Here is a 60,586-nt window from a genome sequence, read left to right as displayed (position 1 = left end):
GCCCGAAGTTTCCTCGTGAGGCAACTTCGGGCGATTTCGGAAAACGAATCGCCGTGTGTGATTAGCGCCGGCGACTTTTCATTTTATCCAGGCGCAGAGTGAGGGGAGGCATTCGGGAAGAAAAGTCGCTGCGATTAGTCGCCAGGCGACTAAATCTCCCCAAATCGCCCAGTGTGTCCCTACCCTTAACAGTAAAAAGATTTTCTGTGATCCCACCTGAGTCTTAGACAAAAGTTTTTTTTTTCCAATTGTTTTATTCCCAGATGACCTTGGATTTTTTTCTTTTTTTTTTTTATCTGAGACCCGTTGACAAATCAGGCACGATGACCAACTGAAATAATTTTTTTTATTATTATTTAGACTCTCCTCTTTTTAAATTAAAGCCGATAAAAATTCCGATCCCAAAAAAAAATGTGCTACTGCTTTGCCTCGTTTCTCTCAGAGTGGTAGAAAGCCCCGTGTTTGCTACTCAGTAGTATATACTCCGATAAGGCAAACGGAACAGAACCGGCGTCAGAAGAAATTCAGCCCATTCAAGTGGTGAGCGGGACACCAACACGCTGCCGTGCGGAACCCGCTGGCACTGAAGAGGTTAACAAGCACATTTCAAATGAAGAATAAAAAAAAAAAAAACGAAACATCATGGCGTGCAGAAACACTGTTGCTGGGTACAAAGCTCGGATTTCCCAGTGACTCCCTTACACTACGTTAGAGATCTCGGTTAGACAAAAATTAAAAAGAATACGTGTTGTTACAGCTCCAAAAAAAGCCAGAATTCATTGTTTGGCAGTAGTGGTTCCTTTAAGCCAAGAGAAGGGCGGGGCAGATGCTCACGGAGCGGCTCCAAGATGGCGGCTTAGCTGATACTGAGCTGCGCAAAACCTACAAGCTTCCCGTCATCCGGAATGTCCGAAGGATCCACTCCAGAGGCCTGGGGAGAGAAACACACCTTATTAAAAGGTAATTGTACTAGGGGATCACTCGTAAGTGAATCAGTGAAGGTAATGCACACCTACATATAACATGCGTTGCAATTATTAAAGGATAAGTAAACATTTAAAATAAGTGAATGTTAAATTGATGAGAGTGCTATTCTAAGCACTTTTGCAATGTACATTCATTATTTATTGAATGACCAGCAGGTGGGGCTGTTGTAAAAAAATTCATTCATATTAACAGTACATGTATCCCTTAAAGGGAGACTGTCTTGGGAAAAAACATTTTTTTCAAAATGAATTGTTTAATAGTGCTGCTCCAGCAGAATTTTGCACTGAAATCAATTTCTCAAAAGAGCAAACAGATTTTTTTATATTCAATTTTGAAATCTGACATAGGGCTAGATATATTGTCAATTTCCCAGCTGCCGCAACTCATGTGACTTGTGCTCTGATAAACTTCAATCACTCTTTACTGCTGTACTGCAAGTTGGAGTGATATCAGCCCCTCCCTCCCCCCCCCAGCAGCCAAACAACAGAACAATGGGAAGGTAACCAGATAGCAGCTCCCTAACACAAGATAACAGCTGCCTGGTAGATCTAAGAACAACACTCAATAGTAAAATCCATGTCTCACTGAGACACATTCAGTTACATTGAGAAGGAAAAACAGCAGCCTGCCAGAAAGCATTTCTCTCCTAAAGTGCAGGCACAAGTCACATGACCAGGTGCAGCTGGGAAACTGACAATATGTCTAGCCCCATGTCAGATTTCAAAATTGAATATAAAAAAATCTTTTGAGAAATGGATTTCAGTACAGAATTCTGCTGGAGTAGCACTATTAACTGATGTGTTTTGAAAAAAACATGTTTTCTGATGACAGGATCCCTTTAATATCTTGGAATTAAAATAAATAATGAATGTACATTGCAAAAGTGCTTAGAATAGCCCCCTCATCACTTTTATATTCACAATTATCCGGGGGCGTGTCCGCGTTGTCGGCACAGTCTGCTCTGGTCAGTTCCTGACTCGTATGTTTGGGTGAGTGCTCTAGTAATTGTGTCTCCCAGACAGACTTTTGGTTTCTGACTCGATACCTTAACCATTTGGCCAGGTGAGCAGCCTGTAGGGTTGCTCACTATATGTTACCTGGCCTCTGTAGCCCCAGCCCAGCTGCAGCTGGCTGACTCTGTCCTATTTAAGGTCAGCCCCCCCGAACACTCCTTACCAGAGCATTAGGTCCCCATCCTAGCAGTGTGGCATTGTCCCTAGCTACGGGTTCCTACTCTAGTCTCCTTCCTATTCTGCCTTGTCTTGTCTGAACTTTTCCCTGTCTTGTCCTGCCTGGCTCTGAACCTTATCTTGTCTTGATCTGCCTTATCTTCCCTTTCCAGTTCTGCTCTGGTCTGACTTTAAACCTTGACCTTTCCTTGCTTTAACCTTGCTGTGACCTTGCCCTGCCCAGCATGCCTTGCTATTCTAAATCTTCTCTGCTCCTCACTTCTAACCTGATCTTGCCTTAACCTTATTCTGCCTTGACCTTGATCTGACCTCGCCTTTCTGATTCCTGCTTCCTGTTCTGTTCTGACCTGTACCCTGTCTATATCTTCCCTTGTTTTGCTCTGCATCTTGTCCTGCCTTTCCCAGTCCTCTCCTGCTATCCTGTTCCCGAGCTACACCGTCCTGTCCTATACTTCGTCTGCTCCTGATCTGATCTACGCCTGCACTGTCCTGCCCCATCCAGTCCGTTCCTGTCCTGACCTTCACCCACTTTATCCTGTCTAGTCCTGATCTTCGCCCTCTCCGTCCTGTTCCACTCTGCACCTGTTCTAGTCGACTCAATGTCCTCTTCAACCTGATCCCGCCTTCCCTTTACATGTTCCCTTGGCACAAACAGCTCCTGCCTCAAGGACTCACCCTTCTCTCATCAGTCTCCATAGCGCCCCCTACCTAATCCTTGACAGGCTCAAGGCAAGAGATGTAAAAGGGCAAGATTTACTTAAATATATATTCCAGTTTGGTAATATTCTTTAATATGCCACTTAATATCATGCAAACTATCTGTTGCTTAAGTGTTCATTTCGGGGATATAGATTTACTTTAAAAGCAGGTTCTTATTTTTGAATTACTGGCTTGGAGGCAAGTTTTGGTTGCATAAAAAACAGGTGCACTACCGAAATAAGCCTCCTTTAGTCTGACAGTCCATTTAAGGGCTACCAAATGTCCAATCACAGCTCTTATTTAGCACTCCCAGGAACATTTTTCATGCTTGCTTTGCTCCCCACTTCCTTTTACATCTGAATGTTGCTCATGGGTAAAAAAGGTTGGGGATCCCCTGCTTTATGGCAATAGTTTGGGGGAGGTCCTTTCCTGTTTCAGTAAAATAAAGCCCCAATGTACAAAGCCAGGTCCATACATAATTGTACAATGGAAGCTGAACTTGACTTCCCTGCAAAGCCCTGACTTCAACCCAACTGAAGTTCAACCTAACTGCAATTAACTGGAACCCTGGCTGTTATCCAGGCCTGAACCCAACATGTAGGAAGTTTTGCTTCCCCTGATAAAGGCTTCATGCATCACAGTGATTCCCCAACAGAATAGTTAGAAAGAAAGGCTCCAACACTTACCAATTTGAATGTAACAGATCTGTTTGTCTGAGGCTCATCGACGATTTTCTGCAAATTGGCTGCAACTGAGAGCAAAATAGAGGTTTCATTATATGAACATCAAACGCTTGTAACCCAGTTATTTCTTATAGTATTTAAATCTCAAAAGGGCTCGGTAGGCCAATGGCAGTAGTCGATTTAAAGGACAAGTAAACCTTAAAAATAAGTGAAGGAAAAATGGATGAGGGGGCTATTCTAAGCACTTCTGCAATGTACAGTCATTATTTGTTTTTTTATTAAAGGATACATGTACTGTTAATATGAATGGATTTTGTTACAACAGCACCACCTGCTGGTCATTTTCCCACCAGTCTGACCACCAAGTAGTCAAGGAAGTTGTCAGGAGAAAGAAAGAGGCTGCTCTGATGTTCTTCTGCTTAGGAAAGATTTGAGAAAGGTTTCTAATTGTTTTCCTAAGCAGAAGAACATCAGAGCAGCCTCTTTCTTTCTCCTGACAACTTCCTTGACTACTTGTTGGTCAGACTGGTGGGAAACTGACCAGTAGGTGGCGCTGTTGTAACAAAATCCATTCATATTAACAGTACATGTATCCTTTAATATCTTGGAATTAAAAATAAATAATGTACATCGCAAAAGTGCTTAGAATAGCCCCCTCATTCATTTTATATTCACTTATTTTTTATCCTTTAACCAAATGAAGTAATTGCCAGCAGATCTGCTCTGTGTAGAACCAAAACCGTTCTCTATTCCAAATATTGTCTCATCATTGGCAATAAACTTATTGGGTCAGGGAAATATCTGGTCTAGGAGCACACCAGGCTTTATATGTGGCCCGACCTGAATCTAAAAGGCTTTCTGCATAATCCAACTGTTAGCCACATGGCCAAACGTTCAGATCAGCCAGATTTCTGCCTGACCAAGAGGGGGGTTGGATCAGACAAAAGATCCCTATTTTGATGACCTGTCCAAAAATTCAAATAATTACAGCTATAGCCATTTAAACTTGCCCATCATTCAATTATCTGTTCTCACTATTTGGACATCGCAAACTGAGCAGTATTAGCCAGAAAAAGGATACAGAGTAAAACAGAATAGAATAAATACCTATTACTAAATCTCTGCCATCTACAAGGCCAGCCGAGACAAGTTCCTGCGATACGCCGTCTGCTGTATCTGAAAAACATTTTAATAATTCCACCTTAACTCTTGCAATGGGAAGAAATACTGTATTGATACAAACAGGAGGGTTTCTGTAGGCACATCTTAAAGGATAAGTAAAGCTTTAAAATAAGTGAATGTAAAATTGATGAGGGGGCTATTCTAAGCACTTTTGCAATGTACATTCATTGTTTATTTTTAATTCCAAGATATTAAAGGATACATGTACTGTTAATATGAATGAATTTTGCTACAACACCGCCACCTGCTGATCATTTTCCCACCAGTCTGACCACCAAGTAGTCAAGGAAGTTGTCAGGAGAAAGAAAGAGGCTGCTCTGATGTTCTTCTGCTTAGGAAAGGTTTGAGAGAGGTTTCTAATTGTTTTCCTAAGCAGAAGAACATCAGAGCAGCCTCTTTCTTTCTCCTGACAACTTCTTCCTTGACTACTTGGTGGTCAGACTGGTGGGAAAATGACCAGCAGGTGGCGCTGTTGTAACAAAATTCATTCATATTAACAGTACATGTATCCTTTATTATCTTGGAATTAAAAATAAATAATGAATGTACATTGCAAAAGTGCTTAGAATAGCCCCCTCATCTATTTTACATTGACTTATTTTGAAGCTTTACTTATCCTTTAAAGAGTCATAAGGGTCTGTTATATTTACCTCTTCCTGGGGTAAACTCAAATCGAATATCATTCAATTCTTTCTTTGTGTTCCTGTTAATATTTCAGAACAAAATGTGAATCATTATTTAATCTCCCAACATTGACCTTAGACATATAAAATATAGATGCCTGACTGCAGTATGAAGCAACGGACTCAAAATGTATTTTTTGCCACAGACAAGGTTAGATAGGTGGAACCATCCCCACATTCACTCTCCGCATATCTGAATATTCTTCAGTGTTTTGTAAACTCTTGTGGGGGCTTTAGGGGCCCACTTTGCACTCCCTTGCACCAAATCCACTATTTTGGATTCAGCCGAACCCCCCAAATTCTTTGGGAAAGATTCGGCCGAATACCGAACCGAATCCTAATTTACTTCCTCGTTTTGTGAGAAAAAGTCACACAATTTGCCTCAATGCAACTCCATTGGAAATGTAGGTCAGCTCCTTGGATTCTCTCTCTAAACGGAAACTAACGTATGTAGCCAGAGCCTGCCCCAAAAAGTTTGATGCAATATGGGGTACCTGGGTAGCAGGTCAAAGACAATAATGTGGTGTGTGTGTGTGTATATATATATATATATATATATATATATATATATATATATATATATATACTGATGACATCACTAGTCACCGTTTATAAGGATGTAATTTACAGGATAGTCATGGCTTTTTTTTAACACACACACGCACACACACACGAAACAGATTGTCGTTACCTTAATCGTAATACTAAGCTGATGGCGGCTTTTGCTTCTTCCTGTGCAGGAGGTGCAGCAGCTGCAAGAGTCGCCTAAGCAAAAGGGACAGAATTAGAATTAATACCAAACCAACACAAATAAAATAAATAATGAATGTACATTGCAGAAGTGCATAGAATAGCTCCCTCATCACTTTTACATTCATGTGTTTTAAAGGTTTACTTGTCCTTTATCTATAGGAACAACAGTTTATGCCCAATTACAAGCCAGCAATACTGTAAGAGGTCAGTGCTTTATATATAAAGTCCCCAGCATGCAAAGTAAAGAGGAATGTCCCAGCCTGACGTACCTGGCCAGAAGGTGGAACTGGGACAGACACTTGGGAAGGTGGAGCTTGTCCGGAAGGCTGAGGTAGAGAAGCAGAGGGCTGTGCTGGAGTCTGCAGAAATGATGTTGAAGGCTCTGTCGCAGGAAAAAGCTGTAATATCAATAACATTTATGAATATACTATGAAGGCAATCTTACAGAAAGTGACCCCTGCAGTAAACAGCCCCCCCTTTAGTTCTGTCATGTGACACCCCTGGACTCAGGGATTCCATGAGGCTCAGAACAAGTTGAAGTTTCCAGGCCCAAGAATAACAAGGTCTTTAGTGATGTACGGGTTAGGAAGTCCCCGAAGCGCACCCGACCCTAATCCGCCCTCCCGACTTCCGGGTTGCTTTTATAGACCAGAGCCGATCCACCCAGCCGATGACGTCACAAAAGGGGGCGGGGCGAGCAGGCGCATTGTCTATAAAAGAAGAAACCGGAAGTCAGAAAGCCGCCATATGACGGTGGCGGGCGTGGAGAGCAGGAGAAGAGTTCAACCCGCCCGCGAAGAAGAGTGCGAGGTTGGCCCGAACCTGCCGGACCCTTGGGTCCTGGGCCAGCCCTCACATCACTAAAGGTCTTGTAGAGTTGTGCCCCTGCTGGTTGCTCTGGTATTGAAAAAAAATAGAAACGATCTACAGTGAATTCGATGTAGGGACATCCCCAGCTGGATAGCTTTTGGCACACCATTATACCTTTATAACTATGAAGATTTTCATTTATCCAGGTGATGGTATATCTAGTATAGGTCAATCCAAAAACAACTGGACTTGCTGAGTAATCAATGAAGACGTTTCACTACTCATCCGAGCAGCTTCTTCAGTTCAACTGACTGGTGTGGGAAGTTCTCGGCATATAAACTCTTCCACTAATCCAATCCCAATGGCCCATTGTAACGCTTCAAAGAGGATTATACCCTTATATACAGTAAAGACAGAATTTTGAACTCACCTCTGAGTTTTGTAATGAATCTTTTACACGTGGAGACTATGGGAGGGAAAAAAAACAGCAAGATTATTAGACATTGTATTATTACTATTATTTATACAGCGCTGCCATATTTTTTATTCCTCTTGCACATTACTGCCTGAACCTGTGGAGCTTACAATCTAAAGTCCTCATCACATTCACACACATACAGTAGGATCAATACAAAGCATTTTACAGCACAGTTGCTAGTCATGGAACACCATTTAAGACAAGGACTGCTCCAATCCTACATTGTGTGCTCTTTCTGCCTTTGAAATGTCCCTTCTAGAGATGACCACTATTTTGGCACAGCTGTCAACTGGGCCTTCCCTTTGCTTTAGGCAACATTTACCATAATTATTTAATCCATATATGATTAGCCCAAGTCCTTACAACTGTAACAGCCTCCATAATACCCACCCCGGTCAATCTTTACTTTTTCTTGCCCCCCTCACCAGTACACTAAGCATGGGGGCATCAATCGGGGCTTGGGGGTGAAAGATGTAGTAGGCTGAAGAGAATACGTAGTGGTGCTCCAATGTGAAAAAAATACCTAGTTCTCTATATGGTGCCTACATATTCTGGGATGAAACTGTCCAAATATGTCAGACATCCATAAGCTGTTGGTTCTGAGAAAAGATTGTGACAGCTCTGGGTAATCCAGTGAACCTCAGGGCAAGTTGCAAACAATAATTTGGCACAATCTTTCATCATCATGCAATCGTTTTCTTTGTACAAGGGTTCCAATGTGATTCCACTGGGTACAATGATACCTAAAATCAGTGGTGCTCCTTTCACCCGTGTGCAATTCTCACACAGGTTGCATCTATGTCATGAGCTACAAGCAGGCAACTAGTGCCCATTGCCTTCATATCCTCCACTTGGTGCAATAAATAAGAATACTGCACTGCAGACAGAGAATAAGAAGAGAACCCTGTACTTGTCTAAGTCAAGGGTTAAATACACACAGACCCAGGCTGGCGATATATAAATCAAATGGAAATAAGGTCACAAAGTTAACTCTCCATGTATAGGAGGAGGTTCAGGTTCTATTTAGGCATCGCCTTACGAGTTTCCAATCTCAGCAGATACTTTTGCTATGATTGAGCCTATGATTAAGTATCTGCTGAGATACGAAACGGGTAAGGTGATGCCTAAATAGAACCATATAAATCAACCTGAATTTAATTACGTCAGTGTGGAGGAATGGTTTTTTGAGTGCCTGCTCAACTATGTTACGGTTTAAAGGGATTCTGTCATGATTTTTAAGATGTAGTTTTTATTTCTGAATTATACAGCAAGTATATATTTCTTTTTTTAGTTTTAAGTAATATCGGTGTGTAGGTGCATCTCAGGTCATTTTGCCTGGTCATGTGCTTTCAGAAAGAGCCAGCACTTTAGGATGGAACTGCTTTCTGGCAGGCTGTTGTTTCTCCTACTCAATGTAACTGAATGTGTCACAGTGGGACCTGGATTTTACTATTGAGTGCTGTTCTTAGATCTACCAGGCAGCTGTTATCTTGTGTTAGGGAGCTGCTATCTGGTTACCTTCCCATTGTTCTGTTGTTAGGCTGCTGGGGCTTGCAGTACAGCAGTATAGAATGACTGACGTTTATTAGCGCACAAGTCACATGATTGGGGGCAGCTGGGAAACGGACAATATGTCTAGCCCCATGTCAGATGTCAAAATTAAATATAAAAAAATCTGTTTGCTCTTTTGAGAAACTGATTTCAGTGCAGAATTCTGCTAGAGCAGCACTATTAACTGATTTTGAAAATTATTTTTTTCCCATGACAGTATTCCTTTAAACACACACAGCACAGGACACAGATGCAACTAAGTCACAATTATGCTGCAGTGGCGAGGTGCAACTGATACATTCATGGCTCTTTATAAACGAGGCCCAGTGAGTGTACTTATATCTCAGTGTAATATCCATAGGGAAAAGTCACATTCTACACACGAATGACAATGCAAAAACATTATGTGCTCCATAAAGAACATCCACTTCTTTAGTAACGTTAGTTGTCGTTGCCCTCACCCTAAGCTGTAATACGGCTGCTTTGCCCTCTTCACTCTCTTCATCCAGTTCGTCGTCGCTCCATTCCCAGCCGCCATCTTCCGTTTTATGGAGCCGACCACTTGAACCCGGCACTCTCCTGACCTGCAAAGGAACAGAAACATCAGAATATATCCTTATTGCTTTATTTATCCAAATACCAGCCTCATTTGGCAGCTGGGTGCATGTTTAGCTGGCTAAGGGAAGAATGTAGGAAATTCAGTTGCATTAGGAGTGTTTACAAAATGCTAAGCTTTGCCTAAAGGTGGCCATACAAGGGCCGATAAAAGCTGCTGACAGACCGATTCGGCAGCTTATTGGCCATGTATGGGGCCCTCCAACGGGCTTCTCCGATTGATATCTGACCGAGAGTTGGCCAGGGGTAATAATCCCATCGGATTGCCGGCCACATCTGTTTGTTAATGTGGTCCCGTTATCGGACAGCCAATATTTCTTTCATTATGATCCGATCGTTGATAAGATCAGCCTCAAGGTGGGCATATCAGGGAGAGATCCGCTCGTTTGTAAATCTGTGTATGGCCAGTTTAAAGGAAAACTATACCCCTCAAACAATGCAGGTCTCTATAAAAAGATATTGCATAAAACAGCTCATATGTAAAACCCTGCTTCATGTAAATAAACCATTTTCAAAATCATATAATTTTTTAGTAGTATCAGCCATTGGGTAATCATAAATAGAAAATTGCCATTTTAAAAAATAAGGGCTGCCCCTGGGATTCTATGGTTCAAAGTGCACACAAACAAACCATACTTGTTAGGTCACATGAGCCAATTAAAAGACAGAGTTGCGTCTTTTGCTTCCACACTTCTTCCTGTTATAGTTAGAGCTGCAGTATTTCTGGTCAGGTGATCTCTTCCTGTTACAGTTAGAGCTGCAGCATTTCTGGTCAGGTGATCTCTTCCTGTTACAGATAGAGCTGCAGTATTTCTGGTCAGGTGATCTCTGAGGCAGCACACAGACAATCACAAAATGGGGGTTCAAGGCAAGAGATATAAAAGGGCAAGATTTAATTAAATATATATCTATATATAGATAGATAGATAGATAGATAGATAGATAGATAGATAGATAGATAGATAGATAGATAGGGGTCTTGATAACGGTCTGAGAAGGAGACCGAAACATTGGCCTATTTTTAAGTATTCTAATAAAATATGTTTGATTTTTAAAACATTTGTCTAAACGTTCCTGGTGTGGTAAAAGTCTCTAATATGCCACTTAATATGATATAAACTATATGTTGTTTAGGTATACATTTTGGGGATATAGTTTTCCTTTAAATTTTTCGGATCAAGTGCCCATCTTGAAAAAAAATGCAACACGTACTGCATGTGTGTGTACAAATAAAGAGATCGGTATAGGCAGCTCAGTGCCAGTTAACATTACCATCATCCCCAAAACTAATTATATATTTTATAAAACATTTCTACTTTATGTGATATTGTTATACCACACTTCCAATTCCTGCAGAAGAGTATTTTGTGAATATATTAAATTTTTCTAGTTATACGTTTTTTATATGTTTTTTCAGAAAGCTGCCATGGATTCGTTACTTTTGCCTTGCTAAGCTTCTTATCACCATAAATCCAGGTAAAGTGGGTATTCACTTTTATTATCTGATAGATGGAGCTATTTTAAGCCATTTTCCATTCTTCATTATTTATTTTATGTAGTCTTCGCGTTATTGATTTTCCTATTCTGCTGATTTCCAGCCTGACACTGAAACTGCTATTGGGTTGTCTGGGTCACTGACCCGTCAACCAATGCACAAATCAACTGTAAAGGATCGATTTTATTGCTATTCCTATTTTTATTTGCAGATCTTCCTTTTCTGGCTCACTCGCTTCCATTCGGACATTCAAATTGCAACCTGGATTCTAAAGTAATTGCATCATGAAATACAGAATCAATGGTCAAGGCATTCTGGGTGTTGTAGTTCTGCAATGTCTTGGGAGCCAAGGTTAAAGGATAAGGAAAACTTAAACATAAGTGAATGTAAAATTGATGAGGGGGCTATTATATGCACTTTTGCAATGTACATTTTTTTTTAATGCCAAGATATTAAAGGATACATGTACTGTAAATATGAATGAATTGTGTTGCAACAGCGCCACCTGCTGGTCATTTTTCCCACCAGTCTGACCACCAAGTAGTCAAGGAAGAAGTTGTCAGGAGAAAGAAAGAGGCTGATCTGATGTTCTTCTTTTTCCTAAGCAGAAGAACATCAAAGCAGCCTCTTTCTTTCTGACAATTTTTTCCTTGACTACTTGGTTGTCAGACTGGTGGGAAAATGACCAGCAGGTGGTGCTGTTGTAACAAAATTCATTCATTTGAACAGTACACGTATCCCTTAAGGGGATGCTGTCATCAGAAAACATGTTTTTTTCAAAACGCATCAGTTAATAGAGCTACTCCAGCAGAATTCTGCACTGAAATCCGTTTCTCAAAAGAGCAAACAGATTTTTTTATATTCAATTTTGAAATCTGACATGGGGCTAGACATTTTGTCAATTTCCCAGCTGCCCCAAGTCATGTGACTTGTGCCTGCACTTTAGGAAAGAAATGCTTTCTGGCAGGCTGCTGTTTTTCCTTCTCAATGTAACTGAATGTGTCTCAGTGGGACATGGGTTTTTACTGTTGAGTGTTATTCTTAGATCTACCAGGCAGCTGTTATCTTGTGTTAGGGAGCTGTTATCTGGTTACCTTCTCATTGTTCTTTTGTTTGGCTGCTGGGGGGGGAAGGGAGGGGGTGATATCACTCTAACTTGCAGTACAGCAGTAAAGAGTGATTGAAGTTTATCAGAGCACAAGTCACATGACTGGTAGCATTGACAATATGTCTAGCCCCATGTCAGATTTCAAAATTGAATATAAAAAAATCTGTTTGCTCTTTTGAGAAATGGATTTCAGCGCAACATTCTGCTGGAGCAGCACTATTAACCAATTAATTTTGAAAAAAAAATTTTTCCCATGACAGTATCCCTTTAATATCTTAGAATTAAAAAAAAAAAAAAAATGAATGTACATTGCAAAAGCGCTTAGAATAAAACCCTCATTCATTTTACAATCACTTATTTTTAAGGTTTACTTATCATTTAAGGTTAAGTCCCTATAAAGCATATGGCATTAAGAGCTTTGCATAATGCATTATGGACAGTGGTGGTGAACACACATAACTCTGAAGTGACACATCATTAAATAGAGAAAAGAACGTTACCTTTTTGCCCCTCTCTGACATGGTGGGCCCTCTCTGCAGCAGCCTTTCCTGCAAGAACTCTTTATTCTGGAAACCAAAGACGTGAGAAAAGTTGGATGTGATTTAGACTTGTGATTCAAACCTTTAAATCATCACTCGTTCTACATTATACAGCAAGAATTCACACAGCTCGGCAGCCTTGTGGGGCGTCTCTCACCTTTAATTTGGGAGAAACGCTGCACATGTGAAGGTGTAAAGCATTTTGGGGGGGTGTGAAGAGCATAAAAAAGCAGAATAATTGTCACAAATTAGCAGAGCATAACAATTAATTCTCACAGAGGGTAAAAGGATACCGACTCGCATCATTACGTATGGACGTACCTTGGATTTCTGGAAAAACTTGTGCTTCAATAGTTCTGCTGCTGTGGGCCTATTGGAATAAAACAAATAAAGTGTGATACCTATTTAACCCATTCAATGCTGTGTTGCCTTAAAGGTGGCCATACACGAGCCGATAAAAGCTGCAGACAGACCGAGTCGGCAGCTTATTGGCCCAATGCTAAAGAGCACTGTTATAGAGAGCATGTACTAAGTATCTCCACTTGTTTCAAGGGTAATTATTCTACCATAAAGCAAAGGAAAGGCATTGTCCAGCTTCATGCAGAACTGCTGCCATTAAACGGTCACAGTTGAATTACCCCACAGATAAGATTTGCCTGTTCTAGTAAAATGGAGAGCCCAGAACATGGCTACACAGAGGAGCAGAAACACAAGGCAGTTCGGGGAGTATACATATAAGGGGCGTCCCGTTACCTCTTCTCTGGATCTTTCTGAAGGCATGAAGAAATCATTTTCCTAAAGGACTTGCCATACTTCTTCAGCATCTCTTTGTCCTGTACCCCAGTTTCCAGAGTCGGGGGATCGTTCTGGAGAGTCAACATTAAAACCTGAAAATGAAAGCACCCTATTAAGTTAAATTGCCGTGGAATTTCCCCCGAGGAGGATGGATTCTTGGTGGGGGGGGGGGGGGGGGGAGAGAGAGAGAGAGAGAGAGAGAGAGAGAGAGAGAGAGAGAGAGAGAGAGAGAGAGAGAGAGAGAGAGAAGCAAACTGAGCATGCAGGAGGTTTAAGCTGAAAACAGGAAGTCTGATACAGAAGCCCATGAGTACACAATAGAAGGAAAGAAATGCAGTGTTTCTTTTGACAGAGGACTCAGAGCAGCATTACTTTGAGGGTTTACTGGTGTATTTATATAGACCTTTCCGATAAAGCTTATTTAATTTTAGCCTTTCCTTCCCCTTTAAAGGGGGAACTTCACCCTAAAAGAGCAGCATTACCTTGAGGGTTTACTGGTGTATTTATATAGACCTTTCCGATAAAGCTTACTTAGTTTTAGCCTTTCCTTCTCTTTTAAAGGGGGAACTCCTCCCTAAAACTCTTTTTTTTGCAAATATAATTACAACTGAAAGCAGCATCTGCCTTTCCCTTTATGTTATCTGGGTCTGACTCCTAAAACAATGTAAAGAAAGCCTTCTTCAAAGATCTTAGGCAGAGAGCTATCAGATTCACCTGCCCGAGATCTCTTGTTTTGGGATGTAGATAACACAGAGGGGGGGTTCCTGACTCCACATTAGAAAGGCACCTAATAAACAAAGCAAAGATACTTATTCCCAGGCTCTTGAAATCTCCCACCCCCGACCCCTAGGGAATGGGTAGAGAAGGTCAAGGAAATAGCTAAATTTGAGGAGCTATCCACTTTCACAGGGAAACAGCACTCCAGTTTCAGGGACACTTGTACAACGGAGTATAATTTCTGGCCATAAAACGTGAGTAGAAAAGTCCCTATGATCTTAGTACATTACTCACTATGGTAGGCTCTCGTATACTGTATGTTCCCTACTCTTCTTCGATAGCATGGGTATCAGATTTATTCAAGATACCATATACACACGTCTCATCAGAGTTCTTCTGTTACATTACATAAAGGCTATACAAATATGTGAAGTCAAAAGATATGGATATGGAATTCTATGTTATGTACTAATGTCTTTCCCCCTCCCCCCACCCCCGTTCTTTTTAATTTATGTACCCCCTGCCTTTATACTTAATTGAAATCAATAAAAATTATTATACAAAAAAAATAAATAAAAGAAAGCATTCTTCAGGTTAACGAATCAGTTGGCTTCTGCCAGACACTCTGAACAGACAGAAACTGCTTTTAACAACAAATACATTCACAAACAGCTATAAATTCATTAACACATTTCCTTTAAGGTTTCCTTTAAAAAGTAGTGTTTCAGACTGGTTTATTGAATATTTCTGCAAAAAACATAATATTCCCTCCCTTCCACTTTCTTCTCCCTGAATTCCCAGGCTGTGCACTCAGCTCACTGCACTGTAGGACAGGAACCAATCAGCAGCTAGCAGGACCTGATAGGGAACTGAAGCCTGTCTGTGCTTGTGTGACTGCAGGGCTGTGATTGGCTGTCCCCCTACTACTGTGCTTCTGGTAGGGACCGTTAGGACACGCCCACCCCTCATTTGAAACACAGACAGGGACCAGAGATCATCTATAGGGAGCTCCAATAAAGGGGCTATTTTTAAAGATAATATTAATTTATCCTAGTGTCTCAATTGTACCCTAACCTTTAGTTTGTAAACTCTAATTTGTAGGGCCCTCTAACCCTATTGTACTCTGAAACCCTTGTTTGTTATCCAACATTTCTTCCTTTGTTATAAATAAGGTAAAAGCACTACGTATCTTGTCGGCGCTATATAAATAAATGATGATGATGATTTTGATGATGTAAAAACAACACCATATATTACTTATAATTGCCTACAAAATTAGGGTTTTTCCATTTATCCTATATGTCTCCTTGAATGTATATTGGGAAGATGTTTTCAAATGTATTTTCTTTCATTAGACAAAAAAAAGTTTCCCTTTAATATTTATTTGAAGGAAAAATAAAAAATTATAATATACCTTAATCCTTTAACATGTGCAAATTGAATACAGAATGAGTATAGTGTCCTGTTCCTAGGACGCCAGTGGGTGCTGTGTATCCCCCTGTACGTAGTTCATCTGAGGGCGTATAAGACTGCAACGTGTGTAGTTATTAATATCTCATCAGGATGAAACACATCTTGTTCCTGTCCCAACGGGATGCCAAGTTCCACGAAGTAACACAAACTGTCATGAACTGTAACATGTGTCTAGCTTGCACTTTCCGCTGCAGAAGTCCCTGCACCCATCTATGGGAAGCCCACTCATATACATATGTATATAACGGATATATATTACAGTATTATGTCATATTGGTATTAAACTGCAACTGTGATGTCATAGCTATGATATAATATTATAACTGACAAGACTTTAGTAAAGCAACAAATATCCATTATTATGATATCATGATAGCATATTAGGATCTCTTTAGAGCCACCACCAGGGGGCACAAGGGTACATCTGTACCGGGCCTAATGGGGGGCCCGGCTATGCTGAAGTCCCGAATGGATCTGAAATCCCGAAGCTCCGAGAAGACCCATAGCCGCTAAAAAACCCAGAAGTTGAAGTCCTGAAGGCTTGAGAAGACCCGAAGCCACGAAAGGAGCCGAAGGTAATTTTTTTTTTGTTGTTGTTTTTTTTTTTTTACTTGTAGGGGGGGGGGCTGAACACAAATGTGTTTTTAAAAAAAAATTATGTGGGACCCTGGCCCATTTAAACGAAAACTATACCCCCAAAATGAACACTTAGATACAGTACATAACAGATAGTTTACATCATATTAAGTGGCATACTAAAGAATCTTACCAAACTGGTATATATATTTAATTAAATCTTGCTCTTTTACATCTCTTGCCTTGAACCCCCATTTTGTGATGGTCTGTATGCTGCCTCAGAGATCACCTGACCAGAAATAATGCAGCTCTAACTGTAACAGGAAGAGATCACCTGACCAGAAATTCTGCAGCTCTAACTGTAACAGGAAGAGATCACCTGACCAGAAATACTGCAGCTCTAACTGTAACAGGAAGAGATCACCTGACCAGAAATACTGCAGCTCTAACTGTAACAGGAAGAGATCACCTGACCAGAAATACTGCAGCTCTAACTGTAACAGGAAGAGATCACCTGACCAGAAATACTGCAGCTCTAACTGTAACAGGAAGAGATCACCTGACCAGAAATACTGCAGCTCTAACTGTAACAGGAAGAGATCACCTGACCAGAAATACTGCAGCTCTAACTGTAACATAAAGATGTCACCTGACCAGAAATACTACAGCTCTAACTGTAACAGAAAGAAGTGTGGAAGCAAAAGACAGAACTCTGCCTTTTAATTGGCTCATGTGACCTAACAAGTATGGTTTGTTTGTGTGCACCGTGAATTCTACGATCCCAGGGGGCGGCCCTTATTTTTTAAAATGGCAGTTTTCTATTTATGCTTTTTCATTATAGCCCGCGGGAAGGTAGGGGGAGGCAGTTCGGGGAGATTGTCGCCCCAAAGAAGAGGCGATTTGTTGCCGGGGTGACTAATCTCCCCGAATCTGCCCTTGTGCGCTTACCCTTAAAGGAACAGTAAAACAAAAGTTTTTTTTTTAAAGTAATGGAACTATAATGAACTGCTGCCCTACAATTGGTGTGTTTGCTTGAGAAACACTCCTATAGTTTATATAAACAAGCTGCTGTGTAGCCATGGGGGCAGCCATTCAAGAACAGGATACACAGTAGATAACAGATAAGTACTACTATAGTTTATATAAACAAGCTGCTGTGTAGCCATGGGGGCAGCCATTCAAGCACAGGATACACAGTAGATAACAGATAAGTACTACTATAGTTTATATAAACAAGCTGCTGTGTAGCCATGGGGGCAGCCATTCAAGCACAGGATACACAGTAGATAACAGATAAGTATTACTAATTATCAAGCAGAAAATTAGGTTGGTCTGTAATATAAGCTGATGCTACAGGTTTGCTGATTATTCAATTCTGATGCTAATTGCACTGGTTTCTGTGCTGCCATGTAGTAATTATGTGTATTAATTACTAATCAGCCTTATATTGTGACATTTCTATTCTATGTGTACTGTATATTGTGAGTGGCTCCCTAAACTCAGTAAGTATTAATAGTGGGCAACTGCCCAACAAGCCTTTCCTAAGAAAGCAAGGGCTAACTCACCTAAAGGGACAATAAAATCCAAGGTTTGGGGAAGTGAAGTTTGGATCTAAGTTTTCCTTGGCTCTTGTAATGCAGCGCAGGGTTATCTGCCATTATCTGCCTATACACAGGAAGGCACATTTACTTCTTTAAGATCTCTCAACCATAAGCATAAAAAAACAAGGGTCAAGGCTCACCTTCATTGGAGGATATTTATGATAGGGGGCTGCTCCAGTTGCCAGTTCTATCGCTGTAATACCAAAGCTCCAGATATCTGCCTTAAAGTCATACCCTCTCACCTACAACAGAGCAAAAGCACAAGGAAAAATGCCATGAGTCACTGTCTCTTTAAATGAAAGAGATACCCTTTTAGTGCAGGTAAAAGGGACAAGATCACTATTTAATCTGAGCCCTGGGAGCGGTATCCTGGGATCAACATAAAAAGCTGCATAGACACCTAGTTATCAAAATTCAAATTTGTAAATTGTCAAGTTTATTTATTTTTTTTTCATTCGAAAAATTAACTCAAAACTTTCCCAAACTTGAGTGTTTGCTTAATTCTTAATTCAGATCTAAAAACTTGATGTACGGGTATGGGATCTATTATGCAGAAACCCATTATCCATAAAGCTCCAAATTACGGAGTGCCCGTAGACTCCATTTTATCCAAATTTTTAAAAATGATTTCCTTTTTCTCTATAATAATAAAACAGCAGCTTGTGCTTGATCCCAACTAAGATATAATTAATCCTTATTGGAAGCAAAACCAGCCTATTGGGTTTATTTCATGTTTATATGATTTTCTAGAATGTAAATCACCGGCAGGATGGCAATCGGTGCACTTCGTTTTCCGAAGTCGCCCAAAATTGCCTCACGAGGCAATTTCGGGTGACCTCGGTAAGCGAAAAGCGATTTACTTTCTTCCCGTCGGCGATTTACATTCTAGCCGGCGGGAGGCAGTTCGGATAGATTAGTCGCCCAGAAGAAGAGGCGATTTATCGCCGGGCGACTAAATCTCCCGAATCTGAGCATGTCTCTGCCCTTAAGATATGAAGATCCAATTTACAGAAAGATCCACTATCCGGAATACCCCAGGTCCCGAGCATTGTGGATAACAGGTCACATATCTGTAGTAGAACTGTGAAAAAAACTCAAAATGCTTCAAATTTGTGTTGATCTCATCATTTTGAAAAGGGCTACTAACAAAAACATTTTTTTATTTTGAACATTTTGAATTAATTTTGAATTAAAAGAACAAATACTTACATTTTGCCTAGGACAACTTACAAGCTTAGGTGTGAATTTCAAGTTTTTAGCATCTCTAAAATTCCACTTTTTTTTTTTTTAAAACTCTAATACAAGAAGGATTAATTATGTCTTAGTTGGGATCAAGTAGAAGCTACTGTTTTATTATTGCAGAGAAAAAGGAAATCATTATAAAAACTTTATTATTTCATTATAATGAAGTGTACGGGAGACAACCTTTCTGTATAATGGGTTTCCAGATAACGGATTCCATACCTGTATTGATAAAATCAGCCCCTTCGTGTACATGGTGATATTACCTGCTCCATGACCTCTGGTGCCATCCAGCAGGGGGTGCCTACGAACGTTTTCCGCACTTTATTCCGCGTGATGTCTCCCCCTGTGGCCAGGAATGCGCTGACGCCAAAGTCTGCAATACAAATACAGACACGGTTACATCTGTGGAAGCCTCTGGGGCAATGGGTGGGTTGTTTGCCTTGAAACTAATGCTGCCAATGGTGCTTTATGAGAGAAGCCACATGCTCACATACCAGTTTTACTTTGGTTTCTGAACCCCCCCCCCCCGTACTAAAAAATAAAAAAATAAGAATAAAAAAAACCTTACCTGCTATCTGGACAGAGCCATCATCTCCTAGAAGTATATTTCCAGCTTTCACATCCCTGTGGGAAAGAAGATTATATTACTTTTATTACTCCGTATATACAAGGCACCTAATTTTACCTATGAAAACTGGGGAAACTTATTGACTCGAGTATAAGCCTAGACACAACTAAGACCGTTAGATAAGCAGGTACAACCATAATTTAATGAAATTCAACCCTTTTTTCCCACCGAGTTGTTACCTCCAAAAATGTAAAACAAAAAATGATTCCCATTGGCTGCACATCACAAACTGAAAAAATGCTGCCCCCTGTCTCCCAGCAGTGCACATTGCGCTAAAGCTCCAACTACACTTTCCCCTCCTCTGTGGGAAGGTTCTTACTTGCTGGGAAACGCTGGGAAGGTTTCTCTTTGTGACTATAAATGGGACAGAACCCGGAGACTCGCAGCAGCACATTCGATCTCACACCCCCCAAACAAACAGCACAACAGTGGGAGCAGCAGCGTGATCAGTTGGGAATCTACATCAAAACCCACATGATCTGTAATGTCAGCGTGCGCGCCACCCGCACTTCAACCGGTATCGCTCCACACTCCTTGTGCAAAGTTGTGCGCTGCTGCTCCTCCTGCGCCGCGGATAAGCACCATTGTTTCTGGCTGGGAGGGGGGTGTTCCCCGTTGGCTCCTCAGGATCGGGGGGCCCCATGGATGGGTTGCGGGCCCCATCCGGGTGGCGCGTACGCGGACGTTACAGATCATGTGGGTTTTGATGTAGATTCCCCACTGATCGCTGCTGCTGCTCCCACCGTTGCGCTGTTTGTTTGGGGGGTGCGAGATCGAATGTGCTGCTGCGAGTCTCCGGGTTCTGTCCCATTTATAGTGACAAAGAGAAACCTTCTCAGCGTTTCCCGGCAGGTAAGAAACTTCCCACGGAGGAGGGGAAAGCTTGGTTGGAGCTTTGGCGGAATGTGCACAGCCACTCGTATACTGACTCGAGTATAAGCCAAGGTAGACTTTTTCAGCACATTTTGGGTGCTGAAAAACTCTGCTTCTACTCTAGTATATACGGTACCCCAATCCTGCACCAGCTCCTTTATAAAGAGTTTAAAGGACCAGTAACATCAATCCATTGGGCGCTCAATTTCTCCTCCCTGGCTATCTCCTATAAGGAGGGAGGAGAAATCGAGCTCCGTACGATGGATCGCCTGTTCGCCTTTTCTGAAGACGAGCACAAGCAGAGATTTGGTATGTTATTTTTAAATAAAGACTTCGCGATTTTAAAGTTTAATATGTGTTGGTGGTACAAAAATGTTTATATTACTGATCCTTTAACTGAAGGCTAAATCCCCCTGGGCAGTGAGAACACTGAGATACAGAGGCTACCATAGGGAACCAAATATGAAACGGTTTCTGTAGCTTTAAGTGCAACTAACGGCAGTCTGGTCCATCACTCGCCCACACAGCTGACTGTCATATGCAGAGTCATACACACATACACACACTTCAGCATTGACTAATAACATTCCCATCTGAAAACATTTGTGTGCAACAATCCATTATATAAATGACTTTAAGTGGATAGAAATCATTGTCAGCAGATGGGGCAGATCAACAAGTGTGATCACATTATCCTCCTCGTATTCCCGTGACCGACATTTAGGAAGAAAACATGTTTTTACTTTCTACAGGAGGACGACCAGATCGTTTAAAGCAGCACTCTACCCCAGAAGGAAGAGGTTATCAAAAATAAAAACCCAAGTAGCCTAGTCTCGTCTAAAAGGGTATCCATCCCTTCCTTAAAGTTAGTGCAACTGTTTTGGGGAGAGGATTCCAAAACTATTAAAAACAACATATCAGCCTTAAAGGATAAGTAAACCTTTAAAATAAGTGAATGTAAAATTGATGAGAGGGCTATTCTAAGCACTTTTGCCATGTACATTCATTATTTATTTATTTATTTTTTAATTCCAAAAAATTAAAGGATAATTGTACTGTGAATATAAATGAATTTCACCTGCTGGTCATTTTCTGACCAGTCTGACCACCAAGTAGTCAAGGAAGACATTGTCAGGAGAAAGAAAGAGGCTGCTCTGATGTTCTTCTTAGTGGTGTGTGGGCCGACCCGATACCCGCGGGACCTCGCAGTGCTCCTCGCGGGTGGTGGGCGGGTGTGGGTTGAGCTCTTCTCCTGTTCTCCCCGCCCGTCACCTTCAAATGCCGGCATCTGACTTCCGGGTTCCGGTTTTGTAGTCTAGCATCTGCTCGCCCGCCCCTTTTGTGACATCATTGTGACGTCATCGGTGGGGAGGGTCTATAAAAGGACCCCCGGAAGCGGGTGCGAGCGGGCGCGGGTTGTAGCAGGGCGGGTTGTGGTAGGGAAACCCTGACCCGCACATCACTAGTTCTTCTGCTTAGGAAAGATGTGAGACAGGTTTCTAATTGTTATCCTAAGCAGAAGAACATCAGAGCAGCCTCTTTCTTTCTCCTGACGACTACTTCCTTGACTACTTGGTGGTCAGAATGGTCAAAAAATTAGGTGGCGCAGGTGTACATGTATCCTTTAGTATCTTGGAATTAAAAATAAATATTTGCTTATTTTAAAGGTTTACTTATCCTTTAAGAGAAAGCCTTCTTTTTTCTAACCTCCATAGAGGCCCTTATTACTAATGGAAGAACCTACTGATGAAGAGGCAGCATAGAGATTATTATATAGTCAATAGTGACACGGTTTTGTGCTGATGCAACATAACAAAAAATATAAACAGCACCACTCAAAAAAATTATGAATCAATCAAAAAATACAAAGATATTTTTTGAAAATACTTGCAGAGGGATTACTCACAGTTCACCCCAGTCCCGAGGTGCAGGTTCAAAACACTAAATCCAAAAGAAATGTGAGGACCACCAGTAATAAAGAAACAATGTATAAAAAATATGAAAAAATTTATTAGGACATAAAAACCTAACGCGTTTCATGCCTATTGGGGCACTTCCTCATAGGCCCCTTCTATAAAACTGCACAGTGATGATGTCACAGCTCCAGGTTTATTGCCAGCATATGTCATTGAGCCATGACAGCGTGGGAGACTTATCTGTAAGTCGCAATCTGCTTTCCCATAGAAAAGTAACCTGACTTGGTTAACCCCCTCGGGCTAAATGCTTACTGGAGTAACAGGACTATGTACTTATGGGAAATGTTTGAGTTGCACAAGAACAAGGGATTAAGGCAAGTGCAAGAATTCGGACACATTTCTTTTTACAGGTCACTGAACTCGCAGGCTCATGATCCTTATTTTGGATTCGGCATGAGCCGGGGAGCCTGGCACAGTTATTGTGCAACATGTTTATTCACTAAATTAGGCCTTTAAGCTGCAGTCTTCACAACTTTCTGTTTGGCATCTCGTCTCCCAAGCAAATAAACGTAACCCAGTTCCCAGATTAACTTGTAGCCTGGGTATAACAAAGGCCCACTGTGTGTTGGCTCTAATTTTACTTTCCCAAAGTGCTTGGGGAATTTTATTTCTGGATGATGCCATGTTGGGCACACATCCCAATAGAATGCACACGTTCCTGTCCCTCACCTTCTGCCGAGGGGAGGTTTAACTCTCTGAAAGTTGGGAATACATAGCAAGACCCGCTTGTTTTGGGCACTGGGGTAAATCGGGTTGAACTAATTATTGGGTCCCTATGAGGCCAATGCAGACCTGTCAGGATAGGACCACATCAGTGAGCCAAGGCTGTTTTTTTAAGTTTTTTTGTTATTTAGGGTCAGTAGGAAGGTGCAATACAGGGCCAACAAGCAGTAGTTTTAATCATCCTATAGGTGGCCATAGATGTAACAATTACGATCTTTCTTGGAAAAGAGGTTTCCAAGAAAGATCGTTTGTTTGAAAACACTCGTGTAGAGCTGAATGGTCAGATATACAAATAGAAACAATAGAATTCTACCTGTATCTGACGATTCAGCACTAACAATGGCTGATGTTTTGGTGCCTTAAAGGCACCCGATCAAAGCTTTCCATCCAGCCCGATCGACAAGCTTCGCTTTCTGAAGTCGCCCGAAGTTTCCTCGTGAGGCAACTTCGGAAACCGAAGCTCTCCGAGTACCATCCCACCAGAGATTTAGATTCTAGCTGGCAGGAAGGCAGTTTCGGGAGATTAGTTGCCCGAAGAAGAGGCGATTTGTCGCCTGGCGACTGAATCTCCCCGAATCTCCACGTGTGTCTCTGACCCAACTGCTACTAGTAGCTCTGTGTGTCTTCGCCCTTAAAGGGGAAGGAAACCTCGTCGGCGCTAACCCCCCTCCCCCCCTCCCGTGTATTGCCCCCCTCCCTCCTCCCCCCTGGCCTACCCCTCCCGCTGGGCAAATGCCCCTAACTTGTTACTTACCCTTCTGCGCAGGTCCAGTCCAGGAAGTTCACAGACGACATCTTCTTCCACGCGATCTTCTTCCTCCTTTGACCGGCGCATGCGCAGTAGGATCGTTTCGCCGGTACGATCTACTGCGCATGCGCGTGACTTTTGGCGCATGCGCAGTAGATCCATACCGGCGAAACGATCCTACTGCGCATGCGCCAAAACGCCGGTCAAAGGAGGAAGAAGATCGCGTGGAAGAAGATGTCGCCTGTGAACTCCCTGGACTGGACCTGCGCAGAAGGGTAAGTAACAAGTTAGGGGCATTTGCCCAGCGGGAGGGGTAGGCCAGGGGGGAGGAGGGAGGGGGGGGCAATACACGGGAGGGGGGAGGGGGGTTAGCGCCGACGAGGTTTCCTTCCCCTTTAAGGTGGCCATACACAGGGAGATCCGCTTGTTTGGCAATGTCACCAAATGAGCGGATCTCTCACCAATATGCCCACATTGAAGTGGGGGATATTGCGCTGATCCAATCGTGGGCCCTAGGGCCCAATAATCGGATCAGAATGGAGGCCAAACGGGCGGGCGGATCGCTGGACCGCATCAACGAAAAGATCTGGTCCTGATCCAACGGGATTTTTTAACCTGCTGACAGGCGTCCCCGACCAATATCTGGCGAAAGTCGTCCAGATGCTGATCGGGGATGCCGGTCGGATGGCCCCACACACAGGCCAATAAACTGGCGACTTTGTCTGTCGGTATCTTTTATCAGCCCGTGTATGGGGGCCTTTAGATAATATCACATATAAGGAAATCACTAGCTGGTGTGCACAAAAAGTCACACAGCTGCAGGTTTAGAATTTCCCCACAGCACAGGAGTGACAAGAGAAACCTAAGCACAAGTGAGAAGAATACCAGGGGCCAGAAAGATCATTATCTGTTTCCCTCTGTGCTCAGCCACCTTTCCCAGAGAGATAAAAGAGATGATACAATAATGAATAGCAGCGACCAGGAACCAACAGGCCCTGTGTTTGAGCTGCCATCACTCCTTGATGCCTTGAATGTATATAGACAGGAAACATTTTGTGGGTTAATTTCACAGCCATATAGAATTATGTGCAACAAAGTAAATGTCATCTGTGAAGTGCAGTGCGATACCTGTGGATCTGTCCATTTTTATGCAGATACTCGAGTCCCTCGAGGACCTCCTTTAGCATGGTGGCGATGCTCGGTTCATCCAGAACGCCGTTCTTATGCTCTCCTCTGGCAATGATGTGTTTGATGATATCCAGCACTGAACCTGGTCAGGCAAAAAAAAAAATCGAGTCGATGAGCAGCCGTCAGTGAGAATTATATTAAAAACTGTGACTGTACTTCCCCTTTAATCTACATAAGTGGCAAGAGAACAGTGATATGCTTTACCTCCGCTCATCAACTTCATTACCAGCCACAGCTCATCCTTCACCACAAACGACGTGTAGTAGGAGACGATATTGGGATGATGGCACTGGCTCATTGCCTGGATTTCTTTCTGAGGAGGGAAGCGAAAGATAAATAGGAGGATAAAGTCATTAAATTAAATGCTTCATTGCTGCTTGATATTCTTGCATTGCATCTACTTCATATATTTCTGCAATAACACTGCACTGGATTATATCCAATCTGAACCGCGCACAAATTGGATATAATGAACCCTAGGGATAGATGTTTAGCCTTAGAGGCACCTTAAAAATAGAACTAAAGCCAAATACAAGGCTAGAAATGCTGTATTTTATTTACTGGACCTACTGTCCCAGCACGAGGTTCAGCAGCTCTAGTAATGATCCAGGCCTTCGAAAGTTCCCCACTGCAGCCTGAAATGCGCCCATGCTTCTTTCCAAAATGAACAATATTTTATGCAGAGAGATCCCATGAAACTATAGCAGCATAGGTATTCCCCTGTACTAAGCACAATTCAGCAGGAACAGCCCCTAAGTTTGCTCATAGTCTGTACAGATAAATACCATAAAACTATGGCAGCATAGGTATTCCCTGTACTAAGCACAATTCACCAGGAACAGTCCCTAAGTTTGCTCATAGTCTGTACAGAGAGATCCCATAAAACTATGGCAGCATAGGTATTCCCTGTACTAAGCACAATTCAGCAGGAACAGTCCCTAAGTTTGCTCATAGTCTGTATAGAGAGATCCCATAAAACTATGGCAGCATAGGTATTCCCCTGTACTAAGCACAATTCAGCAGGAACAGCCCCTAAGTTTGCTCATAGTCTGTACAGAGAGATCCCATGAAACTATAGCAGCATAGGTATTCCATGTACTAAGCACAATTGAGCAGGAACAGCCCCTAAGTTTGCTCATAGTCTGTACAGATAAATACCATAAAACTATGGCAGCATAGGTATTCCCTGTGCTAAGCACAATTCAGCAGGAACAGCCCCCTAAGTTTGCTCATAGTCTGTACAGAGAGATCCCATAAAACTATGGCAGCATAGGTATTCCATGTACTAAGCACAATTGAGCTGGAACAGCCCCTAAGTTTGCTCATAGTCTGTACAGAGAGATCCCATAAAACTATGGCAGCATAGGTATTCCCCTGTACTAAGCACAATTCAGCAGGAACAGCCCCATAAGTCTGCTTATAGTTTGTACATGAAGACAGAGTATGCAGACATTCTGCCATTCAGTAAAAGCGTAATCTCCATGATCACTAGACATCTCTTTAGGACTCTAGGGAATTCTTTAAGGCTTTTAAGTACACTTTCCCCAGAATTCCAGTGGAATCCATATTTAACTTCCCTCAGGATATAGTCAATAGAATATAGGCTTGTGAATAATACAAAGTGCTCAGAAAGGGAAAGGTTATGTTAATGCTGACATCTCTTTAACTTACAGTCTCTGCTCAGCACGTCGGCAATTTCCAACCTTTCTAGAATGAAGTTACTTGCTCTCAGCTCAGCCCTCTGCCTGCTCCTGAGGTGCATTTCTATAAATACAAGATGAATGCGCTGTCCCAGCAGAGCTGCGCTGGTGCAAATACCGGTCTGCAGAATGAGCAGCCTCCCTTTCCCAGCACAAGCAGCATGCTGAGCATTCTTATCTCCATTACTGGCAGCTGAAAGCAGCAGTGCAGCAAACATGAACAAGCCTTTCGGATAAAGGGTAAATAAACCTGCTTAGTCTTGTGTGGTTCATGAACAGTAGCACTCGCGTAGAAGCAGTAGCTTGCACTAGCAGGGCCACCATCAAGGGGATCTTGAAGTGGGGCGGAACTTGTGGTGAGTCGGGATGGTTTGGTTTTTGGTAGATCAATGGGAGCGGTTAAAGTGCACCTGTTGGGAAAAACAAATAAAAATAAAATACTGTAATCCCCAAAGGTGCGGGCTAATAGAGCCCGGTTGGGGATTACAGTATTTTATTTTTAAATTGCACCCAGCTAGAGCTAGGCCACCCACACCAGGAGTGGACGGTTCGAGCAGCCTTGTTGGGGCACATGCATGGAACTAATTGGCAAGACTTGATCATTATGCGCTTGCATGCGACTTCAAAAGGCATTTGTGTGTGCCCCAACGTGGCCCTCACAGCTGAAGTTACCCCCATGCAGTTTTTGCCCAACAGGTGCAAATCAGTGGTGGGGCAGATCAGGAGTTTGGACATATATGTAAAGGGGCATTTTTTCATTAGGGTCCCTTTTTACTTTCTGCTAGGTACCAAGGAGGACCCCTGAGGGGACAGCCCTGCTGACTTAGTGACATGGGGCTCCCAGGATTATTGATGGCAGCCCTGCGTACTAGTGTGTGTGTGTGTGTCTGCACACTATGGGGCAGATTTATCAAAGGCCAATTCAAAAAATTCGAATTTTGAGCTATATTTTGTGTGCTTCAACTAGGAAATAGTCCAAATTCAATTCAATTTTGAAAAAAATGGAAAATTCTAAATTTATAATGAACAGTCCCTTTAAAAATTCAACTCTGACCATTCGCCATTTAAAACCTGCCGAATTGCTGGGGGGACCTCCTAGTTTTCAAGCCTTGATAAATATGCCCCTATGTATAGATACCTGATGAGCAATAGCTTGCACTAGTGTGTGTATAGGTACTTGATGAGCAATAACTTGCACTAGTATGTGTGTATAGATACCTGATGAGCAATAGCTTGCACTACTGTGTGTGTATAGATACCTGATGAGCAATAGCTTGCACTAGTGTGTGTATAGGTACTGTTGAACAATAGCTCGCACTAGTGTGTGTATAGGTACTGTTGAACAATAGCTTGCACTAGTGTGTGTGTATAGGTGAGTAAATGATTACTTTTTATATTACTGGTCCTTTGATGTAGGGTTTATTTCCTATTGAATATTAGAAAATCCATGTAATTCAGGAAACACGTATATGCTGTTTATGTTTAAATACCAGGTCACGGCTGGAAAACTGCCAGCATGCTTATGCACCGGCAGCCAGAAGGGAATCTGTGTCTCTTTCTTTCTTTCTACAAATATATGTTTTATAACAAATAGTTCTAATGATTGGGAACAAACCGTAGAGTGCCAGGCAGCTGGGCTGTGATTGCCAGAGCAGTGAAGGGGTTAACGTCGCACTCGCAGAATGCACACAATGAAAATGAGAAATCAGCTGTTTGATGTGTGGTTGCATGCAACAGTCGTGAATCACAAGGCCCATGAATAATAAATAGGCATTCCATTCTCTTACAGGCCATTTGATGGCGGCTGCCTGTGAGATGGGAATATCCGCATGGAGGTGAAACAATATTCCAGACGCGCTCGCACACGAAGCTTTGGAAACTGCCGTGCGAATAGGCCGACTCATCTGGCAGCAGCCACGGGGGGCTCAAGTGCTCCATCAGCCAATGATTAGGAGAAAGGGGAGCGAAGTTTGGTTATTTCAGTTCCCAGCATCCTTAGCATGGCCCCTGTCCATATATCAAGAGCTTAGTCTATTACAGGGGTCTAACAAAGTGCCCTCCTGGTTCCTTGTAACACAACAGAAGGCCTATGAGAGGTGGCAAGCAAACCTGTGACGCCTTGTGACCTGCCGAGTGAAACCAGTGGCCCCGTATGAACAAAGGGGCCACAAAATAGGCGCGTTCACTTGTTAATCTGCAAACCATAATGACCAATTCTGTTAAATGATTTAAAGACCATTTTGTGACCACAGAGTCGGCTTTTGCAATTCAATGAAGGCGCAATTACATTTCTCCTACTCCCTTAATGCGTCCCACAAATAACGAGAAGATTTGCATTTTAATGGCTCCCGCGCATGACGTCATGAAATGGAGAGACGGCAAACAGGAGGAGGAAGGTTATAATGCAGCATTACATTGATGTTACAGGAAAATTGTATCGTTTGAGACCTGCAGAATTTAATCATTTGTGGCTGCTCCGAGTTATAGTTCTACAATAGCTAATGTTGTGCAGTAGTCCCTGTGTTTGTTCTACATTATATTTGAGCACATTCCTTGTTGGGCGCCCACCTGCTCTATAAAACAGGCTTGTGCGTCAGTTTCTAGCCACTCTGTGCACCTCTAGGGGCCAAAAACAGTCTATAAAGAGATGTCCATAGAGTATTCAATGCTTTACTTACACAGCAAAATAGCAGCTTTTGTGTATATGGCTATTTATGAACACGTGAGCAGAGTCAGTAAGTCAGGGCCACAGGGTGCAATGCTGCTCATTACTGTGTGCTATAGCCATTAAAGGAGAACTAAACCCTAAAAATGATTATGGCTAAAAATACCATATTTTATATAGTAAACTTATTGCACGAGGCTAAAGTTTCAGCTTGTCAATAGCAGCAATGATCCAGGACTTCAAACTTGTCACAGGGGGTCACCATCTTGGAAAGTGTCTGTGACACTCACATGCTCAGTGGGCTCTGATTGGCTGTTGAGAAGCTAAGCTTAGGGCTCGTCACTAATTATCCAGCAGAAAATGAGCTTCCCTGGCTGTAATATAAGATGATGCTACAGGTTTGCTGATAATTCAATTCTGATGCTAATTGCACTGGTTTCTGTGCTGCCATGTAGTAGTTATCTGTATTAATTACAGGTATGGGACCCGTTATCCAGAATGGATAACGGATCTTTCCGTAATTTGGGTCTTCATGTCTTAAGTCTACTAGAAATTAATTTAAACATTAAATAAACCCAATAGGCTGGTTTTGCTTCCAATAAGCATTAATGATATCTCAGTTTGGATCAAGTACAAGCTACTGTTTTATTATTACAGAGAAAAAGGAAATCATTTTTAAAAATTTGGATAAAATGGAGTCTATGGGAGACAGCCATTCCGTAATTCGGAGCTTTCTGGATTTCGGGTTTCCGGATAAGGGATCCTATACCTGTACTAATCAGCCTTATATTGTGACATTTCTATTCTATGTGTACTGTATATTGTGAGTGGGTCCCTAAGCTCAGTAAGTGACAGCAGCACAGAGCATGTGCAGTGAATCAGCAGAAAAGAAGATGGGGAGCTACCGGGGCATCTTTGGAGAGACAGATCTTTACTGCTAAAGGTCTGTGGTTGCTTTGGGCTGGTACTGAAGCACAAAATATAATGTACAATATTTCTAGCTACTTCTTTAGTTAGGCTTTAGTTCTCCTTTAAGGTGTACCTTGATGTACATCCTGGGTTGCCATCAATAAGACCCCATAATACTACAATAGCAAGGCCCTGCTCCCAGCAGCCCTGACTATTAGCACAAAAAGCACAGAAAAAAACATCATGCACATGGTTATGCCCCTTGATTTCCCTCGAATCAAGGGGCATAACCATGACAGCAGCCCTATCGTCTCTAGGTTAGTGATGGCAGGCGGTGGAGAGGCAACTGTGCAGATGTCTATGAAGGCTCCATTGCATGCAGGTCATGTGATACAGTATTGAGTAGTGGTCTAAACCTTTTGGGCTTGTGTTAGGCAAGGCGACTCAGCAAAGCCACTTACTTTAGACTTATCAATAATAATAAGGCAAAGGCTAAGATCAGTGTTATTACCAGAAGTTCATCCATACTGGTCTGGCATTTCTCCAGGTTTATTCTCTTGATGGCCACTTTCTCTTTCTTGGGAGCACAGAAAGCAGCCTGGACCACAGCCGTCGCGCCGCTTCCTACAAAGGGAAGAAAAAAAATCAGTACAATTTATACATTCCTACCCACTTGCACCCAGGGTTTTGACTACCAGAGGGTCACATTAGAAATATAAGAGTAATGGTACCTAAGGCTGACACATTCCGGACCACACTCCCAGGACCGCCATCAGAAATTGCAGGGCCCCATACGACAATATTTCCTGGCCCCCCTGGGCTGCGCCCACCGCAAGCCCCACCTACTGGTCCGCCCTCCCCACGCCACAGATCCGCCCCCCACCACACAGTAAAAAAACAAAAAAAATATTGGTTGCTAGGGTTTGCACATTTTTTTTCCATAAAAAAATAAAAAAGATATTGGTGGTCAGGGCCTCCATAAAAAAAAACATTTGTGGCCAGGGCCTCCCCATTAAAAAATATTTGTGGCTAGGACCCCACATGAGAAAAAAAAATTGGTGGCCAAAATTGGTGGCCAGGGCCCCCCTCATTATAAGAAAATTGGTGGCCAGGGCCCCTTAAACGTCCATGCCTTCCTGAAGTCAGCAGCTCTCAGAAAGATGGGGGGCCCGGCTAATCAAGTAAGTGTGGCGTGGCCAGCCCCCCTTACCCTCGGGCCCCCTACAACTCTCCCCCCTGTCCCCCCCTGATGGCGGCCCTGCACACTCCACAGGTTGATGCAGTAAAAAAAGTATTTATTTAGGCAAAAAACATAACGGCAAAAGCCTTACGCATTTCGTGCCTTAGAGGCACTTTATCATAGGATTAGACTTCTCAACAGCAGCCCAGTGAGCATGTGCCGTACCACTGACATACGAATGATGGCCTAACTCAACAGATCTTACTCTAATTTAGATCTTCATACTTTATGTCTAATAGAAAATCATGCAGAAATTAAATAAACCCAATAGGCTGGTTTTGCTTCCAATAAGGATTAATTATAGCTTAGTTGGGACCAAGTACAAGTTACTGTTTTACTATTACAGAGAAAAAAGAAATCCTTTTTAAAAATGTGGATTATTTCATTATAATGTAGTCCATGGGAGATTGGAACTCTGAGCTTTCTGGATATTGGGTTTCCGGATAACGGATCCCATACCTGTCGTCAGATTTTTACTAATGTGCGATTACCATAGGCAGAAATTTATCGCATTCTCGTGACCTTTGCACAATGGTGAATCACAGCAGAAAACTCATCCGTCGGACATTAGGCAAAAGTACAAACCTACACGTGACTAAAAGGGAATCATACTTCGTGGCTGCCATGAGGAGATAAATATAGAGGGATCAGAAATAATTCTGCTGAAGGGAAGGATTTTAGGAGTGAAACTTGACCTTTGATGTACGGAAAAGCAAAAGCGGCGAGTGCCGGCAAACACTTATATTGAGCAGAAAGCGCCCGAATATTCTACTTGTTCAAGGGCTCTTGAAGACAACCATAAATTATCATTATATAGAAGAGCTGCTCATTAAGAGATACGCACAGAGTCTAATTACTCCAATGCCACCTTTATAGCCTACATTTCACAATTAGTCCTTGCTTAATAACTTGTTTTGCATAAGCAACACCTTAAAGGAGAACTAAAGCTTAAATAATAGCTAGAAATGTTGTACATTATATTTGGTGCTTCTGTACCAGCCCAAGGCAACCACAGCCCTTTAGCAGTAAAGATCTGTGTCTCCAAAGATGCCCCAGTAGCTCCCCATCTTTCTTTTCTTTTTTTTCTGTACTTTTTTGTGCTAATAGTCAGGGCTGCTGGGAGCAGGGCCTTGCTATTGTAGTATTATGGGTTCCTATTGATGGCAACCCAGGATGTGCATCAAGATACACCTTAAAGGAGAACTAAAGCCTAATTAAAGAAGTAGCTAGAAATGTTGTACATGATATTTTGTGCTTCAGTACCAGCCCAAGGCAACCACAGCCCTTTAGCAGTAAAGATCTGTGTCTCCAAAGATGCCCCAGTAGCTCCCCATCTTCTTTTCTGCTGATTCACTGCACATGCTCTGTGCTGCTGTCACTTACTGAGCTTAGGGAGACACTCACAATATACAGTACACATAGAATAGAAATGGCACAATATAAGGCTGATTAGTAATTAATACAGATAATTACTACATGGCAGCACAGAAACCAGTGCAATTAGCATCAGAATTTAATAATCAGCAAACCTGTAGCATCAGCTTATATTACAGCCAGGGAAGCTCATTTTCTGCTGGATAATTAGTGACGAGCCCTAAGCTTAGCTTCTCAACAGCCAATCAGAGCCCACTGAGCATGTGAGTGTCACAGACACTTTCCAAGATGGTGACCCCCTGTGACAAGTTTGAAGTCCTGGATCATTAGGGTTGCCACCTTTTCTGGAAAAAAATACCGGCCTTCCTATATATTTATAGGAATTTATTTATATATATTAATAACATTGGGATCAGCCATCATTTTTACCGGCAAGGCCAGTAAAATACTGGCCAGAAGTCAACCCTAGTTCTGAGTGATTTGGGCCCTTCAGACCGATTGAGCAGCTCATCTGCCCATGTATAGGGTCCTCTGACTGGTCCACCTATCAATATCTGGCCGAAAAATCAGGCAGATCGTGCAGGTCTGATTTTCCCGACAGATCAAAGACCATTTCGCTCTAACGGCTTGCGTTCCTGCCTTTGTAATCCAATTGGAATGCCCTAGAGGCAAACACATCAACCAGATTAGGAGGACATATGGAGGGGAAAATATGTGCTCATTGGGTGACCTCACCAAACAACCAGAATTTGACCCAATTTAGGGTCAGGGCACATGCTCAGATTCGGGGAGATTAGTCGCCCGGCGACAAATCTCCTCTTCTTCAGGGCGACTAATTTCCCTGAACTGCCTCCCGCCGGCTAGAATGTAAATCGCCGGCGGGATGGCATTCCCTTAGGCTCACAGATTGATCCAAACACTCCTTCAACTTGTCGGATTGTGGGAATTGAAGTCCCTCTGCCATAGACACCACAGGCTTAGTGATCATATCAGTACAAGGCACAGTGTATAGCTATAATACACAATAGACATGAATATCCTGTAAATTATATCCTTATGAACAGTGCTTAGTGATGTCACCGGTTTTAATCGGAGCTTAGTGATGTCATTTCTGTCACATGAGCCACTGAAACTTGCGTATTATAATAAAATACCCCTAGTTGGAAAAGATGAAGATATTAGAAGTCCCCTCGGCCTTGTGTTTTTTAATATAGTCGTGGAACTCTTTGGTAACTTATAATATCCTTATATTTTACACTATATAAACTGTTCATAGTGATGTCATTAGTTATAAACAGAGCTTAGTGATGTCATTGTTGTCACTAAAACGTGTGTATTATAATAAATAAAGTTCCCCTTGTTGGAAAATATGAGGATATTAGAAGTTACCTTGGAGTTGCCTGTATAAGGCTAAAGTCATGGAACGCTTCGGTGACTTCTACTATCCTTATACTTTACAATAGGGGGTACGTAATTCACAATATAAGCCATATGCTGAATGGTCTATGGGGGGCAGCATTGCAGCTTTAGAACTAGAATGTGTCTGTAAGAGCCCAACACAAATCAAGCTGACACATGTAGTAAAATCTCCGGGGTGTGTAAATATCAATAGACATTATGGGGGAGAAAAACACAGAGTCAGTAAAAACACACACAGATCTGCTGTGCCAGGGAAGTGAATGGAGAAACAAGGGGAAAGGGGAGAGCATAAATATAAATATAATGGCTTAAGGCTGATGGAAGGCTAGCTTGATCAGTCTTGATATAAAGCTTTCCAGCCCAGGGATCAATAAGACTATAGAATGGCTACAGCAAGGCATTAACTAATGAGGAAGCTTTGCAGTCACACAGGGAGCTGTATTATTATCTGTACATGTGTATTTATCCAAAGGAGCGGAGGTTGCCACACTGGTTGCCCAGCAGCCATGAAGCAGAACTGCCGTATGACTATGGAAGAATACATGCCATTTATAATTGCCAGCGTCTGACTTAAAGCCACACAAAAACATGGCTCATTAATGAATAAAGCACAAAGGCCTCTGTTCTTTGTCTGAATGAAGAAATATCGCAGCACGTCTGGGAGGTGCAGCCCCATCTATAGGGAGTCTGATATCATGGCTGCCCTTACGTCCAGCATTGGATGCCCCTTGGCAACCTGTGTGCCCCCAATAGCCAATCATGCTGTGGAAGTTTAGGGCAAATTCTGCGCACCCTGTCTTTTAGCAACCCAAATACATTGTGCCAAAAAAATGTTTCACTCGGCAACAGAATGTGATTTCAGCCTTATCTGCCCCATGTCATTAAATAGGGTGCAGCAGATCATAGCATGGCCTATAATTAAGGGGTCCAACTATTCCTTAAAAGGGGAGGTTCACCTTTATCAGGGAGATTAGTCGCCCGGCGACAAATCTCCTCTTCTTCGGGCGACTAATCTCCCCGAACCGCTTCCCGCCGGCTAGAATGTAAATCGCTGGCGGGATTGCACTCGGAGCGCTTCGTTTTCCGAAGTCGCCCGACGTTTCCACGAAAAACGAATCGCTCCGAGTGCCACCCAGCCGGCAATTTACATTCTAGCCGGTGGGAGGCAGTTCGGGGAGATTAGTCGACCGAAGAACAGGAGATGTGTCGTTGGGCGACGGATCTTTGAGTCTATGGCCAACTTTAGGCTACAAATGTATTGTTATCGTTACTTATCTTTCTATACAGGCCTCTACTATTTATATTCCAGTCTCTTATTCATATCAATGCACGGTTGCTGGAGTGATAAATAACCTAGCAACCAAGCTAAATAACTCAAAAACCACATATAATAAAAAAGGGAAACCAGTGGCAAATTGTCTCGAAATATCACGCTCTATATCATATTAACAGTTAATTTAAAGGTGAACAACCCCTTTAAATCCACGACTGGTAAATGAGTATAGCTGGCACGTTTGCACATAGTAATGTAAGTTAACCCCTGCAACAACAGCCTGCACTTTACCTGCCCTAGATCATCTGCGCCCCTCCCAGCATACAATTTGCATATGTTTGTGTTGGGATGGGCACAGATTATGAAGCAAAATTGGGTGTTGGTTGAATTTTTCGCTGCCTACTCAATTTGCCACTCTGTTTGAAAGTGCCGACTGCCTGAAAGCATCTGCTGCACAATGTAATCACTGTAATCTGCAGCTCCCCAGCAGCCTATTTATATGCACTAACAACATGGGTTTTTGAGAACAAAGGCATCGTGTTAAACACAAATATGCCCATTATGCTGTCTCTATTAACTTCATTTTGTATCATTTCTTGGCTACAGTCAGTCTGCATGGGATACCTTCTATTCATTTAATGAGATAAATGTTAATAAGGAATGTGCTAATTAGCAAAGCCAGATCATTCTATGTAAGAAACGCCAAGAATGTCCAACCAAAGGCTAGAAGTTCCCTCTTGTCCTGCAGTACAGTGGGTAAGAAATGATGCTCAGCAGGAACAGTCAAGCTTGCAAGACCATAAAACTATGGCAGCATAGGTATTCCCCTGTACTAAGCACAATTCAGCAGGAACAGTCTCCTAAATTTGCTCATAGTCTGTACAGAGAGATCCCATAAAACTATGGCAGCATAGGTATTCCCCTGTACTAAGCACAATTCAGCAGGAACAGTCCCCTAAGTTTGCTCATAGTCTGTACAGAGAGATCCCATAAAACTATGGCAGCATAGGTATTCCCCTGTACTAAGCACAATTCAGCAGGAACAGTCCCTAAGTTTGTTCATAGTCTGTACAGAGAGATCCCATAAAACTATGGCAGCATAGGTATTCCCCTGTACTAAGCACAATTCAGCAGGAACAGCCCCCTAAATTTGCTCATAGTCTGTACAGAGAGATCCCATAAAACTATGGCAGCATAGGTATTCCCCTGTACTAAGCACAATTCAGCAGGAACAGTCTCCTAAATTTGCTCATAGTCTGTACAGAGAGATCCCATAAAACTATGGCAGCATAGGTATTCCCCTGTACTAAGCACAATTCAGCAGGAACAGTCCCTAAGTTTGTTCATAGTCTGTACAGAGAGATCCCATAAAACTATGTCAGCATAGGTATTCCCTGTACTAAGCACAATTCAGCAGGAACAGTCCCCTAAGTTTGCTCATAGTCTGTACAGAGAGATCCCATAAAACTATGGCAGCATAGGTATCCACTGTACTAAGCACAATTCAGCAGGAACAGTCCCTAAGTTGCTCATAGTCTGTTACAGAGAGATCCCATAAAACTATGGCAGCAATAGGTATTCCCCTGTACTAAGCACAATTCAGCAGGAACAGTCTCTAAATTTGCTCATAGTCTGTACAGAGAGATCCCATAAAACTATGGCAGCATAGGTATTCCCCTGTACTAAGCACAATTCAGCAGGAACAGTCCCTAAGTTTGCTCATAGTCTGTACAGAGAGATCCCATAAAACCTATGTCAGCATAGGTATTCCCTGTACTAAGCACAATTCAGCAGGAACAGTCCCCTAAGTTTGCCTCATAGTCTGTACAGAGAGATCCCATAAAACTATGGCAGCATAGGTATTTCCCTGTACTAAGCACAATTCAGCAGGAACAGCCCTAAGTTTGCTCATAGTCTGTACAGAGAGATCCATAAAACGATGGCAGCATAGGTATTCCCCTGTACTAAGCACAATTCAGCAGGAACAGTCTCCTAATTTGCTCATAGTCTGTACAGAGAGATCCCATAAAACTATGGCAGCATAGGTATTCCCCTGTACTAAGCACAATTCAGCAGGAACAGTCTCCTAAATTTGCTCATAGTCTGTACAGAGAGATCCCATAAAACTATGGCAGCATAGGTATTCCCCTGTACTAAGCACAATTCAGCAGGAACAGTCCCTAAGTTTGTTCATAGTCTGTACAGAGAGATCCCATAAAACTATGTCAGCATAGGTATTCCCTGTACTAAGCACAATTCAGCAGGAACAGTCCCTAAGTTTGCTCATAGTCTGTACAGAGAGATCCCATAAAACTATGGCAGCATAGGTATTCCCTGTACTAAGCACAATTCAGCAGGAACAGTCCCCTACGTTTGCTCATAGTCTGTACAGAGAGATCCCATAAAACTATGGCAGCATAGGTATTCCACTGTACTAAGCACAATTCAGCAGGAACAGTCTCCTAAATTTGCTCATAGTCTGTACAGAGAGATCCCATAAAACTATGGCAGCATAGGTATTCCCCTGTACTAAGCACAATTCAGCAGGAACAGTCTCCTAAATTTGCTCATAGTCTGTACAGAGAGATCCCATAAAACTATGGCAGCATAGGTATTCCCCTGTACTAAGCACAATTCAGCAGGAACAGTCCCTAAGTTTGCTCATAGTCTGTACAGAGAGATCCCATAAAACTATGGCAGCATAGGTATTCCCTGTACTAAGCACAATTCAGCAGGAACAGTCCCCTAAGTTTGCTCATAGTCTGTACAGAGAGATCCTAAAAATGAGTGTGGCCAAATACGCTATATATATAGTGAACTTATTGCACGAGGCTAAAGTTTGAGCTTGTCAATAGCAGCAATGATCCAGGACTTCAAACTTGTCACAGGGGGTCACCATCTTGGAAAGTGTCTGTGACACTCACATGCTCAGTGGGCTCTGATTGGCTGTTGAGAAGCTAAGCTTAGGGCTCGTCACTAATTATCCAGCAGAAAATGAGCTTCCCTGGCTGTAATATAAGCTGATGCTACAGGTTTGCTGATTATTAAATTCTGATGCTAATTGCACTGGTTTCTGTGCTGCCATGTAGTAATTATCTGTAGATACAGCGGAGAGGCATAAGAACAGGGGAAATAAGAGTGGGTAAATGCAAACTTGCAATAAAGACGACTCCTACAGCCCATAGCTATTATCAAACACTGGCCTCGTGCAGTCACTGAGCTGAGATTAGCTGACAGTCAGGAAAGTGCAGGTATCTGCTGCTGCCTTTGCTTTCCAGAGAATCTGCTTTAGGTCAATTACACTGGAGGCATTAGCAACCTAATAATCTTGCTAAAAAGCACAAGCCTATTAAGTTCAGCCTTTCAGAGGCTGCAGCCGATTCCCGCACAACAAGGAATGGAAAAACATTGCCAAAAATGACATTATAATTAATTAATTTTAGGGATGCACCGAATCCAGGATTTGGTTCTGGATTTGGACAGGATTCGGCCTTTTTTAGCAGGATTCTGATTCAGCCGAATCCTTCTACCCGGCCGAAACGAATCCGAATTTGCATATGCAAATCACGTGACTGTTGGTCACAAAACAAGGAAGCAAAAATGTTTTCCCTTTCTCAACCCTAATTTGCATATGAAAATTAGTATTCAGAATTCGGCTGAATCTTTTGCAAAGAATTCGAGGGTTCGGCCGAATCCAAAATAGTGGATTCGGAAATTTTCGTGACATTTGTCGTGACTTTCGGCGCATGTGCAGCTGTTCGGGACCAGAATATTACCCCAAATGCTTATGCGCCCAAAACGACGGTCTGCTTCCGAAGTTTTACAAAGAAAATAAGATGGTGGCCCTGAACTCCCGAGGACAGAATCTGCACCAAGGGGTATGTAAAAAAAAAAAAAAGTTAGGGGCATTTGCCCAGGGTACCAAGTAGGCTGGGGGGTAGGAGGGTCTACGTAGGGTAGGGGGGTTAGGGTTTTTTATGTAACGGGTTGAATTCTCCTTTAAAGACGCTGCCTGGTTGCTAGGTTAAATTGGCCCCTAGCAACCAGATAGCTGCTGAACAAAAAGCTAAAGAATTAAAAAAAAAACAATACAAAATGAAGGCCAAATGCCAATTGTCTCTGAACAGCATTTTTTACATCATACTAAAAGTTAATTTAACGGTGGATCCAAAACCAAACATAACATATTGCCTAATAAGAGAAAATGTAATTCTAAGCAACTCTCCAATATACAATAATTAAAGATTTCCTATGGTTTTATAGTAATAAGTAAAAGTAATTGCTACTGAAAGCAGTATCTGTGTGGCCATTTCTGTCTTTGAAACAATGTAGCAGAGATCAGTCCTCTTTCCAGGCGTCTTAATCAGCGTTTTCTGCTACATTGTTTCAATCCGCCAGTGCATAGAATAGAAATGGCAACACAGACACTGCTTTCAATAGCAATTCCATTTACTCGGAGCCTTGTAACCAGTGAAAAAGATGTAATGAATGTATATTGGAAAGTTGCTTTGAATGACATTTTCTTTCATTTGGCACAATTTTATTAGTGGTTTTGAACCGCCTTTAAATAACATGTATTCTGTTACTGGTTTAATCGGCACTGAGAATGTGCTGTTCATCTAGCAGCTAATAGAAATAAAATAATGTGTTCCCCGAGTACTGATAGAGGAGCGTGCCTGTATTACAAAAACATGCCGTTTCCCTTCTGCCAATTCTCTCTCTCTAGGAACTGTGTCAGAATAAGACAAGCCAGGAATGCCATGCCCCTCTCTAGACATCGCTGCCTGCGGATCAATTCCTTGCTATATTTTTAGCCTGTGAGAGTATTTCTTGAATATTAAATGAAACACCAAGAGATAGATGTTGACAGCGGGAAGTGACCCCTTCTCTGCCCATCAACGACTGCAGCTGTCACTTAATCCTCAGTGCGCAGGGTCAGAAGCTCAAGGACAAAAAGAGACCCCAGAGGTAGAAGCCCGACTGCCATGGGGAATAGGTCAGATTTTAACCAGTCCTAGAGGCGTATAATCATGCCGTTCATTTAGACTCATGATCTGGACAAAGAAACAGGTACCTTGAGAAAATTAAATTCATTAATTTCCATCCTCCCTAGAACTGACACTTTTCCCACCAGCTGGCAATGCCTTTTCCATCTACAGTCATATGAAAAAGTTTGGGAACCCCTCTCAGCCTGCATAATAATTTACTCCACTTTCAACAAAAAAAATAACGTGCTATGTCTTTCATTTCCCAGGAACATCTGAGTACTGGGGTGTTTTCTGAACAAAGATTTTTAGTGAAGCAGTATTCAGTTGTATGAAATTAAATCAAATGTGAAAAACTGGCTGTGCAAAAATTTGGGTACCCTTGTCATTTTGCTAATTTGAATGCATGTAACTGCTCAATACTGATTACTTGCAACACCAAATTGGTTGGATTAGCTTGTTAAGCCTTGAACTTCATAGGCAGGTGTGTCCAACCATAAGAAAATGTATTTAAGGTGGCCAATTGCAAGTTGTGCTTCTGTTTGACTCTCCTTTGAAGAGTGACAGCATGGGATCCTCAAAGCAACGCTCAAAAGATCTGAAAACAAAGATTGTTCAGTATCATGGTTTAGGTGAAGGCTACAAAAACCTCAGAGGTTTAAACTGTCAGTTTCAACTGAAAGGGCTCTTACACATGAGCGTTTTTACCTGCGCTCCCCTGCGTTCCGTTTTTCGGCGTTCAGGTGCAGGGGAGCGCAGGAATAGACGCATTTCATTATTTCAAATGGGGCTGTACTCACACAGGCGCATGTAGGCGCCGAACGCAGGTTGAGACGCAACATGCTGCATTTTTCCTGCGTTCGGCGCCTACACGCGCCCGTGTAAGTACAGCCCCATTTCAAATAATGAAATTAGTCTATTCCTGCGCTCCCCTGCGGCTGAACGCCGAAAAACGGAACGCAGGGGAGCGCAGGTAAAAACGCTCATGTGTAAGAGCCCTAAGGAAAGTAATCAGGAAATGGAAGGGCACAGGCACAGTTGCTGTAAAACCCAGGTCTGGCAGGCCTAGAAAAATACAGGAGCGGCATATGCGGAGGATTGTGAGAATGTTACAGACAACCCAAAGATCATCTCCAAAGACCTGCAAGAACATCTTGCTGCAGATGCAGGTGTATCTGTACATCGTTCTACAATTCAGTGCAATTTGCACAAAGAACATGTGTATGGCAGGGGGATGAGAAAGAAGCCCTTTCTGCACTCACACAAACACAGTCGCTTGTTGTATGTAAAAGCTCATTTAGACAAGACACAGTCATTTTGGAACAAAGTGCTTTGGACTGATGAGACAAAAATTGAGTTATTTGGTCATAACAAAAAGCACTTTGCATGGCGGAAGAAGAACACCACATTCCAAGAAAAACACCTGCTTCCGACTGTCACATTTGGTGGAGGTCCCATCATGCTGTGGGGCTGTGTGGCTAGTTCAGGGGTTGTGTGGCTAGTTCAGGGACTACTGGGGCCCTTGTTAAATTCGAGGGTCGGGTGAATTCAACCCAATATCAACAAATTCTTCAGGATAATGTTCAAATCAGTCACAAAGTTAAAGTTATGCAGGGATTAGATATTCCAACAAGACAATGACCCTAAACACACTTAGAAATCTACAAAGACATTTATGCAGAGGGACAAGTACAATATTCTGGAGTCTCCCGACTTGAATATCATGGAAAATCTATGGCAGTGATCCCCAACCAGTAGCTCGTGAGCAACATGTTGCTCTCCAACCCCTTGGATGTTGCTCTCAGGGTCCTCAAAGCACATGATTATTTTTGAATTCCAAGCTTGAAAGCAAGTTTTAATTGCATAAAAACTAAGTATAGTGCCAAGTAGAGCCTCTTGTACGCTGCCACTCCACATAGGGGCTACCAAATAGCCCATCACATCCATTATTTGGCACCCCAAGGGACTTTTGCATGCTTGTGTTGCTCCCCAACTCTTTTTATATTTGAATGAGGCTCACGGTTTAAAAAGGTTGGGGACCCCTGATCTATGGGATGATTTCAAGCAGACTGTCCATGCTCGGCAGCCATCAAATTTAACTGAACTGCAGAGATTTTGTATGGACCAATGGTCACAAATAGCCACATCCAGAATCCAGACACGCATCAAAGGCTATAGGAGGCGTCTAGAGGCTGTTACATTTGTAACTAAGTATTGATGTAATATCTCTGTTGGGGTGTCCAAATTAATGCACCTGACGAATTTTTTATGATGCATATTTTTTGTTAATCCAATAAACTTTATGTCACTGCTGAAATACTACTGTTTCCATAAGACATGTTATATATTAAAAGGAAGTTGCTACTTTGAAAGCTCAGCCAATGATAAACAAAACTGCAAAGAATTAAGAGGGGTTCCCAAACTTTTTCATATGACTGTATAGCATGCCACTATTTCCCATGGTAGGTCAGCAAGTTGAGTATTCACTGTAGCTCCAGTCAGGTAAGTACAAGCGATCACTTGGGGGTGCCTAACTTTTGGCACCACAAGTTAAAAGACCTTTCCTTCTCCTTTAAATACAAGCACTGCAAATAATCAAAACAGATTAAAGAGCTTCTATGAAGAAGGATATGGCAGAAGCAATTCTGTTTCCAAGAACAATATTCTCGTTAATTTTTGGAATGTGTTCAACAGCAATTATACAGCTATCTGCCAGGTTCAAGTAATATGGTATGGGATCAGTTATCCGGAAGCCCGTTATCCAGAATCCATAGACTGTAATAATAAAACAGCAGCTTGTACTTGATCCCAAGTGAGATATAATTAATCCTTATTGGTGGCATAACCAGCCTAATGAGTGTATTTACTTTTTGAATGATTTTCTAGTAGACTTGAGATATGAAGACAATGATTTGACTCAAAGATCCCGAAAAACCTAGGTTCCTAACATTCTGGATAACAGATCCCATACCTGTATAAGCTGCTTTAGGTTTTCCAGTTGTTTTTTGGTTTATGTGGTACAACTTTGATTTTGGTTTAGCATGTGGTTTATATTTTTGTGTATGTTGTGTAATTAACTTTATTAATCAACGTGGAAAATACATCAGTACATTAAAGGAACAGGAACACCAAGAAATGTAAGCATTATAAAGTAATTAACAGATATACTGCTAGCATGCAGTGGTAAAAACTGTGTGTTTGCTCAGGTTACATAACAAATAACAGATCAAACACCATTGTATTGAACAGGGCTCATCCATTATCTGCTGTGTGGCTGCCCCCATGGCTACACAGCAGCTTGTTTATATAAACTATAGTAGTACTTATCTGTTGTCTACTGTGTATCCTGTGCTTGAATGGCTGCCCCCATGGCCACACAGCAGCTTGTTTATATAAACTATAGTAGTACTTATCTGTTGTCTACTGTGTATCCTGTGCTTGAGTGGCTGCCCCCATGACTACACAGCAGCTTGTTTATATGAACTATAGTAGTACTTATCTGTTATCTACTGTGTATCCTGTGCTTGAATGGCTGCCCCCATGGTTACACAGCAGCTTGTTTATATAAACTATAGTAGTACTTATCTGTTATCTACTGTGTATCCTGTGCTTGAATGGCTGCCCCCATGGCTACACAGCAGCTTGTTTATATAAACTATAGTAGTACTTATCTGTTATCTACTGTGTATCCTGTGCTTGAATGGCTGCCCCCGTGGCTACACAGCAGCTTGTTTATATAAACTATAGTAGTACTTATCTGTTATCTACTGTGTATCCTGTGCTTGAATGGCTGCCCCCATGGCTACACAGCAGCTTGTTTATATAAACTATAGTAGTACTTATCTGTTATCTACTGTGTATCCTGTGCTTGAATGGCTGCCCCCATGGCTACACAGCAGCTTGTTTATATAAACTATAGTAGTACTTATCTGTTATCTACTGTGTATCCTGTGCTTGAATGGCTGCCCCCATGGCTACACAGCAGCTTGTTTATATAAACTATAGTAGTACTTATCTGTTATCTACTGTGTATCCTGTGCTTGAATGGCTGCCCCATGGCTACACAGCAGCTTGTTTATATAAACTATAGTAGTACTTATATGTTATCTACTGTGTATCCTGTGCTTGAATGGCTGCCCCCATGGCTACTCAGCAGCTTGTTTATATAAACTATAGTAGTCTTTCTGAAGCAAACACGCCAGTTTTACCAGTGCAGTTGAACCATACATTATATTTTAATTACTTTGATACACTTTCAGATTTTGGGGTTACTTTTTCTTTTAAAACAAGGAGTCATAGTTGAAGTATGTATGTACCAACTCCACAGCACTGATGCCATATATACTGAATATCTACCTGATTATTTTAGTTTTCTAATGGTACCAGTCTGCTGCAGGAATCCCATGCCAGCAACCATTTAATCAGTTACACAGGTCAGTAAAATTCTTTTTAAAAATGCATTAATACAGCCTTCCGTAATTTGGAGCAATCTGGATTATGGGTTTCCCGATAATGGATCCCATACCTGTATTCAAAGGGAAATAGCAGGGCTGTCGCATCCAGAGAAATAAGAGAGCGAGGCTTTTAGCTGTATCTAACAAGCAAGGTTTTTGCAGTTCTGCGTGCGATGCATTCAACAGACAATTCTCCCAGGAACCCCTGGCTTCCCATTTATCTGCCCTTGTTAAAGGAGAGAAGGGGAGAAGTTGGGGGCGGGTGAGACATTTGATGTGGAAATAAAAAATAATGACTGCTGAACTCACAAAAAGAACAGCATTAATACTGCATGGCGGAGCAGACTTGAGTTCAGCAGGGAGGCGCAGAGCCACTCAGCAGAATGTGCCGGGGATGCAGAGTCACTTAAAGGAGAATTAAACCCTAAAAATTAATATGATTAAAAATACCATATATTATATATTGAACAGGGGGCTATAGTTTCAGCTTGTCAATAGCAGCAATGATCCAGGACTTCAAACTTGTCACAGGGGGTCACCATCTTGGAAAGTGTCTGTGACACTCACATGCTCAGTGGGCTCTGATTGGCTGTTGAGAAGCTAAGCTTAGGGCTCGTCACTAATTATCCAGCAGAAAATGAGCTTCCCTGGCTGTAATATAAGCTGATGCTACAGGTTTGCTGATTATTAAATTCTGATGCTAATTGCACTGGTTTCTGTGCTGCCATGTAGTAATTATGTGTATTAATTACTAATCAGCCTTATATTGTGACATTTCTATTCTATGTGTACTGTATATTGTGAGTGGGTCCCTAAGCTCAGTAAGTGACAGCAGCACAGAGCATGTGCAGTGAATCAGCAGAAAAGAAGATGGGGAGCTACTGGGGCATCTTTGGAGACACAGATCTTTACTGCTAAAGGGCTGTGGTTGCCTTGGGCTGGTACAGAAGCACAAAACATCATGTACAACATTTCTAGCTACTTCTTTAGTTAGACTTTCGCATCTTCTCCCCAAGCGCTGGGCTCTTCTAGGGTTGGGTAGGAGGCGGAATACAAATATATAAATGGATATGAAGCCACTTATAAAGCTCTTGTGGGTCACACAACTCAGCTACTTGCTTTATGGCACAGTTAAAGGTGACATTAACCTCACACTTAATTTTAATATCATGCACTCAGTGAAATACTAATGCAAACTGCAATGAGAATTAAAAGTTTAATGGGTTCTGTATTATTCAACAAAACTCTCTGCAGCGGAATAGGACATTGCCCGAGTAGTAATAAAATCTAGTCTCGCTATCAGAACGTGTCCTCATTTCTAACGTATGTAAAGTTAAATTCCCGCTGCCTAGAATCTAAATCGCCTCACGAGGAAACTTCGGGCGACTTCGGAATACAAAGTGCTCCGAGTGCCATCCTGCCGTCGGTTTAGATTCCAGCCGGCGGGAAGGCTTTTCAGGGAGATTAGTCGCCCGAAGAAGAGGCGATTAATTACCGGGCGACTAAATCTCCCTGAATCTTCCCGTGTGTCTCCGCCCTTAGACTGAACTGGCAGTTTATCTGCCAATGTATGGGGTCTCCCAGATTGATAGACTAAAAAATCGGCCTATCGATTGGGAAGGTTTGATCGAGTACCGCATCGGCTAGGGTCCTATGATCTGCCAGCTTCCATTTTCTTCATTATAATCTGATCATTTGGCCCTAGGGCGAATATTTTTAAAATGGTTTGCTTTTTCTCTGTAATAATAAAACAGTATCTTGTACTTGATACCAACTAAAGGTGGTCATACACGAGCGGATCTCAGCGAGCGGATCTCATTTCGCGGATCTCATTGCGCGGATCTCATCGCGTATGGCCACATTTAGTTGGGATCAAGTACAATATACTGTTTTATCATTACACAGAAAAAGGAAATCATTTTAAAAAATTTTGATTATTTGGATAAAACAGAGTCTATGGGACACGGCCTTTCCATAATGCGGAGTTTCTGGATAACGGATTTCCGTATTAACAGTTCCAATACCTGTACTCTTATCTGTATCTGGAATATGTATTCCTATTGGTGTATTTTTAAAGATTATCTTTTGGGTAGAAAGAAAATGAGCAATAGGGGGTGCCATTGCTGTAGTGAGCACAACTTTTTTTATTTTTTGTTTTTTATTATTTTTATTATTTTGTTATTTTATTTTTATTTTACAATTTTTCACACATAAAACAAACATTTGTATGTATGCACAACACTCAACGTTCTCCTGAATATCCCATCAACAGGGTGTAATATTAGAACCGTAGGGAAAGTTATTAGACATTTATCAACATATTACTAAACAAGCAAATCTCCTATAGTACCTCAGGACTATTTGTAATCGGGTTTAATATCCAGAGTAACCAAATGTCAATAAATTTGTCTGGACATCCCCGAGCTATTTATGTTTCCTTGTAAAATGGCAAAGCCGCATTCCAAGCCTCTTTGGTAGGTGCCAGTGGTCTGTTCCATTTGAGAACTATCATTTATGTGGCGTAGAACAAAAGAGTTTGAAGGAACACTCTGACTTCCTTGGAAAAGTCATGCCCAGTCATTAAAGGAGATGGAAAGCTACAGAGGCATTTTATTGCCAGTAGATTAGCTGCAATAGTGCAACTAGAATGCTATATTTATTCTGTAGAATGATTTACCATACCTGAGTAAAAAGCTCTAGAAACTCTCTGTTTGTCTAGAATAGGAGCTGCTGTATTAACATGGTGTGACATCACTTCCTGCCTGAGTCTCTCCCTGCTCTGGGCTCAGATTACAGTAGAGAAGGGAGGGGGGGGAAGAGGAGCAAACTGAGCATGCTCTTGCCCAGGGCAATGAGGTTTAAGCTGAAGGCAGGAAGTCTGATTCAGAAGCCCATGAGTACACAATAGAAGGAAAGAAATGCAGTGTTTCTTTTGACAGGGGACTCAGAGCAGCACTACTTTGAGGGTTTACTGGTATATTTAGATGGACCTTTCTGATAAGGATCACTTAGTTTTAACCTTTCCTTCTCCTTTAACCCCAGTAGTGCAGCTGTTTGGGTAGGTTCGACTTGAAGCACCATGACTTTTGAAATAAAAGCAAAAACTCGTGTCCAATAGCCTTGAATTGCAACATAGGACCATGTCATGTGGAACCAGTTTCCAGTTTCTGAACAACATCTGGGGCAGGTTTTGGGCCTGTCCGGGTTTACCAAGTTGAGCCTTTCTGGTGTCATGTAAATGCGATGAAGAAATTTAACTTGTATCAGTTTGTCCTTGGCTGATACTAAGGGCGCTAGTAGATGTCGTAGCACAATCGCCCAATTATTTTCTGTTAGTGTAGCACAATTCAGCAGGAACAGTCCCCTAAGTTTGCTTATAGTCTGTATAGAGAGATCCCATATAACTGTGGCAGCATAGGTATTCCCTGTACTAAGCACAATTCAGCAGGAACAGTCCCCTAAGTTTGCTCATAGTCTGTACAGAGAGATTCCATAAAACTATGGCAGCATAGGTATTCCCTGTACTAAGCACAATTCAGCAGGAACAGTCCCCTAAGCTTGCTCGTAGTCTGTACAGAGAGATCCCATAAAATATGGCAGTATAGGTATTCCCTGTACTAAGCACAATTCAGCAGGAACAGTCCCCTAAGTTTGCTCATAGTCTGTACAGAGAGATCCCATAAAACTATGGCAGCATAGGTATTCCCCTGTACTAAGCACAATTCAGCAGGAACAGTCCCCTAAGCTTGCTCGTAGTCTGTACAGAGAGATCCCATAAAACTATGGCAGCATAGGTATTCCCCTGTATTAAGCACAATTCAGCAGGGACAGCCCCTAAGTTTGCTCATAGTCTGTACAGAGAGATCCCATAAAACTATGGCAGCATAGGTATTCCCTGTACTAAGCACAATTCAGCAGGAACAGTCCCCTAAAGGTGGCCATACACGGATAGATCCGCTCGTTTGGCGATGTCGCCAAACGAGCGGATCTCCCTCCGATATGCCCACCTTGAGGTGGGCAATATCGGGCTAATCCGATCGTGGGCCCTAGGGCCCAACGATCGGATTCTTCACGTTCGCAAACGGGCGGTCGGATCGCAGGACCGCATCAACGAACAGATGCGGCCGCGATCCGACGGGATTTTTAACCCCATCCGATCGAGATCTGGCCGACTTTCGGCCAGATCTCGATCGGGGAAGCCCGTCGGGGGCCCCCATACACGGGCCAATAAGCTGCCGACTCGGTCTGTCGGCAGCTTTTATCGGCCCGTGTATGGCCACCTTAAGTTTGCTCATAGTCTGTACAGAGTGATATCATAAAACTATGGCAGCATAGGTATTCCTCTGTACTAAGCACAATTCAGCAGGAACAGACCCTAACATTGCTTATGGTATATACAGAGAAATCCATAAAACTAAGCTCAGGTATAGATAATGCTTCTGTACTAAGGCTGCACTATGGCAATAATGAGAATAAGGATCAGGCTGTAGGATAACAGGACATAACTATGTAAAGCCACAACACTATATGACAAGGGATGACAAATGCTTACTCTTCCCCTAAATTCTACCCCCTACTATATAAATACCACCCAAAACTAAAAGCCACCGGACCACAGATGGATCCTTAGCCATTGTGTATCAAAACCAACAGGAATAAATTGTAAAGAAAATCAGAAACAGAGAAAAAAATATGAATGCTCATCAGCAATGATCTATGCGTGATACAATGAGATGCCTTTGATATTGCAACACAATCAAAAGCATCAGGACCCTCTGCTGCCATCCACCCCTAGAACCTGCAGCCCTGAATGGGTTAAGCACTCAGCCTGGGGCTTTAATGAAGTCAGGCCCCTGCCTCTCAAAATCAAAAGCCCAAATTCACAGGGACGGGAGGCCGCCCCGCCCCTCTCCCGAGTGAGGAAATTCCAGAGATTCCCAACTTCTAAAGAAGCCCTGATCTGTGAGGCTTATTGATATTCCGCTGCCATCTGGGTGTCTCTGTGGGAGTTGGGCTCCACACCTACTTGGGGATTGTGGGAGTGAGTAGGTCAAGGGCTGCACCCCCATAATGATGCGCTGCATGGTACAGTCCCACAGCCTCTCATTCCCATAACGGGGCACATAACCAAAGGCCTCCCCCTAAAAACAAATGTAGTTTTCCAATATACATTAATTACTAGGGATGCACCGAATCCAGGATTCTGTTCGGCCTTTTTCAGGAGGATCCTAGCGGAAGGGACAATGTACTTTTATTTGTCATGCCAGAACAGTGTATTTATAATTATCTTTATTCTAGGCCGGTGGTACGAAGTTTGGAGGATGCTGAGAGCTCTGGGAATTATGTAATAACAGGTGTAAAGTCTGCACTAGTAATTGTAACCCACAGCAGCCAATCAGCAGGTAGAACTCACTAGAGACCTGTTTGAAAACAAAGATCTGATTGGTTGCTTTGAGTTACGGAGCACACGAATGACACATTTCCAGGCTTACTGGCCTATATATAACTAGAACTAGTATCTGGTTGGTTTCGGCCAAATTAGTAAAAAAAAAAACAGTCCTGCAGCGGGTCGGGAACCCGCGTGTTACCCACAAAAAAAGCGGGTACCTTACGGGATGAGGTCTGAATTTTTGGATGTGGGTATAGATTGGTATAGGGGCTGCGGGTCTCATATATATGTTTAATGTTATATGGTCTAGATTTTATTCCTTTTAAAGTTTTACAAAACTTTTTTCTGTCTCCGCCTACTTCTGATGATGTCACTTCCTATTTGCAGCAACAGCACTTCCTGTTTAAAGGAGAAGGAAAGGTTAAAACTAAGTAAGCCTTATCAGAAAGGTCCACCTAAATACACCAGTAAACCCTCAAAGTAATGCTGCTCGGAGTCCTCTGTCAAAAGAAACACTGAATTTCTTTCCTTCTATTGTGTACTCATGGGCTTCTGTATCAGACTTCCTGTTTTCAGCTTAAACCTCCAGGGCTTGGGCTTGAGCATGCTCAGTTTGCTCCTCTCCCCCCTCCCTTCTCTGCTGGAATCTGAGCCCAGAGCTATGAGTGAGCAGAGAGAGACTCAAGCTAATATGGCAGCTGCTATCCTAAACAAACAGAGAGCTTCTAGAGCTTTTTACTTTTATGGTAAAACATTCTACATAAATATAGCATTCTGAATTCATAATTAGCCATGCAGGCTGTGGATTCCATATGTGTTAGGTTTTAAAGGGGTGAGGTGGCAACCCTAGGGTTCATGGTCTCAAAAATTGGTTCCGCATAGGACTCTAGTCCATGGCCAGGGTTCTGTATGGGAGCCAACTAATGGCCTAAAACAATCACACCACTAAGGGCAAGGTCACACGAGGCGCTATTTACGTTGCGTCTTTAAAAACGTACAGCCGAGCGTAAAAACGCACACAATGAAGCCCTGTTGAAAAGAATGGAATACGCACTATAGCAATTCCCATGGGGCGCTTGCGAGCCAATATCCTCCACAAGACGCCAATATTTGCGTTTTTTTAGCAATACGCCAAGGAAATGCCATATTATTGAACGCTTTGGGATCTGCAGGTTCGGAAATACACTTCACTGAAATACGCTGCGTATTTTGAACATGGCGGGCAAACTCTCGCGAGATGGATTTCACATATACGTATTTACGGCCTTGTATGCTGGTGACGCAATTACGTTGGGTATTGATGAGCAGTACGGCTGCATTCTGCATGTAAATTGTTTTGCACTTTTTTTTCCACTAAAGTTTACTAAAATTCTTCTGAGTGGAATTGTGGGGAACGAGAAAAAACAATGTGTTTTTCAGACTTTCATGCATACGTGTGTGGTTTCATTTGCGTACTTATGCTCGGCTGCACGTTTTTAAAAACGCCTTGTGTGACCTTGCCCTAAGATTTGCTCAACTTGGACAAAGATCTCTGTGACTGTTGAGCTCCCAAATCCGGGAGTCTTGGTTTGCACAGCCTCCAGTACAAGCTCAACTATTTAACATCAAAAGCCTTTAAAAGCCCTGTGCTGCAGGGAAGATCGCTGCACATTTACTCAGAACTGCTTTATGATATAAAACAGGAGAGCTAAGGGCAGAGGGACTTTGGGATGTCCGACAACCAAATGCCTATTGAGCCACACACACAGATTTGTGATTGGCTAAACTGTATGCATATTTAATTAGGAAAGGCCTTGGCTCTTATACTGGGTGGAGAGGGGTTTGTGCAGCAAGTGAAAGTTTGGTTTTCTGCTGTTGTGGTTGGATAGGATAATACAATAGGTATGGGATCCTTTATCCAGAAACCCATTATCCAGAAAGTTCCAAATCCGATCTCTCTGTAATAATAAAACAATAGCTTGTGTTTGATCCCAACTAAGATATAATTAATCCTTATTGGAAGCAAAACCAGCCTATTGGGTTTATTAAAGGTTTACATGATTTTCAAGTAGATCCAAATAAAGGAAAGATCCACTATCCAGAAAACCCCAGATCCTGCACAATCTGGATAACAGGTTCCACTCCTGTATCATCATTTCAAAATAGAGTGATGTTAATGGTCTCTTAGTAGAGAGTTATATAAACTGCACAGGTATCGGACCTGGGGTTTTCCGGATAACGGATCTTTCCATAATTTGTATCTTCATACCTTAAGTCTACTTAAAAATCATAAAAACTTTAAATGAAGCCAATAGGCTGGTTTTTCCTCCAATAAGGATTAATTATATCTTAGCTGGGAATCAAATACAAGGGACAGTTTTATTATTACAGAGAAAAAGGAAATCATCAAAAGATTCGGAACTTTCAGGATATCGGGTTTCTGGATAATGGATCCCACACCTGTAGTAGATATATTGGACCACAAGTGGTGCCTTTGCATAGGAAGCAAGCAAGGTGGCAGCTCCCACCTAGAAACACCTGAAAACATATAAAAAGTACACAATGAGCTACACTGTTCAGACTCAAAGGCTGTATATTTTGTTCCGCAAATCCCTTTTTACTGTATGTTTGTACAAATATTCAGTAAAACATGTTGACTTGGGTTATTCTGCACAAGGGGCTTATTAATGTTTATTTATATGAGTGGGAGCGACTGTACTATCCCTTGCTTAATCAATCTTGCTCATAGACCCCAGTGAAAGTGCGGCCTCTAGAGGCCAAAAGCAGGAAAGCACGACTTATTAATCGAGTACATAGGATGCATGTTTCATGGCGGCAATCACGTTTTACTTGGCACCAGTCTGTAAAATGCTACAGAGAAACACCATATATCAGTATGCACTATTGTATGTATATCAGCTTTATATGCAAGGATAGGACAATGCTCAGACTTGTATACACCAGCAATGATGTTCCCTTTAACTCCCCCATCATATTTCACAGGCCAGTGGAAATTCTGACTCTCAAGTCTAGGCACGAGTCAGTTCCCAGTGTATATTCCACAAGGATGACAGGCACAACTGCCCATTTGGATTTCCTTAGCCTATAGTAGAGCCGCTCAAAGCCTGGATTTTACCCACCCCCAAATATAATTTACAGGATATTGTTATGGGATGACATAGGGCATGCTGGGAACTGTAGTTTAACATCTGCTCTACCGCCACAGGTTGCCAGGTGACAATGAATGGATGGATATATATATATATATACACACACACATACATATCACATACATATTTAATACACAAAAGCCATGAATATCTTGTAAATGATATCCTTATAAACGGTGAGTTCTGATGTCATCAGTTATAAACGGTGAGTTCTGATGTCATTTCTGTCACATGACTCACTGAAATAAACTATTATAATAAATAAAGTACCCCCCCAGTTGCAAAATATGAGGATAATAGAAATTACCTCGGAGATCCATGACCTGTATAAAAACACTCAGCCTTCGGCCTCCTACTTTTATATGGTCATGAAACTCCTCGGTTACTTATAATATCCTTATATTTTACAAGAGGGGGTACTTTATTCACTATACAATACTAATATGTCAGGCAGATTAATGTTGCTCATTTACATGGACAGTACAATACTATACATAGGATTGGGCTAATTTGCTATGGACCGACAAGGTGCAGAGTCCAACACACAGGCACAAACCACCATGTTTTTTTACCCATAATACTCAGTGCCACGCCCAAGTGGCAAGAACCCTCGGTAAAGGCACAGTGCATGAGCTCAAAGGGGTTCAACTTTATATTTCAGCACTTGTACAGTTAAACTGGAGAGTTCTAGAAATATATAGAGAAAACATATGTTATATAGAGGTTTGATTTGCCCTTTAATTCTCCAGTCACCCTGCTTGAAGTCACTGGACCGGTAGCTGTATTTCTTTCTATAGAGATGATATTGGATAACCCAAGAAACAAATTCATCAGCCCTGGATCCTATAGCTGAGGCTCTGGCAAAACATTTGGCCAAACCACTGTAACTAGAAGCCTCCGAAGCCAAAAGAGAGCAGGGCTGAGCCGATGGCTCCTGGGAGAGGGAAAGACACTGAGCAAAGAAAATAAAATTAGAGATGAGAAGGAGGTAGGACTTTAGTGAGTCAGACAGATGATTAACCCCTTTAGTTTGAGGAGAGAGATACAACCTAATAAAAAAGCATGGAAGCATGAATAACATATAAAATATAGCTTTATAAATGGTGCTTAGTGATGTCATCAGTTTTAATGGCTGTCACATGACTCACTGTGATTAGTGCATTATATAGTGAATAAAGTACCCCCTCTTGTAAAATATAAGGATATTATAAGTTACCGAGGAGTTTCATGACTATATAAAAACACGAGGCCGAAGGCCGAGTGTTTTTATAAAGGTCATGGAACTCCGAGGTAACTTCTAATATCCTCATATTTTACAACTGGGGGTACTTTATTTATTATAATACACAAATTTTAGTGAGTCATGTGACAGAAATTACATCACTACTCACCGTTTATAACTGATGACATCACTACTCACCGTTTATAAGGATATAATTTACAAGATATTCATGGCTTTTGTGTATTATATAGTAAATAAAGTACCCCCTATTGTAAAAGTATCGAAGGCCGTGTTCTTTTAAATAGGACATGGAACTCTGAGGTTACTTCTAATAGCCTCTTATTTTACAAGGGGCACTTTATTTATTATAATACACAAGTTTTAGAGAGTCATGTGACAGAAATGACATCACTACTCACCGATTATAAGGATATAATTTACAAGATATTCCTGGCTTCTGTGTATTATTATCAATTATGTATCCCTTATTATAAATGTGAGAATTAGTAGTCACTAACGGTACAACTCAGCCTGCAGCCTTGTGCCTTTATATGGTCACAGAACAAACCCTTAGTGACTTCTAATATCCTTATCATTTACAGTAGGGGGTACATTATCCCTTATAATACATGAGTGATACTCAAGAGTTCCCTGTACAACTCAGCCTGTAGCCTTATGCCTTTATATGGTCACAGAACAACCCCTCAGTGACTTCTAATATCCTTATTATTTACAGTAGGGGGTACATTATCCCTTATAATACACGAGTGATACTCACAGTTCCCTGTATAACTCAGCCTGCAGCCTTGTGCCTTTATATGGTCACAGAACAACCCCTCAGTGACTTCTAATATCCTTATCATTTACAGTAGGGGGTACATTATCCCTTATAATACATGAGTGATACTCAAGAGTTCCCTGTACAACTCAGCCTGTAGCCTTATGCCTTTATATGGTCACAGAACAACCCCTCAGTGACTTCTAATATCCTTATTATTTACAGTAGGGGGTACATTATCCCTTATAATACACGAGTGATACTCACAGTTCCCTGTATAACTCAGCCTGTAGCCTTGTGCCTTTATATGGTCACAGAACAACCCCTCAGTGACTTCTAATATCCTTATCATTTACAGTAGGGGGTACATTATCCCTTATAATACATGAGTGATACTCAGAGTTCCCTGTATAACTCAGCCTGCAGCCTTGTGCCTTTATATGGTCACATAACCCCTCAGTGTTAAAAATACAGCGCTGCATATATACGTACATATGAGGTTTACATGTTATGTGTATAGTGCATAAATACAATGCATCGGTTTGTACTGCTTTAGCTAAGCCTCCTTATCTATTTCACTCTCATTGTTAAATAGGCCTCAGGCATACCAGGCAAACAGCAGTGCAGTAAATGTTTATGAGCCATTCAAATAAAGAGTATTTGATCCTGTTTTGTCTTGTGTGACACTGGCTTAAAGGAACAGTAACATCAAAAAATAAAAGTGGTTTATAGTAATACAAATATAATGCAGTGTTGCCCTGCAGTGGTAAAACTGCTGTGTTTGCTTCAGAAACACTACTATTGTTTATATAAATAAGCTGCTGTGTAGCCATGACTGAGTTGGCAGCTTATTATCTGCCCATGTATGGGTCCTGCCTGATATCTAGCCAAAAAACAACCAGATATGTATTGGACAGGTTGGGACGAGGATCACATTGGCTCATTGATTCAGTCGACTCCCGACTGTGTGTATTGCTGCCTATTATAATCTGATTATTAGAACAGCCATATTGGTATCTGCTCTGCTCATTTGGCCTCCTCTGATTTAAGGTATATGACCACCTTTAGATCATGGAGGTGGATCTAAAAATCAGATTATTCAGCATGTGTGTGGCCAAATTGCACAAGACTTGGGAAAAATCAGTCTGTGCATGGCGGCCTCAAGGCTACAATCGTACATTCACCAGGTGCCAGATAATACATGAACGTCCCACCGAAAAGGGTAACTGGCATGAAAAATTTAAATTGCCCACAGCCAATCAAATGAGACCTGATTGAAAAGTCAATGGTTGCTCTTAACAGGAATGATCAACAGTTGTGCACCACTGTCCAATACAATGTGTCAGTCTGTCCCTATAGTAAGGGGCATAGAATAAACACGGGTCCTTTGGATCAGCTTATTGGTTCGTGTGTGTGCCCATCCGCCGTACTTCCCCGAGCGATATCTGGCCGAATCCTGCTAAAAAAGGCTGAATCCTGGCCGAATCCCGAACCGAATCCTGGATTCGGTGCATCCCTAACAATCATACTTTCAAATGGCAGGGGGGAGCCCCCACCTTACTTCCCTGACCTAGAGCAGCTTTGTTTGTTTCCTGCAGAGCAGTTGGTGACCGTGTAGAGCTTTGTATCCGCAGACCCAGTGCAGTCTGCATATTCTGATTATTAATCAGTTTTGATGTTTCGGCTTCTGGCAGATATTTCACTTTTGATCATTTATGACGATCCCTAAGATTAACCTCCCAACTGAAGCCCAGACCACACTGAGCATGTGCAGTCTTGATCTTGCAAAGATGTTACAAGATGAAAGCCCTCTGTTGCCAACTTTGAAAACAAATTGGTTTATTAGGCTTTTTGTGCAGTAAATTCATGTTTATATTTAGTATACAAAATACAGCATTTCTAGCCTTATTCTATTTTAGACTTTAGTTCCCCTTTAAGGTTTAGTAATTGTAAATGTAATGCTACACAAGTGTAAATTTCTCCAGCATTCACATGCCAACTCCATGGTATCCAATCATGTCCCTGGTACCACTTACAACCAAAAAAGCTCATTTTGTGCCACCACCAAGTTACCCTCCAGCTGTTACACCCAGCAACTCCCAGCACCCACCAAGAACCAACAGCAGTGGTGGATAATGCCTGAATAGAACCAGAACTGCCTTTTCTTGGCATTTCCAACACACAACTGCGACCCCCATGTTTATTGTACCAGACATGCCCCCCCCCCCCGTCCATGAGCTCACACACAACCTGTGGCACCTACAACACATTACTCCATTACTCCTACAACAACTCCATTACTCCAACACATTACTCCATTACTCCTACAACACATTACTCCATTACTCCTACAACAACTCCATTACTCCAACACATTACTCCATTACTCCTACAACACATTACTCCATTACTCCTACAACACATTACTCCATTACTCCTACAACACATTACTCCATTACTCCAACAACACATTACTCCGACACATTACTCTATTACTACAACACAAACTGTGTCATTCTTCCCCTTCAGTGTCCTATCAAGCCTGTGTCACCTGCTCTGTGTTGGCCCCCTCCCATAATGACGGACATGTAATCATTCACTGAGTATACACAGCCTGTACCTGGCACCTACACCGTGTGCCCACAGCATTCTTCCAACCCCTGCAAAGTCCTAGTGTTCTGCCTAGAACATCTGGTGCCACCTTAAATTTGTTCCCTTCCACCTGTGCCACTCCCAGCCTGGTAACCTACACAAATCACTTGGAGTAAATCCCATATGGCAGTTGATACCGACTGCCACCCTCGCTGTGCCAGAAGCCGATGCCAGGCTCACAATGTCACATCGCACTGGCACAAACACACACCCATCATCTATCTCATGCGCCAACCGACACACACTCAGTATTCCAGTAACGTACAGACACACAGCTGTTAACCCTTCCCTGTCTGCCCAAATCCATCCTTTCCCACACTCCCCGGAGCCACACGTGTTGACTTACAAACACCCGCTGATCTCTGGAATTACTTTAACCCATTCATAAATAATGTCTAGAGATACAAAGGAGCATCGTTATATCTATTCATTGTGCATCAGGGATGTTCAACCCGTGGCCTTCCAGCTGACCATCTACAACTCCCAGCACCCCAACCCAACCGATGGCCAGCAGGGCCTTAGCTAACAAAGAGTGGGGTCCCTGCAGAAAGAATGAGGCCCCCGTCTGACAAAAGGTAGATATATAAGGGACATCAAGCCCATACACTGCAGCCAAACTGCCAGCACCCCCAGCCAAACTGCCAGCACCCCCAGCCAAACTGCCAGCACCCCCAGCCAAACTGCCAGCACCCCCAGCTGAAGGGATGACACATACTGCAGTCTGCAAATCTGGAACAACTGTTGCACAATGTAGGAAACCCTTTTTACTTTCATCAAGAGAAACCCCCTCGCTCTCTCTGGAGCCCCTGTAAACGTTGGGCCCTAGAGGCAACACCCCCCTGTGCCCTAAGAAGAGCCCTGGGAGGCCAGGGGTGGGTTACATGACAGTCAGCCTCTGTATAAGATCTAATCTCTTATAGATAAAGTAAGCCCAATAGAAATGGTATGATCCAATGGTGTAATAGTGATTTATAGTCTATAAGTGTACAGGCTACAGTCACTACATATATATATATATATACACACACAGCAGCTACAGATAGATAATAGCACAGATATATAATTTTAACGCCCAGCAGAGAAGGGAGACCAATCCCAACTACTCACCAATGACCTCCTGCAGCTCATAGTCGTCCCTGTTGATGGACCATGGGAGGGAGCTGGGGTCCTGCTGCTGCTGCTCTGACATGGCTCTTACACACACAGACTCACACAAGGGCTGCTTTGGCTGCTGGGCCAGGTGGCTGCTTAGGCGATAGGTTGGCTCGGGCGTGGGCCGGTCTCAGAGGTCGCTCTGCACTTCCTGAACGGTGAGCCCGGCTCTACCCCCTCCCCGCTGTCTCACTTCTCCTCCTGCACTCACATTGCCAAACTTTGCCTTTCCCCCTACCCGGCCTGCCGTGCCCAGGGCCGCGTGACGTCACTGGAGCGCCAGCGTCCTGCGGCAGGCGCCATATTGAATGTGGCATGGGAAAGCTTCTGTTCGCTTTTATTGCTCCGCCTTATACCTCTTGCAACTTCACAGCAGTCAGCCAGCTGTGATTTTCTTAGCTATTGCTGGAGTCTTATAAAACATGAGGAGGGCCACAAAATGGAGATTTTTTTCTACTGTACTGAGTTTGTCTCCTAACGCCACAGGCCAGTGTATCTCACTGAGCACAGCTGGGAAGAACTGCTGCTTTACACACTACTGAATACACGTTCTGTGAGGGAAGCCCAGCCTGGGCCCAGTGTCTCTCCTGCAGCCTGTACCTCAGGGATCATTTGCTGGTGTGGAAGTTTATAGTGTATCACAGCTCCTGTCACCAGGGTCACCATTAGAAATCACTGGACCATACAACAACATTTTTGGGGCCCCCCATATAAGTTGAAAAAATAAACATTGGTGCCATGGACCCCCATAAAAGTTTTTTAAAAATCATTGGTGGTCAGGGCCCAACATAAATGTTAGCGACAGGTAGGGTTGCCACCTGGCCGGTATTTTAAAAAAAAATAAGGTAAAAATGATGGCTGATCCCAATGTAATTAATAGGGAATAAAGATAAATATATAGGAAGGCCA

At 42.3% G+C, this 60,586-nt stretch overlaps 1 protein-coding gene across 1 annotated transcript; it reads right to left on the bottom strand.

The window, feature by feature from the left end:
• Positions 1–361: 361 nt before the first annotated feature.
• On the bottom strand, positions 362–59,882 carry oxsr1.S (oxidative stress responsive kinase 1 S homeolog). The gene is given in 18 exon segments (NM_001093467.1): positions 362–931; positions 3,563–3,627; positions 4,667–4,735; positions 5,392–5,444; positions 6,116–6,189; positions 6,447–6,575; positions 7,418–7,453; positions 9,478–9,600; positions 12,735–12,800; positions 13,095–13,143; positions 13,527–13,660; positions 18,076–18,177; positions 19,444–19,553; positions 19,749–19,804; positions 25,257–25,398; positions 25,521–25,629; positions 31,102–31,214; positions 59,633–59,882. Coding segments are annotated over 18 exon segments (1,587 nt in total). The 5' UTR covers positions 59,715–59,882; the 3' UTR covers positions 362–856.
• Positions 59,883–60,586: the final 704 nt, after the last annotated feature.

The sequence above is a fragment of the Xenopus laevis genome, chromosome 6S, assembly GCF_017654675.1.
Source record: "Xenopus laevis strain J_2021 chromosome 6S, Xenopus_laevis_v10.1, whole genome shotgun sequence".
Taxonomy (NCBI): Eukaryota; Metazoa; Chordata; class Amphibia; order Anura; family Pipidae; genus Xenopus; species Xenopus laevis.
The sequence above is the reverse complement of the archived record's forward strand: the minus strand, read 5'-3'. Positions and strand labels throughout refer to the sequence as shown.